Here is a 67,959-nt window from a genome sequence, read left to right as displayed (position 1 = left end):
AAGGGCAAGGTCCTGCCCCTAGGTCAGGGCAATCCTTGGTGTTAGTCCAGGCTGGGTGGTGATGAGATTGAGAGCAGCCCTGCAGGGAAGGACTTGCGGGTGCTGGGGGGCAGAAGCTGGCCAGGAGCCAGCAATGGGCACTGGCACCACAAAGCCCAAGGGCAGCCTGGGCTGCATCCAAAGCAGTGTGGGCAGAGCTGGAGAGAAAGGATCCTGCCCCTCTGCTCTGCTCTGGGGAGACCTCACCTGCAGGGCTGGGGCCAGCTGTGGGACCCCCAGCACAAGAGGGACATCCCTTATCCTGCTTTGTTAATAAAAAGGGTTAAAATTTGTGACAAACTCCCCAGGAGCCAGCAATGGTCCCTGGCAGCCCAGAGCCAGCTGAGTGCTGAGCTGCATCCAGAGCAGGGAGAGAGCAGCACAGGGAGGGGATTCTGCCCTCTGCTCTGCTCTGCTCACACCCCACCTGCAGCACTGCCTCCAGCTCTGGGGCCCCCAGCACAAGAAGGCTCTGGAGCTGCTGGAGAGGGTCCAGAGGAGGCAACCAAGATGAGCAGAGGCTGCAGAACCTCCCCTGTGGGGCCAGGCTGGGAGAGTTGGGGCTGTTCAGCCTGGAGAGGGGAAAGCTCCAGGGAGACCTCAGAGCTGCATTTCAATATCTGCAGGGGACCTGCAGGCAGGCTGGGGAGGGACTGTTCAGAAGGGGCTGTGGGGACAGGACCAGGGGCAAGGGTTTGAAACTGGAGCAGGGCAGAGTTAGGTTGGACATCAGGAGGGAGTTGTGCACAGTGAGGGTGGTGAGACACTGGGACAGGCTGCCCAGGGAGGTGGTTGAGGCTCCATCCCTGGAGGCATTCAAGGTCAGCCTGGCTGTGTCCCTGGGCAGCCTGATCCAGCTGGAGATGTCCCTGCTGAGTGCAGGGGGTTGGACAAGATGCCCTTGGAGGGTCCCTTCCAAGCCACTGCAAGCTGTGACTCTGAAAGTTCTTTCAGTTTCCTTTTCCCAGTGGTGTCTCCAGTATCCTGCACTTTCCCTCTCAAGATCTCAAAGCCAAACTGCATCCAAACTGAATCTCCCAATCTTTGCCTGGGTGTTTTGTTTGGATGTTCTTGGTGTCATTCTTAGTCTCAGATTCAGATTATGAATGATCCCAACAGAGCTGTGCTGTGCTGGAGAGATTTGCTTCTTGCCTGAGACAAATGCCAAGTTGGCTCCTTTGGGGTGGATGTTTGCTGTTTGCTGGCAGTGCCAGGAGACACAAACACTGCTGGTGTTCAGCCTCATCCCAGATGAGCCATCCCTTCCTGCAGGGGGTCAGGGAATCCTGGAATGGCTCAGGTTGGAAGGGACCTCAGAGCTCATCTGCTCCAGGATCTGAAGGGGGCTACAGGAAAGCTGGGGAGGGACTTTTGAGGGTGTCAGGGAGTGACAGGACTGGGGGGGATGGAGCAAAAGTAGAAGTGGGGAGATTGAGATTGGATGTCAGGAAGAAGTTGTTCCCCGTGAGGGTGGTGAGAGACTGGCAGAGGTTGCCCAGGGAGGTGGTGGAAGCCTCATGCCTGGAGGTTTTTGCAGCCAGGCTGGAGGTGGCTGTGAGCAACCTGCTGTGGTGTGAGGTGTCCCTGCCCATGGCAGGGGGGTTGGGACTGGCTGAGCCTTGAGCTCCCTTCCAACCCTGACAATTCTCTGATCTTCATCTAGAGCAGGTTGCTCAGAGCCTTGGGGGATGGGATGGGATGGGATGGGATGGGATGTCAAGTGGCCAAGCAGCCCACCTGTGCTAAGTGTGCTGTGCTCTTCCACACTTCTTCCCCCTCTACCTTCCCTCTTTTTTTTTTCTCCCTGTTCAGCACCTTGCACAGAACCACAGAACTGTTGAGACCTTTGGGATCCCCAAGTCCAAGCACTCACCCAGAGCCCACAATCCTCCACTGCCACTGAACCACATCCCTCAGCACCACATCCATGTGTCTTAGATACCTCCAGGGATGGGGACTCCACCACCTCCCTGGGCAGCCTGATCCAGTGTCTGAGAACCCTTGCTGGGAAGAAATTATTCCTAAGATCCAACCTGAACCTCCCCTGGTACAACTTGAGGCTGTTTCCTCTTGTCCTGTCACTTGTTGGATGTGAGCCCAGCTCTCACCTGGCTCCAGTCTCCTGTCAGGGAGCTGCAGGACCAGTGAGGTCTCCCCTCAGCCTCCTCCAGACTGAACACCTCCAGTTCCCTCAGCTGCTCCACACAAGACCTGTAGCCAAGGCCCTTCCCCAGCTTGGTGGCTCCTCTAAATCCTCTGCTCTGCCCATCCCCATCCTGCCTTCTCCGGGCAGTTCCTTGCTCAGATGTCTCCATGGCTCTGTGTCACCCTTGGCAGCCTGCCCCATGCTGCTCTGTGCAGAGCCTGCCAGGGAAGAAGGCTTCCTCTGTGCTGCCCTCAGCCAGGCTCTTGTGCCCCTGGCACTGCTGCTGTCAGTGGGGAGGGCTTGCAGGAGCTGTCTCTGTGCCCAGCCCAACGTTCAACCCCCAGAGCACCTTCCTGCCCCTCAGCAGTCCCTGTTTGGAGTGCACAGCCTTGGGAAGGGTTAGAGGAGACCAGGACATGGACCAGGACATCAGAGGGGGCTGCCAGGAGGATGGAGACTCCCTTTTCCCAAGGATGCCATGGAACAGACAAAGGGGGATGGGGAACTACAAAAAGTTCCAGCTTCAGTGGAGGATATCCCTGCTCACTGCAGGGAGATTGGGCTGGATGACCTTTGCAGATCCTTTCCAGCCCAACCACTTCCATGATTCTGTGGCTGGGGACATTCCCACGGGACTCCAGAAGAAAATGTTTGCCCATGAGGAGAGTTGGACTCTGGAATCATCTCCCAAGGGAAGCAGAGCAGTCCCCTGCACTGGGCAGTTTCAGACTCAGCTTGGCAGGCTGCTGGGCCAGCTCCTTTCAAGTGCACCTGGAGAGGTTGGAGCAGATGGTCCTTGGGGTCCCTTCCAGCCTGGCCTTCTGGGGTTGTGTTATGGGACCTTGAGGGGCACAGAGGTTGGAGGTGCCTCTGGAGAGCTAGAGGAGTGAGGAGCTGCTGGGAGGGCTTTGGGGTTTGGGTGGACTGGGGAGCCTTGGGGTGTGCTTAAGGGGAGCCTTGGTGTGTGCTTAAGGGGAGAGCCTTGGGGTGTGCTTGAGGGGAGCCCTGGGGTGTGCTTAAGGGGAGAGCCTTGGGGTGTGCTTGAGGGGAGCCTTGGGGTGTGCTTAAGGGGAGCCTTGGGGTGTGCTTGAGGGGAGCCTTGGGGTGTGCTTGAGGGGAGCCTTGGGGTGTGCTTGAGGGGAACCTTAGGGTGTGCTTAAGGGGAGCCTTGGGGTGTGCTTGAGGGGAGCCTTGGGGTGTGCTTAAGGGGAGCCCTGGGGTGTGCTTGAGGGGAGCCTTGGGGTGTGCTTAAGGGGAGCCTTGGGGTGTGCTTGAGGGGAACCTTAGGGTGTGCTTGAGGGGGGCCCTGGGGTGTGCTTGAGGGGAACCTTAGGGTGTGCTTGAGGGGGGCCCTGGGGTGTGCTTAAGGGGAGCCCTGGGGTGTGCTTGAGGGGGGGCCTGGGGTGTGCTTGAGGGGAGCCTTGGGGTGTGCTTGAGGGGAGAGCCTTGGGGTGTGCTTAAGGGGAGCCTTGGGGTGTGCTTGAGGGGGGCCCTGGGGTGTGCTTAAGGGGAGCCTTGGGGTGTGCTTGAGGGGGGCCCTGGGGTGTGCTTGAGGGGGGCCCTGGGTTGTGCTTAACCATGGAGAGAGGGCTGAGCTCATCTGGAAACTGTGAGCAGTGTCCTGCTCCCGCAGCTGCTCCTGCTGGCTGTAATTACACCTCCTGAGGCAGCTTTGCCTGGATGCTGTGGGAGGCACCTTTGGAGGAGAGGCACCTTTGGAGGCCAGGTCCTGCTGGAGCCCTGTCTGCCTTTCTGGAGACTTCTCCTCTGCTGGTTTCCTCTGCCCACGTTTTTGTCTGTGGTGGAGATGCTGCTTGGGTGTCTGGTGGACATGGAGGGGAGAGGCTCCTCCAGCTGCCTGCCCACGGAGCAGTCTGTTTGTGCCCCTGCTGGGAGACCTGGAAGGCATTTAAAGGGTGTTGGGCATGCAGGATGGAGCTGGAATGTGCCATCCCTCAGGCTGGAGGACAGCTCTTGGGAGGCAGCTCACTTGTGAACAGGGAGGTTGCTGTTTGGCCTGCTGAATGTGCAGTTTTGGGGAACCAAAGTGGCTAAAGTATCTCCACTTGGGAAACTTGGCCAGAAGGGTGGGGAGGAAGGTTTGGAGCTGGAGGAAAGTATCCTTCAGAGGAGGCTTCTGAGGTAGAGCAGAGGCTGCTGTCTGCTGTGTTCTGTGTTGTGTCTGTGGGGCTTGGAGCTGTGACTGCAAGGTCTATGGAGGTGGACCTCACCCTCTCTATGTATCTGAATGGGGCTCCAGGAAAGCTGGGGAGGGACTTCTTAGGGTGTCAGGTAGGGATAGGCCTGGGGTGGGAAAGAGCAATGCTAGAAATGGGGAGATTGAGATTGGATGTTAGGAAGAAGTTGTTCCCCAGGAGGGTGGTGAGAGACTGGCAGAGGTTGCCCAGGGAGGTGGTGGAAGCCTCATCCCTGGAGGTTTTTGCAGCCAGGCTGGAGGTGGCTGTGAGCAACCTGCTGTGGTGTGAGGTGTCCCTGCCCATGGCAGGGGGGTTGGGACTGGCTGAGCCTTGAGCTCCCTTCCAGCCCTGACAATTCTCTGATTCTGTGTAGCTCGAGGAACCTACTGGGCTCAGGCTGAGCAGATGCCATCAGGAGATGGCAGCAGCAGGTCTCTGTGTGACTCAGGTTTGGGATGTCAGCAAGGGCAGGGAAGCTGCAAATTGTCATCAGTCTGGGGCTGAGAGCCTGGCAAGTGGCTGTCAGAAAAGGCTTTTTGCTTCCACAGAATCACAGAGTGTCAGGGGTGGGAAGGGACCTCTCGAGATCCTCCAGTCCCAACCCCCTGCCAGGGCAGGTCACGCAGGAACACATCCAGGTGGGTTTTGAATGTCTCCAGGGAAGGAGACTCCACAACTGCTCTGGGCAGCCTGCTCCAGGCCTCCTGCACCCTCACAGGGTAAATGTTTGGGGAAATGAGTGTAGAAGCTAAAGAAATTTGGAAGCAAATAAGCAAGACATGGATGTGCTCCTTGTGCAGAGCTGCAGGGAGGAGGAACTTCTGCTGCTGCTAGGGGAGTGTGGGAAGGGGAAGCTTGTGACAGACATAACCTGAGACCTGTAGCTGGTGTCCATGGAAAAGGGAGAAGACTTGGAGTGATGGAATGGAACAGGGCTGGTACTACCTTGGTGTCCCTGCTCAGCCTGGGACATTCCTTGTCAGTGCTTCAGCACTTTGCTGTCTGATATTCAGGGTGTCCATCAGCTCCATGGGGCCCAGTTTTCTGCTGACAAATTAAGACATCAAAAGGTTAGCTTGACTCCAGACCATGGACAGCTTAGCAGTGCAGCTTTTCAGCTCTTCTTTCATAGAATTACAGAGTGGGTTGGGTTGGAAGGGACCTGAAAGCTCATCCAGTGCCAACCCCCTGCCATGGGCAGGGACACCTCCCACCAGCCCAGGCTGCTCAGGGCCTCATCCAGCCTGGTCCTGAACACCTCCAGGCAGGAGGCAGCCACAGCCTTCCTGGGCAACCTGTGCCAGTCTCTCCCCAGCCTCACTGCAAACAATTTCTTCCTCATCTCCAGTCTCAATCTCCTCTCTCCCAGCTCAAAGCCATTCTCCCTCATCCTGGCACTCCCAGCCCTTGTCCCAAGTCCCTCCCCAGCTCTCCTGGAGCCCTTCAGGTCCTGGGAGGCTGCTCTGAGGTCTCCCTGGAGCCTTCTCCTCTCCAGCCTGAACAGCCCCAACTCTCCCAGCCTGGCCCCACAGGGGAGGTTCTGCAGCCTCTGCTCATCTTGGTGGCCTCCTCTAGACCCTCTCCAGCAGCTCCAGAGCCTTCTTGTTCTGGGGCCCCAGAGCTGGAGGCAGTGCTGCAGGTGGGGTCTGAGCAGAGCAGAGCAGAGGGCAGAATCCCCTCCCTGTGCTGCTGCTCTCCCTGCTCTGGATGCAGCTCAGCACTCAGCTGGCTCTGGGCTGCCAGAAATTTTAATAATAATTTAAAATGATTTAAAAATAATCTATGAGCAAACATGATGCTCCAAAAGTCATCTTCCACATCAGTAAAAGTTTGGGCACTGTAGGGCCCAAACTTTTTCCACCTCCCTGGAGGTGTTCAGGGCCAGGCTGGATGAGGCCCTGAGCAGCCTGGGCTGGTGGGAGGTGTCCCTGCCCATGGCAGGGGGTTGGAACTGGATGAGCTTTGAGGTCCCTTCCAACTCAACCCATTCTGTAAAGCTGTGAATCCATGAAGCAGGCTGTGTGGCACTGCCAGCAGGGAAAAAGCAAAGATCTGTTCCCAAAGACCTGCAGGGACAGGACCAGGGGCAGTGGTTTGAAATGAGAGCAGTGCAGATTTAGATTGGATGTGAGGAACAAGTTCTGCACCAGGAGGCTGCTGGAACACTGCAACAGGTTGCCCAGGGAGGTGCTTGAGGCTCCATCCCTGGAGATATTCAAGGTCAGGCTCCAGAGGGCTCTGAGCAACCTGCTCCAGTGGAGATGTCCCTGCTGAGTGCAGGGGGTTGGACTGGAGGAGCTTTGGAGCTCCCTTCCAACCCAGCCCACTATGGTTCCATGGTCTGGGATGCCTCTAAAGGGGCCTGGGGTTTCAGAGCCCTCTGCTGTCCTCAGGAAGGTTTGATGAAGCTTCTCAGGAGGGTTTGGTACAGTTTCCAGCGTGGCTCAGCAGCACTCCTGATGAGTGAGTGAAACCTGCCTGAGAAATGGAATCCAGAGTAAATCCATTCAGAGTTTTGCTAGCAGGCCGAATTTAAAGCTGGTTTTCTGAACCTACCAAGGTTATTCCTTCTCAGCTAATGATTTAATTTGAACTAGCCACCTGAGAGCTGCAGGCTGCGAGTAAGTCCAGGCTTACTGCCTGCTGGTTTTCTCTGAAGAACTTTATCCTGTTGACTTCACCTGTAAGGTTGTGAAGATAAAATCAGATTCTACTGCTACTCAGGACAGGACATTTTACAGGTTGGACTTTGATGATCCTTGAGGTCTTTTCCAACCTTATTGATTCTGTGATTTTAGGTCCTGCCTGGTGCTTCTCCCAGTAATGCCTCAGGTGCCTGTCAGCAATCTCATCACAGACAAATTTGCTGATTTCTTTCATTTTTGAGAAGCAGCTATAGTGCAGGTGTGTTGGGGGTGTTCAGCCTGGAGAAGACTCCAGGGGCACCTCAGAGCTGCTTTCCAATAGCTGAAGGGATCCTGCAGGAAGGCTGCAGAGAGACTTTTGCTGAGGGTGTCCAGAGCCAGGCCAAGGGGGAATGGTTTGAAGCTGAGGCAGAGCAGGGTTAGAGTAGAGCTGAGGAAGAAGTTGTTGAGTGTGAGGGTGGTGAGAGTCTGGCACAGGCTGCCCAGGGAGGCTGTGGCTTCCTCCTGCCTGGGGGTGTTGAAGGCCAGGCTGGATGAGGCCTTGAGCAGCTGAGTCTGGCTGAGAGGTGTCCTTGATCCCTGAGGTCCCTTCCATCCTGAGCCACTCTATGATACACCCTGCAGCTGTTTTTCTTCTTTAAGCTGTTAGGCTGAAGTGGGAGATTTCCAGTACAGATATTTCCAGCATCCTGTGACTGTCTTCTGCTGCTGCTGCTTCAGGATGGCACCAAGGGAAATCCTTCTGGAACAGAGCTGTGGAGGGCTGCAGAGCTGGGGGTTGCTGTGTCCCCATCCCTGTTTAAAAACAGAAGCAACAACTCATCTTCCTTTGCAAGCTGCAGGAAGAAGAGCTCAGTTGTGCTGAGGTTTTGCTGGCTTGCAGGAGTTAAATGGTCATTTGAGTTATTTTTATTTTTTTTCTGAATGAGGCTGTGGGAGGAACTTGTAGGAAGCTATTCAAGGAAGGATTCCTTGTGATGGTTCCTCAGTGTGCAAAGCTCAGTGTGTGTGAGCCTGGAGTTTCCCCTATGGAGCAGTTAGCTTCCTGTCCTGTCCCTGTCCTGCTGTCTCCTGGCAGCTCATTCTGTCATGTATGGAGCTTTGTGTTCCATGTATGGAATTCTGCGTCCAGTTCTGGGCTCCCCAGTTCAAGAGAGACAGAGACATGCTGGGGAGAGTCCAATGGAGACTATGAGGATGATGAAGGCACTGGAACATCTCTGCTGTGGAGAAAGACTGAGAGCCCTGGGGTTGTTTAGTGTGGAGAGGAGAAGGCTGAGAGGGATCTGATCAATGTCTATCAATATCTGAGTGGTGGGGTCAGGATGAAGCTGCCAGGCTCTGTTCGGTGGTGCCCAGTGACAGGACAAGGAACCATGGGCACAAGCTGGAAGCCAGGAGGTTCCACCTCAGCATGAGGAGAACCTTGTTTGGTGTGAGGGTGCTGGAGGCCTGGAGCAGGCTGCCCAGAGAGGTTGTGGAGTCTCCTCTGGAGACTTTGAAGCCCCACCTGGCTGTGTTCCTGTGTGCCCTGCCCTGGGTGGCCCTGCTCTGGTTGAGTTCATGAGTCCCTTCCAACCTCTGCCATTCTGTGATTCTATGTGGCTGCTGTTCCTGTGTCAGTTTTTCTCCCATCACACCCAGGCTTGTCCTGGTTGGTTGCCTTCAGTGTGGTGAGAAGGCTGCTGGCTCTTTGTGCTTAGTTTTGGGCTCAGATGTTGGTGATGTCTTCTTCATGGGACCTCAGGTGGGGTGAGGACAAGCTGTGAACTCAGTGGTGCCTCCCTGCCAGGGGTTCAGAGACCCACAGAGTGGTTTGGGCTGGAAGGGACCTTAGAGCTCATCCAGCTCCAAGCCCTTGCCATGGGCAGGGTCACCTCTCACCAGCCCAGGTCGCTCAGGGCCTCATCCAGCCTGGCCTGGAACACTCCAGGGAGGGATTTGTTGGTGCCAGGCCTGTTGGAGTGCCCACCCTAAGCAGGAGGCAGGTGCAGAGTTTCCTCAGCTGTGATTTTATGACAAGATTCTGTTTTTTTTCCCCCATGCAGGCATCTTTGCTTACCTGAACTACCATGTGCCCAGGACTCGCCGGGAGATCCTGGAGACCCTCATCAAGGGGCTGCAGCGGCTGGAGTACAGAGGCTATGACTCTGCAGGTAGCTCTCTCCCACCACCAGGGCTTCTGGGTTTCATCTGATTTGAGCTTGCAAATGATTCTTTGGGTGATTTTGTGCATGGTTTCTGCTTTTGAAGGAGGCTGAAACCCAGCCTGCTCTTGCCTGTGGTCGGGAGGTGAGGGGCTTGGGTTAGCTCCCAGTGTCCAGCTTTCTATGCCCCTTCCTGCTGCTGCTATCTAAGGCTTTAAGAACACCTAAGGATGACCCCTAAGGAGTTTCTTGCCTTTATTTGGAGGGTCAGCCTTGGGGAGAAAGGGCACTGGTAAAAACACCAGTGGGGAGTATTGGTGTGGCTAAAATCCTGGCTGCTCCTCACACTTCCTTCATCTTCTGTGGTGGTGCTTTAGGGGTGGGAGTTGATGGTGGGAACGACAAAGACTGGGAAGCCAACGCCTGCAAGATTCACCTCATCAAGCAGAAGGGCAAGGTGAAGGCTCTGGATGAGGAGGTTCACAGTGAGTACTGTCTGCTTGCTCCTTGCCTGCTCCCCTCCCCTGAAATGTCCTCATTCATAGGTTCACAGAATGGCTTGGGTTGGAAGGGACCTGAAAGCTCATCCAGCTCCAAGCCCCTGCCATGGGCAGGGACACCTCCCACCAGCCCAGGCTGCTCAAGGCCTCATCCAGCCTGGCCTTGAGCACCTCCAGGCAGGAGGCAGCCACAGCCTCCCTGGGCAACCTGTGCCAGTCTCCCCCCATCCTCACTCTCAAGAATTTCTTCCTCACCTCCAATCTCAACCTCTCCTCTTCCAGCTCCAACCTGTTGTCTCTAGTCCTGTTCTTTAGACTGAGGCTGGGGAGAGCCTGGCACAGGTTGCCCAGGGAGGCTGTGGCTGCCTTCTGCCTGGAGGTGTTCAAGGCCAGGCTGGATGAGGTCTTGAGCAAGCTGGGCTGGTAGGAGGTGTCCCTGCCCATGGCAGGGGGTTGGAACTGGATGAGCTTGAAGGTCCCTCCAAACTTTAACCCATTCTGTGACTCCATGAATAAAACTGAGGCTGGAGTCCCTCTTCATGTTGTTCTTCCTTGGGGTGGGGTGAGGAGTGCAGGGCGGTCCCAGCCCTGCACCTGAGCTCTGAATCCCCTGAAAACTCACTTAGTGTTTGGTTGGGTTTGGTTCTGCTCCCCTGCAAACTCACTTAGTGTTTGGTTGGGTTTGGTTCTGCTCCCCTGCAAACTCACTTAGTGTTTGGTTGGGTTTGGGTCTGCTCCCCTGCAAACTCACTTAGTGTTTGGTTGAGTTTGGGTCTGCTCCCCTGGCAGCATTGCTGCCTTGTGACCATGCAGAGGGTAGGGACAGCCCTTTGGTGCTAAGAACTTGTTGTGCTTGTGCTGCAGAGCAACAGGACATGGATCTGGACATCGAATTTGATGTGCACCTGGGGATTGCCCACACTCGCTGGGCCACCCACGGGGAGCCCAACCCCATCAACAGCCACCCCCAGCGCTCCGACAAGAACAATGGTGAGTGCCTGCCCTGCAGCTGCCTCCCCTGCCTCTTGGAGGCTCTGGAGGAGCTTTCTGCCACCCCCACTAGTATGGAGGTGTCCAGAGAAGGGCCATGAGGAGGAGCAGAGGGCTGGAGCTGCTCTGCTCTGGAGACAGCCTGAGAGAGTTGGGCTTGTGCAGGCTGGAGAGGAGAAGCCTCCCAGGAGACCTTCTTGTGGCCTTCCAGGATCTGAAGGGGGCTACAGGAAAGCTGGGGAGGGACTTTTGAGGGTGTGAGGGAGTGATAGGAGTGGGGGGAATGGAGCAAAAGTAGAAGTGGGGAGATTGAGATTGGATGTTAGGAAGAAGTTGTTCCCCATGAGGGTGGTGAGAGACTGGCACAGGTTGCCCAGGGAGGTGGTGGAAGCCTCATCCCTGGAGGTTTTTGCAGCCAGGCTGGAGGTGGCTGTGAGCAACCTGCTGTGGTGTGAGGTGTCCCTGGCCATGGCAGGGGGTTGGAACTGGCTGAGCCTTGAGCTCCCTTCCAGCCCTGACAATTCTCTGATTTTATGACTCCACTGCCTTGTGTCTTGCAAGGAAGGGTGGCTGGAGCCAGGGTGAGCAGTTTGCTGCAGGCCCTGCTGCTGTTCCTGTGCAGCTGGAGGATGTGGGCCTGGTTCCTGGCCATGGGGTGTGCTGAGCATGGTGAGGGAGCTCAGGGAGGATGGGGATTAGTGGCAGGAGGTCAGCAGAGGAGCTGTGGGCACTGCTAGGCAGGGGTAACCAGAGGGTGGCATGGGATGGTCAGAATTGGAGCTGTTCTTTGGAGGGGAATTTTGTCCAGGGTTGGGTTTTTGTCCTGTTTGTTTCTGGTTTGTCCCAATCTGCACTGCAGGGCAGGGAGCTTCAGGGTGCTGCAGCTGGGCAGGGATTGGTGTGGCTGCCCTGGGTGCAGCAGTGCTGAGCTGGCAGGAGGAGGAGTGTGGGTTTTAACTGGGCTGGGAACTGCTTCAGGGCCTCCATCCAGAGGCTTTGCAGGGTCTCACAGGCCTGGTCCCACCCAGGTGATTGTGAGCTGCTGCTGCTGCCAGCCCTGCCAGGCAGGGCAGAGTGAGGGCATCCCAGGAGAGAAGCTCTGCTCTTGGCTCTGTTGAGTTGGGCTTGGCACACAGCGAAGCTGTGCCCTGCTGGCTGGGGGCACTTGCTGCCAGGGCTGAGCAGGGCTCTCCTCTGTCCCCAGAGTTCATTGTCATCCACAATGGCATCATCACCAACTACAAGGACCTGAGGAAGTTCCTGGTGAGTCCCCACCCGGCTCTGGCTGTCTCCCATCCCACTCAGGAGGCTCCCTCTCCACCCTGCTCCCTCCCCAACTCCTGCTCGCACACTTCCCTCCTCACTCACCCTCCCCAGCTCCTGTTCCCCCTCCCCTCTGCTCACATTCCCACACTCAGGTTTGTGCACTCATTCTCACACTCCCTACTCACGCTCCCACTCCAACTCTCCTACTCTGAGGATATTCTCACCCAGGTCCCTCCCTGCCTCACACTCCCCCTCCTCACTCCCCCACTCCCCTCCCCATATTCTCACACCCCTTTACTCTCACCCCCAACTCCCCCTTCACACACTGCCCTCACCCCTTCTCTCCTGCCCCCACTCACTGCCCTGTGCCCCACTCTTACTCTTGCACTCACTCCTACTCCCTCACACCCACTTGCTCCTCCTTCCCCCATAGCCTCCTCACTCCCCCCTCACTTCCACTCCTCACTCCACTCGTTCTCACACTCACTCCCACTTGTCCCCCACTTCCCTTCTTAGGCTGGCTCTGCTCACTTCTGCTCACACTCACTGCACTCACTGGCACAGCCCAGCTCACCCTGGCACTGCCTGAGCACACACTCTCACTCACTCACCCTGGCACACTCACACTGGTACCCAGTGTGGGCTGAGGGAGGGCAGGGCCTGGTCCCATGGTGGGTGAGGGCGGCATGGACTGGTCCATGGTGGGTGAGGGGACAGGGGCTGGTCCCGTGGTGGGTGAGGGGGGCATGGACTGGTCCATGGTGGGTGAGGGGACAGGGGCTGGTCCCGTGGTGGGTGAGGGGGCAGGGCCTGGTCCCATGGTGGGTGAGGAGGCAGGGGCTGGTCCCATGGTGGGTGAGGAGGCAGGGGCCTGGTCCCCATGGTGGGTGAGGGGGCAGAGGCCTGCTCCCCATGGTGGGTGAGGGGGGCATGGACTGGTCCCATGGTGGGTGAGGGGACAGGGGCTGCTCCCCATGGTGGGTGAGGGGGGCGTGGACTGGTCCATGGTGGGTGAGGGGACAGGGGCTGGTCCCCATGGTGGGTGAGGGGGCAGAGGCCTGGTCCCCATGGTGGGTGAGGGGGGCATGGACTGGTCCCATGGTGGGTGAGGGGACAGGGGCTGGTCCCATGGTGGGTGAGGGGACAGGGGCTGGTCCCCATGGTGGGTGAGGGGGCAGAGGCCTGGTCCCCATGGTGGGTGAGGGGGGCATGGACTGGTCCCATGGTGGGTGAGGGGACAGGGGCTGGTCCCCATGGTGGGTGAGGGGACAGGGGCTGGTCCCCATGGTCCCCATGGTCCCCATGTCCCTGCAGGAGAGCAAGGGCTACGACTTTGAGTCGGAGACAGACACGGAGAGCATTGCCAAGCTGGTCAAGTACATGTATGACAACAGGGACAGTGATGACATCAGCTTCACCACCCTGGTGGAGAGGGTGATCCAGCAGCTGGTAAGGGGCTTCTGACAGGGGCTGGTGGGCACAGGATGAACAGCAATGGATTGAAGCTAGAGGAGGGCAGATTGAGACTGGAGAGGAGGAAGAAATTCTTTGCAGTGAGGGTGGGGAGGGACTGGCACAGGTTGCCCAGGGAGGCTGTGACTGCCTCCTGCCTGGAGGTGTTCAGGGCCAGGCTGGATGAGGCCTTGAGCAGCCTGGGCTGGTGGGAGGTGTCCCTGCCCATGGCAAGGTGTTGGCACTGGATGAGCTTTCAGGTTCCTTCCAGCCCAAGCCATTCTGTGACTTTCTGAAGGAAGAGCTGGACACCTGCCCTGCTAAGCTGTGGATGGTTTGGAGTTAAACTAAAGAATTCAAAATCTGTGAATGCTGGGTGCATGGGGACAGACAGGGGGCACAGACACCCCAGTACAGACCCCAGAAATGCCCCTGTGTCACCCAGGGTAGCCTGGCACACTCTAAACAGTGGCTTTGGTCTCCCTCCCTCTGCCATGCACTCATTTTTTTCTCTACCATTAGCCCACACTCATGTGCCAGATACCTCCCTCTGGAGCTGTGGCAGCACCTGGAGCTGTTCCTGCTGTGCTGGGTGGTGGGCAGGGGCTGGCAGCTGGCTGGCACAGTGACCAGCAGTGGCTGCTGTGGCTGTTCCCCAAAGCTCCCTGCAGAGGAGCTGCTGTCTCCTTATGGGAGCTGCTCTGCACAGCCTGAGCCTCCCTGGGGCAGCTCAGCCAAGCTGGGCTCAGGAGCAGCAGGCAGCCCCCATCTGCCTTCTCCTGGAGCTGCTTTTTCAGCTGCTCACTGGGCAGGAGCTGCAGCAGCAGCAGGCCAAGGGCACATTTGGCTGGCAGGCTGCAGTGGCTCAGCTGTTTGTTTGGTGGCACCACTTGGGCAGACCCCTCCTGTGGCTTTGGTGCTTCCTTTGCCTTTAGAGTCCCCTCCCTGCCCTCTGAGCTCACACAGGGGCAGTGCAGAGCCCTGGGGGGAGAGTGCAGAGCCCTGGGGGGAGAGTGCAGAGCCCTGGTGGGAGAATGCAGAGCCCTGGAGAGGCAGTGCAGAGCCCTGGGAGCATTACAGACCCCTGGGGGGGACAGTGCAGAGCCCTGGGAGCATTACAGACCCCTGGGAGCATTACAGAGCCCTGGGGGGGGCAGTGCAGAGCCCTGTGGGGACAGTGCAGAGCCCTGTGGGGACAGTGCAGAGCCCTGGGGGCACTACAGAGCCCTGGGAGCATTATAGAGCCCTGAGCACAGGAGCTCAGAAGGCTTCTGAAGTGGTTGGGTGTGAGCTACCCAGGCTCAGGGGAGGGACACTTCCAGGCTGAGGTGCCTGGATGGAGCTTGTGGTAGCTCTGAAGACAGCTGTGGACCCTTCTGTTCAGGAGGTCCACAGCTGTGCTGGGACTCCTGCAGTGGTGCCCCAGGCCTCCATCAAAGGCTTAAACCACTTCTGCTCCTCTTGTTCCAGGAAGGTGCTTTTGCCCTGGTCTTCAAAAGTGTTCATTACCCAGGCCAAGCAGTTGGCACCAGGTGGGTATGGCTGTGGAGAAAAACCATTCTAGTTGCACCCTCTGTGTTGCTTCCCTTGTGCCACCCCAGGTCAGAAGAGGGGGGGAGGGCAGAGGTTGTTGTCATCTCTCTGTGCTGCTCTGGGGGTGGCTGTTGTTGTTTTGCCTTTTTTTTTTTTTGTTCCCCTCTCTCATTTCCCATTTGCCATAGCAAAATGTCTTGGTGCCCACCTGTGTCACAGCAGGTCTGGAGCAGCTTTCTCTGGTAGTGAGGTAGTTTTTATCTTGTCCTTTGTGTTTGCCAGTGGGGCAGGTGGTGGCCCAGAGCCCTGTTTGACTTGGGTTTAGGTTCTCTTCTCCACTTTGGATGGTCAACACGCCCCAGGCTGCTGTGCCCAGCAGAGGCTGACAGCTCAGAGCTGCAGATCCATCCAGTGAGCAGCAGGCACTGTGCTCCTCTCCAGCTGCCCTTGGCTTTGCAGTTCCCCTTGCAGAGTTTCAGCTAGAATGGAGACACGTTCCTGCTGTCCTTAGCTTGAGTTTAGCCACGAGGATGAGCAGAGGGCTGGAGCTGCTCTGCTCTGGAGACAGCCTGAGAGAGTTGGGGTTGTGCAGGCTGGAGAGGAGAAGGCTCCCAGAAGACCTTGTGGCCTTCCAGGATCTGAAGGGGGCTACAGGGAAGCTGGGGAGGGACTTTTGAGGGTGTCAGGGAGTGATAGGAGTGGGGGGGATGGAGCAAAACTAAAAGTGGGGAGACTGAGATGCTGCTTGGGTGTCTGGTGGACATGGAGGGGAGAGGCTCCTCCAGCTGCCTGCCCACAGAGCAGTCTGTTTGTGCCCCTGCTGGGAGACCTGGAAGGCATTTAAAGGGTGTTGGGCATGCAGGATGGAGCTGGAATGTGCCATCCCTCAGGCTGGAGGACAGCTCTTGGGAGGCAGCTCACTTGTGAACAGGGAGGTTGCTGTTTGCCTGCTGAATGTGCAGTTTTGGGAAACAAAGTGGCTAAAGTATCTCCACTTGGGAAACTTGGCCAGAAGGGTGGGGAGGAAGGTTTGGAGCTGGAGGAAAGTATCCTTCAGAGGAGGCTTCTGAGGTAGAGCAGAGGCTGCTCTCTGCTGTCTGTGTTCTGTGTTGTGTCTGTGGGGCTTGGAGCTGTGACTGCAAGGTCTATGGAGGTGGACCTCACCCTCTCTATGTATCTGAATGGGGCTCCAGGAAAGCTGGGGAGGGACTTCTTAGGGTGTCAGGTAGGGATAGGCCTGGGGTGGGAAAGAGCAATGCTAGAAATGGGGAGATTGGATGTTAGGAAGAAGTTGTTCCCCAGGAGGGTGGTGAGAGACTGGCAGAGGTTGCCCAGGGAGGTGGTGGAAGCCTCAACCCTGGAGGTTTTTGCAGCCAGGCTGGAGGTGGCTGTGAGCAACCTGCTGTGGTGTGAGGTGTCCCTGCCCATGGCAGGGGGTTGGGACTGGCTGAGCCTTGAGGTCCCTTCCAGCCCTGACAATTCTCTGATTCTCTTGTAGCCTCCTGTGTTGTTTGCACCACAACCGGCTGGTCTGGGAGGAGTTTGCTGTGCTGTGGTTGGGTTCAGTCGCTGTGCTGTGGTTGGGTTCAGTCGCTGTGGCGGGGTTGGGTTCAGTCGCTGTGGCGGGGTTGGGTTCAGTCGCTGTGATGCGGTTGGGTACAATCGCTGTGGCGGGGTTGGGTTCAGTCGCTGTGGTTGGGTTCAGTCGCTGTGGTTGGGTTCAGTCGCTGTGGCGGGGTTGGGTTCAGTCGCTGTGGCGGGGTTGGGTTCAGTCGCTGTGATGCGGTTGGGTACAATCGCTGTGGCGGGGTTGGGTTCAGTCGCTGTGGTTGGGTTCAGTCGCTGTGGTTGGGTTCAGTCGCTGTGGTTGTGTTCAGTCGCTGTGGTGCGGGTGGGTTCAGTCGCCGTGCTGTGGTTGGGTTCAGTCGCCGTGATGCAGTTGGGTTCAGTTGCTGTGCTGTGGTGGGTTTCAGTTGCTGTGCTGTATTTGGGTTCAATCGCTGTGCCGTGGTGGGGTTCAGTCGCTGTGGTGTGGTTGGTTTCAGTCGCTGTGGGGCGGTTGGGTTCAGTCGCTGTGGGTAATTGGGTTCAGTCGCTGTGGTGTGGTTGGGTTCAGTCGCTGTGTGGCGGTTGGGTTAAGTCACTGTGGGGTGGTTGGGTTCAGTGGCTGTGGGCCGGTTGGGTTCAGTCGCTGTTGTGGGGTTGGGTTCAGTCGCTGTGGGGCAGTTGGGTTCAGTCGCTGTGTGGCGGTTGGGTTTAGTCTCTGTGATGCGGTTGGGTTCAGTCGCTGTGATGCGGTTGGGTTCAGTCGCTGTGGGGCGGTTGGGTCCAGTCGATGTGTTAGGGTTCAGTCGCTGTGGTAGGGTTCAGTCGCTGTGGTGTGCTTGGGTTCAGTCGCTGTGTGGCGGTTAGGTTCAGTCACTGTGGTGGGGTTGGGTTCAGTCGCTGTGGGGCCGTTGGGTTCAGTCGCTGTGGGGCGGTTGGGTTCAGTCGCTGTGGTGGGGTTGGGTTCAGTCGCTGTGGGGCGGTTGGGTACAGTCGGGGTGCTGGGATTGGGTTCAGTCGCTGTGGCGCGGTTGGGTTCAGTCGCTGTGGGGCGGTTGGGTTCAGTCGCTGTGGGGCGGTTGGGTTCAGTCGCTGTGGCGCGGTTGGGTTCGGTTGCTGTGGCGCGGTTGTGTTCAGTGGATGTGTGGCGGTTGTGTTCAGTGGCTGTGTGGCGGTTGTGTTCAGTCGCTGTGTGGCGGTTGGGTTCAGTCGCTGTGGGGCGGTTGGGTTCAGTCGCTGTGGGGCGGTTGGGTTCAGGCACTGTGCCGTGGTTGGGTTCAGTCGCTGTGCCGTGGTTGGGTTCAGTTGCTGTGGCACGGTTGGGTTCAGTGGCTGTGTGGCGGTTGTGTTCATTCGCTGTGGGGCGGTTGGGTTCAGTCGCTGTGGGGCGGTTGGGTTCAGTCGTTGTGCCGTGGTTGGGTTCAGTCGCTGTGCCGTGGTTGGGTTCAGTCACTGTGGCGCGGTTGGGTTCAGTCGCTGTGGCACGGTTGGGTTCAGTCCTTGTGGCGGGGTTGGGTTCAGTTGCTGTGGGGCTGTTGAGTTCAGTCGCTGTGCTGTAATTTGGTTCAGTCACTGTGCTGTGGTTCGGTTCAGTTGCTGTGCTGTAGTTGGGTTCAGTGGCTGTGGGGCGGTTGGGTTCAGTGGCTGTGTGGCGGTTGGGTTCAGTGGCTGTGCTGGAGTTGGGTTCATTCGCTGTGGTGGGGTTGGGTTCAGTCGCTGTGGGGCGGTTGGGTTCAGTCGCTGTGGGGCGGTTGGGTTCAGTCGCTGTGGTGGGGTTGGGTTCAGTCGCTGTGGTGGGGTTGGGTTCAGTCGCTGTGCCGTGGTTGGGTTCAGTCGCTGTGCCGTGGTTGGGTTCAGTCGCTGTGTGGTGGTTGGGTTCAGTCGCTGTGGTATGGTTGGGTTCAGTCACTGTGGTATGGTTGGGTTCAGTCGGTGTGTGGCGGTTGGGTTCAGTCGCTGTGGGGCGGTTGGGTTCAGTCGCTGTGGGGCGGTTTGGTTCTGTCGCTGTGGTTGGGTTCAGTCGCTGTGGTTGGGTTCAGTCGCTGTGGTGTGGGTGGGTTTAGTCTCTGTGCCATGGTTGGGTTCAGTCGCTGTGCCGTGGTTGGGTTCAGTCGCCATAATGCAGTTGGTTTCAGTCCCTGTGCCGTGTTTGGGTTCAGTCGCTGTGGTGTGGTGGGTTTCAGTCGCTGTGGTGTGGTTGGGTTCAATCGCTGTGCCGTGGTGGGGTTCAGTTGGTGTGGTGTGGTTGGTTTCAGTTGGTGTGGTGTGGTTGGGTTCAGTCGCTGTGGGGCGGTTGGGTTCAGTGGCTGTGTGGCGGTTGGGTTCAGTCGCTGTGGGGTGGTTGGGTTCAGTGGCTGTGTGGCGGTTGGGTTCAGTCGCTGTGTGGCGGTTGGGTTCAGTCGCTGTGCGGCGGTTGGGTTCAGTCGCAGTGGTGTGGTTGGGTTCAGTCGCTGTTGGGCGGTTGGATTCAGTTGCTGTGGGGCGGTTGTTTTCAGGCGCTGTGGGGCGGTTGGGTTCAGTCGCTGTGGGGTGGTTGGGTTCAGTCGCTGTGGGGTGGTTGGGTTCAGTCACTTTGGTGTGGTTGGGTTCAGCCGCCGTGGTGCCCTTGGTTTCAGCCGCCGTGGTGCCGTTGGGTTCAGTCGCTGTGCTGTGGTTGGGTTCAGTCGCTGTGCTGTGGTTGGGTTCAGTCGCTGTGGGGTGGTTGGGTTCAGTCGCTGTGCTGTGGTTGGGTTCAGTCGCTGTGGTTGGGTTCAGTGGCTGTGCCGGGGTTGGGTTCAGTCGCTGTGGTGGGGTTGGGTTCAGTCTCTGTGGGGCAGTTGGGTTCAGTCAATGTGTTTGGGTTCAGTCGCTGTGGTTGGGTTCAGTCGCTGTGGTGCTCTTGGGTTCAGTGGCTGTGTGGCGGTTGGGTTCAGTCGCTGTGGGGCCTTTGGGTTCAGTCGCTGTGGGGCGGTTGGGTACAGTCGCTGTGCTGTAATTGGGTTCAGTCGCTGTTGTGTGGTTGGGTTCAGTTGCTGTGCTGTAGTTGGGTTCAGTCGCTGTGGTGTGGTTGGATTCAGTCGCTGTGGGGCGGTTGGATTCAGTGGCTGTGTGGCGGTTGGGTTTAGTCGCTGTGGCACGGTTCGGTTCAGTCACTGTGGCGCGGTTGGGTTCAGTGGCTGTGTGGCGGTTGGGTTCAGTCGCTGTGGCGCGGTTGGGTTCAGTCGCTGTGGCGCGGTTGGGTTCAGTCGTTGTGGGGCGGTTGGGTTCAGTAGCTGTGGGGCGGTTGGGTTCTGTTGCTGTGGTTGGGTTCAATCGCTGTGGTTGTGTTCAGTCGCTGTGGTGCGGGTGGGTTTAGTCCCTGTGCCATGATTGGGTTCAGTCGCTGTGCCGTGGTTGGGTTCAGTCGCCATGATGCAGTTGGTTTCAGTCCCTGTGCCGTGTTTGGGTTCAGTCGCTGTGCTGTGGTGGGTTTCAGTCGCTGTGGTGTAGTTGGGTTCAATCGGTGTGCCGTGGCGGGGTTCAGTCGCTGTGGCGGGGTTGGGTTCAGTCGCTGTGGGGCGCTTTGGTTAAGTGGCAGTGTGGCGGTTGGGTTTAGTTGCCGTGGCGGGGTTTGGTTCAGTTACTGTGGGGCAGTTGGGTTCAGTCGCTGTGGTTGGGTTCAGTCGCTGTGGTGCGGGTGGGTTCAGTCTCTGTGACGTGGTTGGGTTCAATCGCTGTGGGGCGGTTGGGTTCAGTTGCTGTGCCGTGGTTGGGTTCAGTCGCTGTGGGGCGGTTGGGTTCAGTTGCTGTGGCGCGTTTGGTTTCAATCGCTGTGGTGGGTTTGGGTTCAGTCGCTGTGGGGCGGTTGGGTTCAGTCGCTGTGGTTGGGTTCAGTTGCTGTGGTGTGGTTGGGCTCAGTCGCTGTGGGGCAGTTGGGTTCAGTCGCTGTGGTGTGGTTGGGCTCAGTCGCTGTGGTATGGTTGGGTTCAGTCGCTGTGCTGTAGTTGGGTTCAGTCGCTGTGCTGTAGTTGGGTTCAGTCGCTGTGGTGTGGTTGGGTTCAGTCGCTGTGTCGTGGTTGGGTTCAGTCGCTGTGGTGTGGTTGGGTTCAGTCGCTGTGGTGTGGTTGGGTTCAGTCGCTGTGGTGTGATTGGGTTCAGTCGCTGTTCTGTTGTCGGGTTCAGTCTCTGTGGTGCGGTTGGGTTCAGTTACAGTGCTGTAGTTGGGTTCAGTCTCTGTGCCGTGGTTGGGTTCAGTCGCTGTGCCCTGGTTGGGTTTAGTCGTCGTGATGGAGTTGGGTTCATTCCCTGTGACGTGTTTGGGTTCAGTTGCTGTGCTGTAATTGAGTTCAGTCGCTGTGCTGTGGTGGGTTTCAGTTGCTGTGGTGTGGTTTTGTTCAATCGCTGTGCCATTGTGGGGTTCAGTTGGTGTGCTGTGGTTGTGTTCAGTCACTGTGCCGTGGTTGTGTTCAGTCGCTGTGCCGTGGTTGGGTTCAGTCACTGTGCCGTGGTTGGGTTCAGTCGCTGTGCCGTGGTTGGGTTCAGTCATTGTGCCGTGCTTGGGTTCAGTCTCTGTGCCTTGGTTGGGTTCAGTCGCTGTGCCGTGTTTGGGTTCAGTCACTGTGCCGTGGTTGGGTTCAGTCGCTGTGGGGCGGTTGGGTTCAGTCACTGTGGTATGGTTTGGTTCAGTCGCTGTACCGTGGTCGGGTTCAGTCGCTGTGCCATGGTTTGGTTCAGTCGCTGTGCTGTGGTTGGGTTCAGTCGCTGTGGGGTGGTTGGGTTCAGTCGCTGTGCCGTGGTCGGGTTCAGTCGCTGTGCCGTGGTCGGGTTCAGTCGCTGTGCTGTGGTTGGATTCAGTCGCTGTGGGGTGGTTGGGTTCAGTCGCTGTGCCGTGGTTGGGTTCAGTCGCTATGGGGTTGTTGGGTTCAGTTGCTGTGGTGCGGTTGGATTCAGTCGCTGTGGGGTGGTTGGGTTCAGTCGCTGTGCCGTGGTTGGGTTCCGTCGCTGTGCCGCGGTTGGGTTCAGTCACTGTGGTATGGTTTGGTTCAGTCACTGTGCCGTGGTTTGGTTCATTCGCTGTGACGTAGTCGGGTTCAGTCGCTGTGCCATGGTTTGGTTCAGTCGCTGTGCTGTGGTTGGGTTCAGTCGCTGTGGGGTGGTTGGGTTCAGTCGCTGTGCCGTGGTTGGGTTCAGTCGCTATGGGGTTGTTGGGTTCAGTTGCTGTGGTGCGGTTGGATTCAGTCGCTGTGGGGTGGTTGGGTTCAGTCGCTGTGCCGTGGTTGGGTTCCGTCGCTGTGCCGCGGTTGGGTTCAGTCACTGTGGTATGGTTTGGTTCAGTCGCTGTACCGTGGTTTGGTTCATTCGCTGTGCCGTGGTCGGGTTCAGTCGCTGTGCTGTGGTTGGGTTCAGTCGCTGTGCTGTGGTTGGATTCAGTCGCTGTGCCGTGGTTGGGTTCAGTCGCTATGGGGTTGTTGGGTTCAGTTGCTGTGGTGCGGTTGGATTCAGTCGCTGTGGGGCGGTTGGGTTCAGTCGCTGTGGGGCGGTTGGGTTCAGTCGCTGTGGGGCGGTTGGGTTCAGTCGTTGTGCCGTGGTTGGGTTCAGTCGCTGTGCCGTGGTTGGGTTCCGTCGCTGTGCCGCGGTTGGGTTCAGTCACTGTGGTATGGTTTGGTTCAGTCGCTGTACCGTGGTTTGGTTCATTCGCTGTGCCGTGGTGGGGTTCAGTCGCTGTGCCATGGTTTGGTTCATTCGCTGTGCTGTGGTTGGGTTCAGTCGCTGTGCTGTGGTTGGATTCAGTCGCTGTGGGGTGGTTGGGTTCAGTCGCTGTGCCGTGGTTGGGTTCAGTCGCTATGGGGTTGTTGGGTTCAGTTGCTGTGGTGCGGTTGGATTCAGTCGCTGTGGGGTGGTTGGGTTCAGTCGCTGTGCTGTGGTTGGGTTCAGTCGCTATGGGGTTGTTGGGTTCAGTTGCTGTGGTGCGGTTGGGTTCAGTCGCTGTGCCGTGGTTTGGTTCATTCGCTGTGCCGTGGTCGGGTTCAGTCGCTGTGCCGTGGTTTGGTTCAGTCACTGTGCTGTGGTTGGGTTCAGTCACTGTGCCGTGGTTCGGTTCAGTCTCTGTGCCGTGGTTGGGTTCAGTCTCTGTGCTGTGGTTGGGTTCAGTCGCTGTGCTGTGGTTGGGTTCAGTCGCTGTGGTGCGGTTGGGTTCAGTCGCTGTGCTGTGGTTTGGTGCAGTCACTGTGCTGTGGTTCGTTTCGTTCGCTCTGCCGTGGTTGGGTTCAGTCGCTGTGACATGTTTTGGTGCAGTCCCTGTTCTGTGGTTGGGTTCACTCACTGTGCCGTGGTGGGGTTCAGTCTCTGTGCTGTGGTTGGGTTCAGTCGCTGTGCCGTGGTTGGGTTCAGTCGCTGTGCCGTGGTTTGGTTCAGTCTCTGTGCTGTGGTTGGGTTCAGTCTCTGTGCTGTGGTTGGGTTCAGTCTCTGTGCTGTGGTTGGGTTCAGTCGCTGTGCCGTGGTTTGGTTCAGTCTCTGTGCTGTGGTTGGATTCAGTCGCTGTGGGGTGGTTGGGTTCAGTCGCTGTGCCGTGGTTGGGTTCAGTCGCTATGGGGTTGTTGGGTTCAGTTGCTGTGGTGCGGTTGGATTCAGTCGCTGTGGGGTGGTTGGGTTCAGTCGCTGTGCTGTGGTTGGGTTCAGTCGCTATGGGGTTGTTGGGTTCAGTTGCTGTGGTGCGGTTGGGTTCAGTCGCTGTGCCGTGGTTTGGTTCATTCGCTGTGCCGTGGTCGGGTTCAGTCGCTGTGCCGTGGTTTGGTTCAGTCACTGTGCTGTGGTTGGGTTCAGTCACTGTGCCGTGGTTCGGTTCAGTCTCTGTGCCGTGGTTGGGTTCAGTCTCTGTGCTGTGGTTGGGTTCAGTCGCTGTGCTGTGGTTGGGTTCAGTCGCTGTGGTGCGGTTGGGTTCAGTCGCTGTGCTGTGGTTTGGTGCAGTCACTGTGCTGTGGTTCGTTTCGTTCGCTCTGCCGTGGTTGGGTTCAGTCGCTGTGACATGTTTTGGTGCAGTCCCTGTTCTGTGGTTGGGTTCACTCACTGTGCCGTGGTGGGGTTCAGTCTCTGTGCTGTGGTTGGGTTCAGTCGCTGTGCCGTGGTTGGGTTCAGTCGCTGTGCCGTGGTTTGGTTCAGTCTCTGTGCTGTGGTTGGGTTCAGTCTCTGTGCTGTGGTTGGGTTCAGTCTCTGTGCTGTGGTTGGGTTCAGTCGCTGTGCCGTGGTTTGGTTCAGTCTCTGTGCTGTGGTTGGGTTCAGTCTCTGTGCTGTGGTTGGGTTCAGTCTCTGTGCTGTGGTTGGGTTCAGTCGCTGTGCCGTGGTTTGGTTCAGTCACTGTGCTGTGGTTGCGTTCAGTCGCTGTGCTGGCCATCAGCAGCCCCTTCAGGCCGGGGCTGGGGATCCCTGGTGCTGTAATTCTGTGTCTCTTGCAGGCGAGGCAGCCCCCTGCTGATAGGAGTGCGGAGCGAGCACAAGCTCTCCACTGACCACATCCCCATCCTGTACCGCACCGGTGAGTGCCAGCTCCCCTCCCTCCCTGCCCCGCAGGAGCCACATCCTGCATCCTCACACCTACACACAGCACCTGCCTGGGGGCTCTGCCATGCACAAGTACCCTTGTAAGCCTCCATCTGGAAATTCAGCCACGCTTGGAAAGAGATTTCAGGGTGGGTTGAGGAAGTTTTTAGCCACCTGTGCCACCCTGTACCTCCAGTTGGGTTTTAGCTTCATAGGGACATCTTTAATGCCCAGTGCTTGCAGGGAACCCCCATCCTGATGGAAGGAACCCCCATCCTGGTGCTAGGGAACCCCCACCCTGGTGCAAGGGACCTCCACCCTGGTGCAAGGGACCCCCACCCTGGTGCAAGGGACCCCCATCTTGATGGAAGGAATCCCCATCCTGGTGCTAGAGAACCCCATCCTGGAGAAACAAATAGAGTAGTTCAGTAGGGGTAACATTAAGATTCCAATTCAACTCAGATAAACTTCACTTCAGAGCTGGTGTGTGGCATGCTGGCACCCATGGATTGTGTTTCCAAGCCCTTGCATCACAGGCTGCAGCTTTTCACTCTCACAAACCTTTCACTCCTGCCCCAGCCCCTTGGGCTGCAGCCTGTGTGCCCTGCCCATCCTTCTCTCACCTGTGTTTCAGCACTGGAGAACTTGCAGCCTTGGAAATGAAAAGGGGCTGAGAATTACCCCATGGCTTCTCTTTGTCAGAGTCTGAACCCAGTTTCTGGGCACTGGGCAGGCTCTCAGGGCACTGCAGTGAGCAGGACTTGGCTGCTGCTGCTCTTCTCACTGCTGCTGGGGCTGCTAAGGGTAGCTCACTGCAGTGTGACATGAACAGAAACCAGGTGAGGAGCAGCTGAGGGACCTCACTTCCAGAAGGACATTGAGGGATGGAGTGTCCAGAGAAGGGCAACAGAGCTGGGGAAGGGTCTGGAGAAGAGGGCTGGGGAGGAGCAGCTGAGGGAGCTGGGGGGTTGAGGCTGGAGAAGAAGAGGCTGAGGGGAGACCTCATTGCTCTCTACAGCTCCTGAGAGGAGGGTGGAGCCAGGTGGGGTTGGGCTCTGCTCCCAATGAACAAGCAATGGGACAAGAAGAAACAGCCTCAAGTTGCCCCAGGGGAGGTTGAGGTTGGACATCAGAAGAAATTCTTCAGAAGGAGCTCTCAAGGCCTGGCCCAGGCTGCCCAGGGCAGTGGTGGTGTTTAAAGTACACAGATGTGGTGCTGAGGGCCATGGTTTAGCCTCAGCCTGGGCAGAGTTAGGGAATGGTAGGACTGGATGAGCTTAAAGGGTTCTCCAACCACAACCTTCTTCCATGAAGACCAATCCCAGGAAGCTTTGTCCATGTTCCCTCTTGGCTGAGGGTTGGGAATCAGCAGTGATCCTTTGGGTGTGGTTTGGTTTGCACTGATTGTCTGAAGTTTTGTTTGTGTTTTTTTTTTTCCGCAATTGCACTTCCAGCTGCACCATCTATGGATCATTCTTTTGATGGAATATCCATAAAAATGGAGGAAGGTGCCTGCTAGAGAGAGGAAAACAAAACAATCTGCTGCTTGAGCTGTCAGACCAATCCTCCAGCTCCTTAGGAGAGGAATCAGATGTTCATGGGCTCTTTAATATGTGGTTGTTGCTTCCTGTGGAGTGCAGTGAAGCAAGTGGGATAATCAGACAGGAAAACACACCCAGCAGGCCTACAGCCAGCCCAGCCCAGCCCACTGCAGGTGTGCAGGTTGTGCTGGATGCTCCCTGCTGCTCCAGAACAGTAAATTAGAATCATAGAATCAGTAAGGGTTGGAAGGGACCACAAGGCTCAGCCAGTTCCAACCCCCCTGCCATGGGCAGGGACACCTCACACCAGATCAGGCTGGCCAGAGCCTCATCCAGCCTGGCTGCAAACACCTCCAGGGATGGGACCCCAACCACCTCCCTGGACAACCCATTCCAGGCTCTCACCACTCTCATGGGGAAGAACTTCTTCCTCACATCCAGCCTGAATCTCCCCACTTCCAGCTTTATTCCATTCCCCCCAGTCCTATCACTCCCTGAGAGCCTAAAAAGTCCCTCCCCACCTTTCTTGTAGCCCCCATCAGATACTGGAAAGCCACAAGAAGGTCACCTCAGAGCCTTCTTCTCTCCACACTGAACAGCCCCAACTCTTTCAGTCTGTCCTCATAGCAGAGCAGCTCCAGCCCTCTGCTCATCCTGGTGGCCCTTCTCTGGACACCTTCCAGCACCTCCAGATCCCTCTTGTAATAGGGGCTCCTGAACTGGATGCAGTACTCCTGGTGGGGTCTCACCAGAGCTGAGTAGAGGGACAGAATCCCCTCCCTGGCCCTGCTGGCCACACTTCTCCTGCTGCAGCCCAGGCTCTGCTTGGCTCTCTGGGCTGCAAGTGCTCACTGCTGGCTCCTGCTGAGCTTCTCCTCCCCCAGCACCCCCAAGTCCCTCTCCTCAGGGCTGCTCTCCAGCCAGTCCCTGCCCAGCCTGGATTTGTGCTTGGGATTGCCTCCACCCAGCTGCAGGACCTTGCACTTGGTCTTGTTGAACCTCCTGAGGTTGTCATGTGCCCAGCTCTGCAGCCTGTGCAGGTCCCTCTGGATGGATCCCTTCCCTCCAGCTCTCTGCTGCACCACACAGCTTGGTACCATCAGCAAACCTGCTGAGGGTGCACTCAATGCCACTGTCCAAAAAAACCCCCAAAACTCAAACCATGGAGGGAACCCTGATAGGAGGCTGGTAACAGTCCTAATCCCAGTGCTCCCAAAATTCTTTCTGGAGTTCAGATTGTCACAGAGCCACTTCCTTCCTCCTGGGCACTGGCTGCAGAGGAACTTTTCCTGAGGGTGTCTAGAGCCAGGCCAAGGGGGAATGGTTTGGAGCTGAGGCAGAGCAGGGTTAGAGTGGAGCTGAGGAAGAAGCTGTTGAGTGTGAGGGTGGTGAGAGTCTGGCACAGGCTGCCCAGGGAGGCTGTGGCTGCCTCCTGCCTGGGGGTGTTGAAGGCCAGGCTGGATGAGGCCTTGAGCAGCTGAGTCTGGCTGAGAGGTGTCCCTGGGCATGGCAGGGGATTGGAGGAGATGAGCTCTGAGGTGCCTTCCAACCTGAGCCTCTCTGTGCTTTAGTTTCTGTTTACCAAGCCTGGCTCCCTTGAGGTCAGTGTCAAGTGTTCAGAGTCAGGTTCTGAAGTTGCGGTGCCTCAGTCCTTGAGGTCTTTTCCAGCCCTGACAATTCTATGGTTCTATGAATCCTGAATTCCAGTAAGGGAGAGGTAAGTGCTGTGGAGCAGTGGGCCAGGTGGTGAATGGACAATCTGTGACCAAATCTGTGATCACAAAGCTGTCTCTGGCTGATAATGCTCAGTGTGGTTGTCCTTGGTCAGATACCAGGAGGCTGCTGGAACACTGCAACAGGTTGCCCAGGGAGGTGCTTGAGACCCCATCCCTGGAGATATTCAGAGTGAGGCTCCACAGGGTTCAGAGCAACCTGATCTGGTGGAGGATGTCCCTGCTGAGTGCAGGGGGTTGGTCTGGATGGCCTTTGAAGGTCCTTTCCCACCCAACCCATTCTGTGATACAGGGACAGTGCACAGAAGGAAGCTGGTCCAGTTCCTGCCCCAGGGTAGAGTCTGTGACACAGGAAAGCAAAACCACATAATAAAGGCAATGCAGGGAGAGGGCCTACTCTGAGCAGCCAGATTTGCATGTTCTGATCACAAAGGGATGCTTCTGCTGGGCAATGGCCACTGACGCCTTGGCTCTGTCCTCTCTCAGTCAGCAGCAACTCAGTCTGTCCTGCCTCAGCTCAGCCACCTTTGCCTCATTTCCTGACCTAATAACTGCAGTGGAGGGCTCTGAACTGTTGGCTGAGTGGAACCTCCTCACTGAGTATCAACATGAAAGCAGAATTCTTTTCTTCACAGTATTCTTTACTTCACAGGATTTAGTTTTCCCTTCACATTTCAATTTACGGAAGAATAAATCTAAACCATGACTGAACCAGCAGTCAGTGTCCAGCAGGTGAAACAGCAGAGCTTAGCGAACAAATCTGTCCCAGGCTAACTCCAATGTGGTTATTCTTCAGCAGCAGTCATGGTGTGCTGGATCACCCAAGGCCAGCCCTTACCACACTGAGCACAAGGACTGGCAAAGGATTCTGGCAGAGCTCTCTGCTGAGCAGCAGCTGTTTTGGTCCTCATCTGCATTCCCAATCAGCTTGGCCACCAGGAAGTATTTCCTGCAGTTTAAGAGGAGGTAGAGGGATAGAGAGTGTTGGGGTTTGTGGGGAGAGGCTGAGGGACCTGGGGCTGCTGAGCCTGGAGAAGAGAGCCCCAGAGGGGATCTGCAAGAGCTAAAGGGTAGGGGGCAAGAGGCTGGGGCCAGACTCTGCTCAGTGGTGCCCAGGGACAGCACAAGGGACAAAGGGCAAGAGGCTGGCACCCAGGAGGTGCCACCTGGAGAGGAGGAGAAAGTTGTTTGTTGTGAGGGTGCTGGAGGGCTGGAGCAGGCTGCCCAGAGAGGTTGTGGAGTGTCCTTGTGTGGAGAGCTTCCAACCCCCCCTGGACATGGTGTCCCTGGGCAAGCTGCTGTGGGTATCCTGCTGGAGCAGAGGGGTTGGGCTGGATGAGCTCCAGAGGTCCCTCCCCACTACCACCATGCTGGGATTTGGTGATTCTGTAACTGCCAGAGTGCTTCCAAAGGATCCCTGGTGAAACACAGCTGGAAAAGCTCAGTACAAGAGTTTCAGAGGCTGTCCCCTAGTCCTGTGCCCTTCTGTGCACCTCCATCCATCCATCCCTCCATCCATCCACCCCTCCCTCCATCCTGGCAGCAGTTTACCAGCTGTACCAGTTCTGGATCAGGATGAGGTGGTTGTGTTTGATAGCTCAGAGCAATGCTGGGCCCTTGGTGATGGATTTCTTGCTCTGTGCCAGCCAGAGGCTGTTTGGGTTGCATCAGGCAGCGCTCAGTGGAGCAGGGAGGCTGCAAAGGTGGCAGCTGGGAGAGGATTTCCTCATTGCTGAGAATAAAGGACAAAGAAAGAACAAGTCTGAAAGCCTCAAAGTCAGGGAAGCAGGAGCCCAGATCATCCAAGGGCTGGAGCAGCTCTGCTGTGAGCACAGGCTGAGGGAGCTGGGGCTGTGCAGCCTGGAGAGGAGAAGGCTCCAGGGGGACCTCAGAGCTGCCTGCCAGGACCTGAAGGGATCCTGCAGGAAGGCTGCAGAGAGACTTTTGCTGAGGATGTCCAGAGCCAGGCCAAGAGGGAATGGTTTGAAGCTGAGGCAGAGCAGGGTTAGAGTGGAGCTGAGGAAGAAGTTGTTGAGTGTGAGGGTGGTGAGAGTCTGGCACAGGCTGCCCAGGGAGGCTGTGGCTGCCTCCTGCCTGGGGGTGTTGAAGGCCAGGCTGGATGAGGCCCTGAGCAGCTGAGTCTAGCTGAGAGGCCCATGGCAGGGGTATTGGAGGAGATGATTTCTGAAGTCCCTTCCAGCCTGAGCCATGCTGTGATTTTATGATAAACAGAGCAGATCCACCTGGCAAAAGCTGTGGCTGCTCCTAAAGCAGCTTCAGTTGCCTTCTGGTGGAGCCACACAGCAACCTTCATGGGAAGTTTTCCCTGTGCTCTCCTCCAGACTGTCAGTCTGCACTCCCAGACTTCATTCACAAGCACACAAAAACCCTGAGCAAGGGCACAACAAAGATCCAAGTGCTCCTGTGCTGCCCTCCTCACTGCTGCTGTTGAATGCCACTGAGGCTGATGAGAAGAGTGCTTCATGTTGGTACTGTGCCTTGGGAGCTCTGCTGGAGGCTGACTCTGCAGCTGCCTTCCAGGGGTCTCTGTGTGTGGTCCCTAACCCTCCTGTCTTCCAGGGAAGGACAAGAAGGGAAGCTGCAGCCTGTCCCGTGTTGACAGCACCACCTGCCTGTTCCCTGTGGAGGAGAAGGCTGTGGAGTACTACTTTGCCTCGGATGCTAGGTAATGGAGTTCTGTGTCTCTTATTCTGAGGAGAAATGTGCTGGATAAAGCCTTAAACAAGAGATCAGAGACTGCCGTGGGTTGGAAGGGAGCTCCAAAGCTCCTCCACTCCAACCCCCCTGCACTCAGCAGGGACATCTCCACTGGAGCAGGTTGCTCAGAGCTCCCTGGAGCCTGACCTTGAATATCTCCAGGGATGGAGCCTCAAGCACCTCCCTGGGCAACCTGTTGCAGTGTTCCAGCAGCCTCCTGGTGCAGAACTTGTTCTTCACATCCAAACTAAATCTGCTCTGCTCTAATCTCAAACCCTTGCCCCTGGTCCTGTCCCTGCAGGCCTCTGGGGACAGTCCCTCTGCAGCCTTCTTGTAGCCCCTTCAGGTACTGGAAAGCTGCTCTGAGGTCTCTCTGGAGCCTTCTCCAGGCTGAACAACCTTAGCCTGTGCTCATAGCAGAGGTTCTCCAGTCCTCTGATCATTTTCATGGCCCTCCTCTGGATCTGCTCCATCAGGTCCCATGCTGGGACTTGGAATGGACCTCTGGGGATCATCTTGTCCACCCTCCAGGTTCCTGTCTTGGTTTTTTGCAGCCACTGCCCCTCCCTGCATCTCACTTTTCCCAGCTGTTGTTCTCCAGCTGGGCTGCCTGTGGGCTCTTTATGGATCCAGTAAGTTGTGTGTCTGTGGCCATGACTTCACACACAGTTACCAGAAGTGTCCCTGGAAGAGCCAGAGGAGAATTAGGTTTGGAGTTTCTGTTCAAGGAGTGGTTAACTTCTGCAGCTTTTCTTGTGAGAGCCTTTCCATAGAAACACAAACTCCTTTAGGGTGGAAAAGGCCTTTAAGAGCATTGATTAACCCAACACTCCCCAGTCTGCTGCTAAACCATGGCCCTAAGCACCACATCTCCATGGCTCTGAAACCCCTCCAGGGATGGAGACTCCACCACTGCCCTGGGCCAGGCCTTGAGAAGCCTTTCAGAGAAGAAAATTCTTCTCAAATCTAACCTAAGCCTCCCCTGGTACAACTTGAGGCCGTTTCCTCTTGTCCTGTCACTTGTTCCTGGGGAGCAGAGCCCAACCCCCCCCGGCTCCAGCCTCCTCTCAGGAGCTGTAGAGAGCAATGAGGTCTCCCTCAGCCTCCTCTTCTCCAGCCTCAACCCCCCCAGCTCCCTCAGCTGCTCCTCCCCAGCCCTGGGTTCTCCAGACCCTTCCCCAGCTCTGTTCCCTTCTCTGGCCCTGCTCCAGCCCTCAAGGTCCTTCTGGCACTGAGAGCCCAACCCTGACCCCAGGCTTCCAGCTGTGGCCTCCCCAGTGCCCAGCCCAGGGACACAGCACTGGACCAGAGGAGAGTCTTTAGGACACCCTGAAATGTTCTGGTTTTAGAGAGCTTTTCAGCACCCTGCCCAAGGTCAGAACAGGTCCTGCTCACACAGGAAGCTGCTGTGCCTCAGCCCCTGTGAGCTGAACTGGCAGGGTGCAGGCTGACACTTGGCCAAGGACCCTAACCCCCCCTGGCAGTTCCTGTGCTGACATTCCCCAAGTGCACTGCAGGAAGGTTTCTGATGGTCTCTCACCCCTGCAGTGCTTCTAAGCAGGGCTGAGGGTACCTTAAGAAGTGGCCAAGCTGGTCCCAGCTCCACAGCTGGGCAGAAGGAGGTGCAGGGAGGGACAGTGGCTGCTGACTGCAGGAGCTGCAGCTGTGGGTGAGCAGCCTGTGTGCTGGGGCAGGCTGCTGTGCTCCTGCCTTCACTGGCTGGCTCCTAACAGCTGGATCCCATCCCTGCACTTGCTGCTTCTCCTGAGGAATTCACAGATTCCTCTGAAAGCAGACACTGAAAACGAGGTGGGTGGAAGGCATCCTGGGGTGTCTCCGCAAATACCTGAAGGGTGGCTGTCGACAGGATGGGGCCAGACCCTGCTCAGTGGTGCCCAGGGACAGGACAAGGGGCAAGGGGCACAAACTGGAGCCCAGGAGGTTCCACCTGAAGATGAGGAGAACGTTGTTTGGTGTGAGGGTGCTGGAGGCCTGGAGCAGGCTGCCCAGAGAGGTTGTGGAGCCTCCTTCTGTGGAGAGACTTTCAAGCCCCACCTGGATGTGTTCCTGTGTGCCCTGCCCTGGGTGCCCCTGCTCTGGCAGGGGGGTTGGCAGGAAGTTCTGCTATAACAGGAAGAGAAAATTCTTTGGTGTGAGAGTGGTAGAGGCCTGGAGCAGGCTGCCCAGAGAGGTAGTGGAGTCTCCTTCTCTGGAGATGCTCTCCCCTCCATTCCTGGGTGACCTGCCCTGAGTGACTGCTCTGGCAGGGAGGTTGGGCTCAGTGAGAGGTCCTCTCCATTCCTGGGTGTCCCTGCTCTGGCAGGGAGGTTGGGCTCAGTGAGAGGTCCTCTCCATTCCTGGGTGTCCCTGCTCTGGCAGAGAGGTTGGACTCAGTGAGAGGTCCTCTCCATTCCTGGGTGTCCCTGCTCTGGCAGAGAGGTTGGACTCAGTGAGAGGTCCTCTCCATTCCTGGGTGTCCCTGCTCTGGCAGGGAGGTTGGACTCAGTGAGAGGTCCTCTCCATTCCTGGGTGACCTGCCCTGGGTGTCCCTGCTCTGGCAGGGAGGTTGGGCTCAGTGCTCTCCCTTCCCACCCCCGGGGGTGGACCTTGCGGTGTTCCTCTGACCGCGACCGAGATTGCAGCGCGAGGAGGAAGGAACGGGGCTGGGACAGGAGCTGTGTGGTGGGTTGTAAGTGGGGCTGCAGCCCTCTGTGTGTGAAGAGAATGTCTGATGGCACTGGTGTGTGCTTTTGTAGTGCTGTCATTGAGCATACCAACAGAGTGATTTTCCTTGAAGATGATGACGTGGCAGCCGTGGTGGACGGCCGCCTCTCCATCCACCGCATCAAGCGCACCGCGGGAGACCACCCCGGCCGTGCCGTCCAGACCCTCCAGATGGAGCTGCAGCAGATCATGAAGGGTATCACAGCCTTTGGGGGACACTTGTCTAGAGGCACAGCTCCTCACTGAGTGGAGGCAGGTTGCAAAAAGAGCAGCTGGGGGCAGTGCCTGTGTTAGAAATGGTGCTGAGCAGAGCAGAGAGTTGTAGGCTCCTGTGTGATGGGGCATGAAGAGTTGTCCTTCACCAGCAGAACCTGCCAGGGTGGTCAGATCCATCCTGGCACCAGGCTGGGTCAGTGTTGGGGGATTTCAGACATCCTGGGACCAGGCTGGGTGAATGTTTGGGGATTTCAGACATCCCTGGACCAGGCTGGGTCAGTGTTTGGGGATTTCAGACATCCCTTGACCAGGCTGGGTCAATGTGTGCAGCTGAGCTTGGAGTATCTCCAAGGACAGAATTCCCACAGCCTGCCAGAGCACCTGGCCTGGTGCTCTGCTGCATCTCGTGAGACTTCTCCTCTAGCTGCTTACAGCATAATGAGGAGGATTTGGGTATTTTGGGGCTGAGGATATTTCTTCCTGCTTGGGGACATCCATCTCTCCTAAGACTGATCCTTAGAGCCTGGCCATTCCAGATCTGACCCTGCACTGCCTTGTTTCTACCTGTCACAACCACCCCTGGCTGGGAACTGGCCTGGGAGTGATGCTGCTGATTGAATTCTGTTCTTTCTTTTCCAGGTAACTTCAGCTCATTCATGCAGAAGGAAATATTTGAGCAGCCAGAGTCTGTTGTTAACACCATGAGAGGAAGGGTCAACTTTGATGACTACACAGGTAACTGAGATGGAGCCTCCTCTCTTGTTGACTGCTCAGTGTCTGGTGGTCACTCACAGGAGATGCAGGGGAGGTAGCTGGCACTGCTGAGGCCACACTTTGAATCCTGGGGTCAGTTTTGTGTCCCTCACTCCAAGAAGGACACAGAGGGGCTGGAGAAGGGCAACAAAGCTGGGGAAGGGGCTGGAGAACAGGGCTGGGGGAGGAACAGCTGAGGGAGCTGGGGGTGTTGAGCCTGGAGAAGAGGAGGCTGAGGGGAGACCTTCTGGCTCTGTACAGCTCCCTGAGAGGAGGCTGGAGCCAGGTGGGGTTTGGGCTCTGCTCCCAAGGAACAAGGGACAGGATGAGAGGAAATGACCTCCAGGTGCACCAGGGAAGGCTTAGGTTGGGTATTAGAAGAAAATGATCAAGGCCTGGCCCAGGCTGCCCAGGGCAGTGGTGGTCTCCATCCCTGGAGGGGTTTCAGAGTGCTGGAACTGTGGTGCTGAGGGCTCACCCAAAGAGTGGCTGTCAATGGCTCCATGTCCCAGTGGAGGCCAGGGACAAGTGGAGTCCCTCAGGGCTCAGTCCTGGGACCAGGCTTGTTCAACATCTTTGTTGGTGCCATGGACAGAGGCATTGAGTGCAGCCTCAGCAGGTTTGGTGATGGCACCAAGCTGTGTGGTGCAGCAGAGAGCTGGAGGGAAGGGATCCATCCAGAGGGACCTGGACAGGCTGGAGGGAAGGGATCCATCCAGAGGGACCTGGACAGGCTGGAGGGAAGGGATCCATCCAGAGGGACCTGCACAGGCTGCAGAGCTGGGCACATGACAACCTCATGAGGTTCAACAAGACCAAGGGCAAGGTCCTGCAGCTGGGTGGAGGCAATCCCAAGCACAAATCCAGGCTGGGCAGGGACTGGCTGGAGAGCAGCCCTGAGGAGAGGGACTTGGGGGTGCTGGGGGAGGAGAAGCTCAGCAGGAGCCAGCAGTGAGCACTTGCAGCCCAGAGAGCCAAGCAGAGCCTGGGCTGCAGCAGGAGAAGTGTGGCCAGCAGGGCCAGGGAGGGGATTCTGTCCCTCTGCTCCACTCTGCTCAGACCACACCTGGAGCTCTGTGTCCAGTTCTGGAGCCTCTGTTACAAGAGGGATCTGGAGGTGCTGGAAGGTGTCCAGAGAAGGGCCAGGAGGATGAGCAGAGGGCTGGAGCTGCTCTGCTATGAGGCCAGCCTGAGAGAGTTGGGGTTGTGCAGGCTGGAGAAGAGAAGGCTCCAAGGTGACCTTCTTGTGGCCTTCCAGGTTCTGAAGGGGGCTCCAGAAAAGCTGGGGAGGGACTATTTAGGCTATCAGGGAGTAACAGGACTGGGGGGAATGGAACAAAGCTGGAAGTGGGGAGATTCAGACTGGATGTGAGGAGGAAGTTCTTCTCCATGAAAGTGGTGAGAGCCTGGAATGTGTTGCCCAGGGAGGTGGTTGAGGCTCCATCCCTGGAGGTGTTTGCATCCAGGCTGGATGAGGCTCTGGCCAGCCTGATCCAGTGTGAGGTGTCCCTGCCCATGGCAGGGGGTTGGAACTGGCTGAGCCTTGTGGTCCCTTCCAACCCTGACTGATTCTATGGTTCTGTGGTTTAGCAGCAGGCTGGGGGGTGTTGGGTGACTGCTTGGGCTGGATGTTCTTCAGGGCCTCTTCCAGCCTAAAGGACTCTGTGTGTCTGTGACAGGGGAGGGGAAGCCAAGGGGGGGCAGATTGTGTGGGTCCCAGGGAGCACTCCCAGGTCCCAGGCACAGGGCGGGAGGTGCTGTGGTGTTTCACAGGGCTGATGGTGACTGTAAGTTGATGTGTGCCAGCCCCTGGTGTCTGGGGATCTCCTTCTACCCTCCCAGCTGGTTTTGCTTACCCTCTCTGACTTTGCTTGCAGTGAACCTGGGTGGGCTGAAGGATCACATCAAGGAGATCCAGAGGTGTCGCCGCCTGATCCTGATCGCCTGCGGCACCAGTTACCACGCCGGCGTGGCGGTGAGTGCCCAGCTGGCACCAGGCCTCAGCACTGGCCACTGCCTCTGCAGCAGGACTTGCAGCTTAAGATTCCAGCTTAAGAGGAGGCCATGAAGCTGATCAGAGGACTGGAGCCACCTCCCTTATGGGGACAGGCTGGGAGAGTTGGGGCTGTTCAGGATGGAGAGGAGAAGGCTCCAGGGAGACCTCAGAGCAACCTTCCAGGATCTGAAGGGGCTGCAGGAGAGCTGGGGAGGGACTTGGGACAGGGGCTGGGAGTGCCAGGATGAGGGACAATGGCTTTGAGCTGGGAGAGGGGAGACTGGGAGTGGAGATGAGGAAGATATTCTTAGAGTGAGGGTGGGGAGAGACTGGCACAGGTTGCCCAGGGAGGCTGTGGCTGCCTCCTGCCTGGAGGTGTTCAAGGCCAGGCTGGATGAGGCCCTGAGCAGGCTGTGCTGGTGGGAGGTGTCCCTGCCCATGGCAGGGGGTTGGAGCTGGATGAGCTTTGAGGTACCTCCCAACCTAAGCCATTCTGTTGCTCTCCTCTCATGACATCTGTAGGTGGTCTGTCAGGGAGGCTGACTTAGAGCAGGCTGTGTGTGAGGAGTTGGCCTCACCGGGGCTGTGGTGCCAGCAGCAGGGTCAGGTTGCAGAGGGCTGTTTGTCTGACATGTGTGGGCAAGTCTGAGCAATTAGGACAGGCTCCAGGGCTCATTTTCCTTGGGTCTTTTGAAAGTCAGATTTTCCAGGGTGTGGCAAGCAGAAGGTTTTTTTGTGCTCCTCAGTTGGGTGTCTGAGCACCATGCAATGTGTTACTTCCTGTGACATCTCTTTTCCAGACCAGGCAGGTTCTGGAGGAGCTGACTGAGCTACCTGTGATGGTGGAACTGGCCAGTGACTTCCTGGACAGGAACACTCCTGTCTTCAGAGATGATGTCTGCTTTTTCCTCAGCCAGTCAGGTATGGTCTTGCTTTACCACACACTCACTCCTCGTCTCTTTCCTGCTCAGGAGGGAAAAGGCAGCAGAACCAACCTCTGCCTGCTGGGTGGGTTCTGAGCAGAGTGCTGGAGAGCACTGTATGGTAGGGATGGGAAAAAAACAGAGCTCTCCTCCTGCTGTCCTTCTGTGGACAGGAGCTCTCCTCCTGCTGTCCTTCTGTGGACAGGAGCTCTCCTCCTGCTGTCCTTCTGTGGACAGGAGGTCTCCTCCTGCTGTCCTTCTGTGGACAGGAGCTCTCCTCCTGCTGTCCTGTGGACTGGAACTCTCCTCCTGCTGTCCACCTGTGTTGTCCACCTCTTTCATAGTGGGGGTTGCTCTCTTCTTCCTAGTATCAGATGATAGAAGGAGAGGAAATGGCCTTAAGTTGCCCCAGGGGAGGCTTAGGTTGGAGATGAGGAAAAATGTCTTCACTGCAGGAATGGTCAGGGATTGGCCCAGGCTGGCCAGGGAGGTGGTGGAGTCTCCATGCCTGGAGGTGTTCAGAAATGCATGGCCATGACACTTGGGGCCATGGGTTGGTGTCCATGGTGGTGTTGGGTGCTGCTTGGGCTGGATGCTCTCAGAGGGCTCTTCCAACCCAACCAATTCTGTGGTTCTTTGATTCCATCTGGGGCAGGGCTGTGCTTAGCTGGGTCACAGAATGACAGAATCAACCAGGTTGGAAATAAAAACCCAAACTTCTGAGTCCTGCCTGTGGTCACAGCAGTTTGGTTTCCATTCCTTAGGAAGAAATATTCCATCCACCAGCAGGCTGAAAAGCTGCTGCTGAGCTCTGGGTGGAGGCACATCCATGGCTGCTTGTGAGCAGGTGGAGTTGTGTAGCTAGAGCACCAGCAGCTCCTGAGCTGTGTGGTGGCTTTGGCTCCATGCAGGAGATGAACCTCCCACACTTGGGCATGACAGAACAGCTCAGCTCTGGAAGTGTGAGGTGTGAGACACTTAGGCACCAGGAGCAGCCTTGGTGTGCAAAATCCCAGCAGGGACAACTGCCCTGCAGAGCTGCAGTGATGTTTCCCTCTTCCTTGCAGTGTCCTGATCTTCAGCTTTGGTCCATGCCTCTCTTTGCAGGGGAGACAGCAGACACCCTGATGGGGCTGAGGTACTGCAAGGAGAGAGGAGCCCTGACCGTGGGCATCACCAACACCGTGGGCAGCTCCATATCGCGGGAGACCGACTGCGGGGTGCACATCAACGCAGGCCCCGAGATTGGGGTGGCCAGCACCAAGGTGAGCTGCAAGCTGAGACACCTCCCTGAGGGCAGCTCCTCCTGAAGGTCTTGGCTATAGCCTGGGCCCTCTGCTAAAGGCCTTCTGTTGCCTTTCTCACAGCTTGCACTGGGTTGGAAGGGACCCTCCAAGGGCATCTTGTCCAAGCCCCTGCACTCAGCAGGGACATCTCCAACTGGATCAGGCTGCCCAGGGACACAGCCAGTCTGATCCTGAATGTCTGCAGGGATGAGGCCTCAACCACCTCCCTGGGCAGCCTGTCCCAGTGTCTCCCCAGCCTCACTGTGCACAACTCCCTCCTGATGTCCAACCTAACTCTGCCCTGCTCCAGTTTCAAACCATTGTCCCTCAGCCTATCCTCACAGCCCCCTCTGAACAGTCCCTCCCCAGCCTGACTGCAGGTCCCCTGCAGATACTGAAATGCAGCTCCAAGGTCTGCCTGGAGCCTTCTCCAGACTGAACAACTCCAACTCTCCCAGCCTGTTCCCATAGCAGAGTTCTCCAGCCCTCTTTGTGGCCTCCTCTGGACCCTCTCCATCAGCTCCAAGTCTCTCTTGTGTTGAGGGTCCCACAGCTGGACACAGCCCTGCAGATGAGGTCTCAGCAGAGCAGAGGGGGAGGATCCCCTCTCTCCATCTGGTTGCCGTTGGTGACTGTGTGGATAATGTCCATGTGTCCAGCAGCACTCAGCATCTTCCTGTGTCTTGCACAGGTTCTTTTTTTTTTCCCTTCCTTCTTTTTTTGTAAACTATTAAACACTGAAAACAAAGAGGTCTCAGAGGGATGAATTCTGTGAGAGCCAAGAATTGTCTCCTCTTGACCATCATTTCCTTGAGATGCAGACTCAGTTTAAACTAAGGCTTGAAGATGAAAAGGGAGATTGAAAGGCCAGAGGCTGGAAACTCTGAGTGCATGGAGCTGCCCTTAGCAGTGTGGCTGGACTGAAATGGTGCCAGGGGAGGCTTAGGTTGGAGATGAGGAAAAATTGCTTCACTGCAAGAGTGGTCAGGAATTGGAACAAGCTGCCCAGGGAGGTGGTGCAGTCCCCATCCCAGGAGGTGTTCAAGAAACCTGTGGCCATGGCAGCTGGGACCATGGTTGGGTGTCCATGGTGGCGCTGGGCTGAAGGTGGGGTTGGATGATCTTAGAGATCTCTTCCAACTGAAACCAATTTATGATTCTGTGCTAAGAACCTGTGAGATGAAAACTTTCCCTTCAAGGAATGGTCTTTAACAGCAGCCCAGCCCTGGTGTCCCCCAGCTGGGGGCTGGTTGATGCCTCTGGCTCCCTGTGCTGCAGCAGAAGCCACCTTGCTGTGCTGCATTTCTGCCTGCTGCTGAAATCTGCTTGGGTTTAGCTCTGTGTGGAGGACAGATGATGTCAAGCTCTTACCTAAACCCAGCCAAAAACCACACTGGAGATTAAGAGTTCATTGGGGAATTGGATCATGGAACATTCAGGAGGTGCTTACAAAAAGCTCTTGACTGAGTTGTTTGTCCCTGGGTTGCTTGCACAGAGCCAAGGGCACAGTGTGGGGGTACAGGAGAGTGACATTTCCCCTGCTGAGCTGGGGAGCTGCCACTGCATAGAATCACAGCACCATAGGATGGTTTGGGTTGGAAGGGACTTCCAAAGCTCATCCAGTCCTCTGTAGTCAGCAGGGACACCTCCACTAGCTCAGGCTGCCCAGAGCCCTGCCAAGCTTCACCTTGAGTATCTCCAGGGATGAGGCTTCAACCACCTCCCTGGGCAACCTGTTCCACTACCTCATGGGTCATGGAATAGGAACTTGAAAAGATTCCACCCAAAGGTTGTCCAGAACCTCTTGAGAACATGCTAGAAACAACCCAAGCATTGTTAGCACAGCTGCTGGGGGCTGCTGACTCCTGGAACCTTCAGCTGCACCAAAGCAGAGCAGCTCACAGCCCACACCAGACTCTGCTAGGCAGAGACTTGGGCTGTGATCTGCTCTGGTTTGCAGCTAAATCTTTTCTGGGTTCCTTCAGAGCTGTTTAAACCTTCTCCAGCAGAGCAGCAGGAAGGTTTTTTGGTGGTTGTTCAGGGAGGGGCTGAAGCACTGTGAACCTTCAGCTGATTTCTAAGCAACATCAAGCCCAGGCTGGCACCACAAGGTGACTTCAGAGCATCTGTCCTACAGGACTTCAGAGGCTGTGCTGTGGATGTTTGATACCCAGATCCTAGAGCCTCAGATGTTGTGACTTGAGCTGCCTTAGCTCAGAGAGTCATGGAGTCATGGAACGGGCTGGGTTGGAAGGGACCTCAAAGCTCATCCAGTTCCAACCCCCTGCCATGGGCAGGGACACCTCCCACCAGCCCAGGCTGCTCAGGGCCTCATCCAGCCTGGTCCTGAACACCTCCAGGCAGGAGGCAGCCACAGCCTCCCTGGGCAACCTGTGCCAGTCTCTCCCCACCCTCACTGCAAAGAATTTCTTCCTCATCTCCACTCTCAATCTCCCCTCTCCCAGCTCAAAGCCATTCTCCCTCATCCTGGCACTCCCAGCCCTTGTCCCAAGTCCCTCCCCAGCTCTCCTGGAGCCCTTCAGGTACTGCAAGGCTGCTCTGAGGTCTCCCTGGAGCCTTCTCTTCTCCAGCCTCAACAGCCCCAACTCTCCCAGCCTGTCCACACAGTTCTGCAGCCTCTGCTCATCTTGGTGGCTTCTCTGGACCCTCTCCAGCAGCTCCAGAGCCTTCTTGTGCTGGGAGCACCAGAACTGGAGGCAGTGCTGCAGGGGAGTTGGAACTGGATGGCCTTTAAGGTTCCAAACAATTCACTGATTCCATTCCAGGTATGCTCACAACACAGGGTTGAGTAGTCACCAGGGGGTCTTGGAGGCACTCCAGGTGCTCCTGCAGCAGGAGTTGGTTCATTGCTCTCCTCTGCTTCAGCCCTGCTGGGATGAGCTTTGCCACCTTCGCCTTTGCTCCCTGACAGGACTGGGAGCTGCCATTCGGTGCCCTGCCCACAGCCAGTGTGGGGGAGAGCTGCTGGGTGGCTGTCACAGTGAGCTGTGGCCTCTCTCTGCTCCCTCTGCAGGCCTACACCAGTCAGTTCATCTCCCTGGTGATGTTTGCTCTGATGATGTGTGACGACAGAATCTCCATGCAGGAGAGGCGCAAGGAGATCATGAGGGGCCTGAAGGGGCTGCCAGGTAGGAAGCTGCTCTGGCCCTGGTGTCTCACCAGCTCAGGGGCTTCAGAGATTCACAGAACATTAGAACTTCACCCTAAGCCCCTGCTGACCCCAGCACAGCCTCCCAGCCCCCAGCTGGAGCCCTCTTCAAACCTCACCTCAGCCCAGGCAGCCAGGGGACACTGTGCTCTTTGTCACCTCCCCAGCCCAGCACTGAGCAGCCATTCCTGTGCTGCTGCTTCTGTGCCCAGGGATGGGAGTCACAGAATGGAGAGGACCTCTGGAGATCACCCAGTCCAACCCCCCTGCCAGAGCAGGTCACACAAGGCAGGTCACACAGGAACACATCCAGGTGGCTTTGGAAGCTCTCCAGAGAAGGAGACTCCACAACCTCTCTGGGCAGCCTCCAGCACCCTCACACCAAAGAAGTTTCTCCTCAAGTCGAGGTGGAACCTTCTCTGTTCCAGTTTGTCTCCATTGCTCCTTGTCTCATTACTGCACACCCCCAAACAGAGCTTGGCCTCCTCACCCCTCAGCTATTGATAGACATTGATCAGATCCCTCTCAGCCTTCTCTTCTCCAGACCAAACAGCCTCAGGGCTCTCAGTCTCTCTCCACAGGGGAGATGCTCAAGTCCCCAACTCCTCCTCCTGGCTCTCCCCTGGACTCTCTCCAGCAGGTCTCTGTCTCTCTGGAACTGGGGAGCACAAAGCTGGACACAGGATTGCAGCTGTGGTCTCAGCAGGGCAGAGCAGAGGGGCAGCAGAACCTCCCCAGCCCTGCTGCCCACACTTCTCTTGCTGCCCCCCAGGCTGCCATTGGCTCTCTTGGCCCCAAGGGCACTTTGCTGTCCCATGCAGAACTTGCTGTCCACCACCACTCCAAGGTCTTTCTCCATGGAGCTGCTCTCCAGCCTCTAACCTGTCCTGGTGCCTGCTGTTCTTCCACCCCAGATGCAGGACCCTGCCCTTGTCCTTACTGAACCTCCTGAGGTTCTCCTTCCCCCAGCCCTCAGCCTGTCCAGCTCCCCTTGGATGGCAGCACAGCCTGAGGGGTGGCAGCCACCCCCTCCCTATCTTGCTGAGGGTGCACTCAGCCCAGGGGTGCAATGTTGGCTGTTTATTAACAATAACCTTTGCAACCATCTTCCCTCTGCTGCCTTCAGCCCACCCACTGGAGCTGTTGAGGCACTGATCCAGTTTGTCACTGCTGCCTGTGGACATGAAGGGCTAACAGTGTGTAGGGTTTGAGAGGCTGAGCAGCACTGAGCCATGCACCCCTTGACTTCTTCTCTTCCCTTCTAGACTTGATTAAAGAAGTGCTGAGCATGGATGATGAGATCCAGAAGCTGGCCACAGAGCTGTACCACCAGAAATCTGTCCTCATCATGGGCCGTGGCTACCACTATGCTACATGCCTGGAGGGAGCTTTGGTAAGGAGATGTCCTCATTGCCAGCTGCCTCAGGCACCCTCAGCTGCCAGCTGCAGGTTTCCACCCAGGAAATGACACTGGTGGTAAAGCAGCTCACAGCTCTGCCATGCTGCCTGGCACTTGGCTCACAAAACCCCAAGGCAACACTGCAGGCCTGGCCAAGAGTGGCTTGGAAGTGGCTTGGCACAGGTCTGGGGGTGCTGGTGACAACCAACTGAGGGTGAGCCTCCAGTGTGCTCAGGTGGCCAAGAAGGCCACCAGCAGCCTGCCCTGGAGCAGCACTGATGTGACCAACAGGAGCAGGGCACGGAGTGTGCCCCTGGGCTGGGCACTGGGGAGGCCACACCTTGAGTGCTGGGTTCAGTTCTGGGCTCCTCACTCCAAGAAGTACATTGAGGGCTGGAGCAGGGCCAGAGAAGGGCAACAGAGCTGGGGCAGGGTCTGGAGAAGAGGGCTGGGGAGGAGCAGCTGAGGGAGCTGGGGGGGTGAGGCTGGAGAAGAGGAGGCTGAGGGAGACCTCATTGCTCTCTACAGCTCCTGAGAGGAGGCTGGAGCCAGGGGGGGTTGGGCTCTGCTCCCAGGTATAAGAGAGAAGACAAAAGGAAATGGCCTCAAGCTGCACCAGGGGAGGTTGAGGTTGGAGATTAGGAACAATTTCAGTACCAAAAGGGTCACTATGCTGCCCAGGGAGGTGGTGCTGAGGCTGTGGTTGAGTGGCAGCGAAAGGTCATGGATGTGGTGCTGAGGCTGTGGTCAGTGGCAATGAAAGGTGCCTGGATGTGGTGCTGAGGCTGTGGTGCTGAGGTTGTGGTCAGTGGCAGTGAAAGGTGCTGGATGTGGTGCTGAGGCTGTGGTCAGCGGCAGTGAAAGGTCATGGATGTGGTGCTGAGGCTGTGATGCTGAGGCTGTGGTCAGAGGCAGTGAAAGGTGCCTGGATGTGGTGCTGAGACTGTGGTCAGTGGCAGTGAAAGGTCATGGATGTGGTGCTGAGGCTGTGGTCAGAGGCAGTGAAAGGTGCCTGGATGTGGTGCTGAGACTGTGGTCAGTGGCAGTGAAAGGTGCCTGGATGTGGTGCTGAGGCTGTGGTCAGTGGCAGTGAAAGGTCATGGATGTGGTGCTGAGGCTGTGGTGCTGAGGCTGTGGTCAGTGGCAGTGAAAGGTCATGGATGTGGTGCTGAGGCCGTGGTGCTGAGGCTGTGGTCAGTGGCAGTGAAAGGTCATGGATGTGGTGCTGAGGCCGTGGTGCTGAGGCTGTGGTCAGAGGCAGTGAAAGGTGCCTGGACGTGGTGCTGAGGCCATGGTGCTGAGGCCGCGGTGCTGAGGCCGTGGTCAGTGGCAGTGAAAGGTCATGGATGTGGTGCTGAGGCTGCGGTGCTGAGGCCATGGTCAGAGGCAGTGAAAGGTCATGGATGTGGTGCTGAGGCCGTGGTCAGAGGCAGTGAAAGGTCATGGATGTGGTGCTGAGGCCGTGGTCAGAGGCAGTGAAAGGTCATGGATGTGGTGCTGAGGCCGTGGTCAGAGGCAGTGAAAGGTGCCTGGATGTGGTGCTGAGGCCATGGTGCTGAGGCCGCGGTGCTGAGGCCGTGGTCAGTGGCAGTGAAAGGTGCCTGGATGTGGTGCTGAGGCCGCGGTGCTGAGGCTGCGGTCAGTGGCAGTGAAAGGTCATGGATGTGGTGCTGAGGCCGCGGTGCTGAGGCCGTGGTCAGTGGCAGTGAAAGGTCATGGATGTGGTGCTGAGGCCATGGTGCTGAGGCCGCGGTGCTGAGGCCGTGGTCAGTGGCAGTGAAAGGTCATGGATGTGGTGCTGAGGCCGCGGTGCTGAGGCTGCGGTCAGTGGCAGTGAAAGGTCATGGATGTGGTGCTGAGGCCGCGGTGCTGAGGCTGCGGTCAGTGGCAGTGAAAGGTCATGGATGTGGTGCTGAGGCCGTGGTGCTGAGGCCGCGGTGCTGAGGCCGCGGTCAGTGGCAGTGAAAGGTCATGGATGTGGTGCTGAGGCTGCGGTGCTGAGGCCGTGGTCAGAGGCAGTGAAAGGTCATGGATGTGGTGCTGAGGCTGCGGTGCTGAGGCCGTGGTCAGAGGCAGTGAAAGGTCATGGATGTGGTGCTGAGGCCGCGGTGCTGAGGCTGCGGTCAGTGGCAGTGAAAGGTCATGGATGTGGTGCTGAGGCCGCGGTGCTGAGGCTGCGGTCAGTGGCAGTGAAGGGACGCTGTCTCCCTTCAGAAAATCAAGGAGATCACCTACATGCACTCGGAGGGGATCCTGGCGGGGGAGCTGAAGCATGGCCCCCTGGCGCTGGTGGACAAGCTGATGCCTGTGATCATGATCATCATGAGAGACCACACCTATGCCAAGTGCCAGAACGCTCTGCAGCAGGTCATAGCACGGCAGGTGAGAGCTGGCAGGGCCCTGAGAGGGCAGACTGAGACTGGAGGCTGACAGTGAGGGTGGGGAGAGACTGGCACAGGTTGCCCAGGGAGGCTGTGGCTGCCTCCTGCCTGGAGGTGTTCAAGGCCAGGCTGGATGAGGGCTGGGCTGGTGGGAGGTGTCCATGCCCATGGCAAGGGGTTGGAACTGGATGAGCTTTGAGGTCCCTTCCAACCCTGAAAATTCTGGCAGAAGAGAAGGCTCCAGAGATACCTCAAAGCAGCCTCCCAGGACCTGAAGGGGCTCCAGGAGGGCTGGGGAGGGACTTGGGACAGGGGCTGGGAGTGCCAGGGTGAGGGACAATGGCTTTGAGCTGGGAGAGGGGAGACTGAGGCTGGAGATGAGGAAGAAATTGTTGAGAGTGAGGATGGGGAGAGACTGGAATAGGCTGCCCAGGGAGGCTGTGGCTGCCTCCTGCCAGGACATGTTGAAGGCCAGGCTGGATGAGGCCTTGAGCAGCCTGGGCTGGTGGGAGGTGTCCCTGCCCATGGCAGGGGGTTGGCACTGGATGATCTTGAAGGTCCTTCCCAACCCAAAGCATTCCATGACTCCATGAATGCTTCCAACACCAAAGCAGCTCACAGGCACCCAACCCCTTTGCTGCAGTGTGTCTGCCCCTGTAGTGTGAGCTCATTTCAGGTGCAGCTGTTGCAGTGGACTGCAGAAGCCTGCTGTGGTTATTTGGCCTTCAGCAGGCTGCAGGAGTGCCCAGGGGGTGCTAAGCTGCTCTCTGCTGAATCACTTCAAGAGTTCTTGCTGCTGATGCTCTGAACAGAAGTGAGACACTGGCAGAGATTGCCCAGGGAGGTGGTGCAGGGCCCATGCCTGGAGATTTTTAATGCCAGGCTGGATCTGGCTGTGAGCACCCTGTCTAGTGTGAGGTGTCCCTGCCCATGGTAGGGGGTTTGGAGCTGGATGGTCCTTGAGGTCCCTTCCAGCCCTGACAATTCTGTGAGAACAGAACCCTCCAGACCTGTTCTTCAACCCTTCCCTTTGCTGCAGGGGCGACCTGTTGTGATCTGTGATAAGGAAGACATTGAGACCATCAAGAACAACAAGAGGACAATCAAAGTTCCCCACTCAGTGGACTGTCTGCAGGGGATCCTGAGTGTCATCCCCCTCCAGCTGCTGGCTTTCCACCTGGCAGTTCTCAGAGGCTATGATGTGAGTAGAGCTCTTCCTTCCCTGCTGCTGGCTGCAGGAGCTGTGCTGGGTGATGCTGGAGGTCTCTGTGGGCATTTGTTTGAGTTCCTGGGATGAGCTTGGGAAAGAGCAGACCTGGCAGCTAGAGAAGCTTCTGGTGGACAGCACTTGAAGGCAGTTGTAGACTTGGCCAAGTCTTCTGCAGTCTTGAGTTTGGCTTTTCTGCTCCATGCTGCTTGGTGGAGGGCTGGCAGGGAGCTGAGGGCAGGGAATCATCCCCAGGAGGGTGTTTGGTGAAGGCTGTGCTGGTGGAGAGCTGGCAGGGAACCATCCCCTGGAGGGTGTTTGGTGGAGGCTGTGCTGGTGGAGGGCTGGCAGGGAACCATCCCCTGGAGGGTGTTTGGTGGAGGCTGTGCTGGTGGAGGGCTGGCAGGGAACCATCCCCTGGAGGGTGTTTGGTGGAGGCTGTGCTGGTGGAGGGCTGGCAGGGAACCATCCCCTGGAGGGTGTTTGGTGGAGGCTGTGCTGGATTCAACTCTGTGCCTGTCCCAGTGACCTCTCCCCAGCTGAGCACTGGAAGGGATCCTGCAGGGCACTGACTCCTGGCTCTTGGGAGAGCAGCTGCAGAGCTTTCTGGACTTGTGCTGTACCTCAAGTGATGTGAAGACACCGCAGGGTCCAGAGGTGACAAGAGCAGTGTCTGACTTCTCACCAGCCTCTTTTTCTCCTCCTCTGCAGGTTGATTTTCCAAGAAATCTGGCCAAGTCCGTAACTGTAGAGTGAACAGAGACCATCTGCCTCCTTCCTAGGGGCAAAGGGGGATTCAGTGAGAGACTCTTTGCTTTTTGGTACCAAACTCAGTTGATTTCCAAGCCCCCTAGCTCAACCTTCTTTTGCTCAAGCCTTGTTTGTGTCCCAGCCCACCATGATTCCATTGCATTAGTGATTGTCCAGTTGATTCCACCTTGCTGTGTCCATAGCTTTGGGGTTGGTTGGTTTGTTTTGTACTTTTTTTCCAGTGCCAGACCTTCCCTGGATGTTTTTTCTTTAAGGATTTCTCAGTCTTCTAGGCAGGTAAAGGAGCCTCCACCTGGCTTTGGAGAGCTTGGGGCTCAGTTCAGTTGCTGGGGAGAAACCATTGAGTGAATTTCCTGTTGTGCTCTCAGGGGCAGGATACCAGAGCAGAAACTGGAACCAGAGCTGTTCCTGGTCCTGCCTGTGCAGCTTTTTGAGGTGGAAGCAAGGATTTGGGGGTCAGTTTCTGCCTGGTGTACAAAAGGGGAATTCAACTGCTCTGTTGCAGCCTCCGCAGTTTGAAGGCCATGGGAACTGTGCTAAGCAAACATTGCTTCAGAAGGGTTTAACCTATGCCAAATACCTAGCAAGTGACAATCTCCTGGCCTGGCTGGGCCACCACTCTGTGTGACACCAGCAGCTCCCTGCAGCTGTGCCCATGAAGCCAGAGGAGCTCCCTGGCTGATGTAGTGTGGGGGGGAGGAAGAGGAGCAGTGCTTGGCCTCTGCTGGTGCTTTGGTGGTGCTGTGGTGATGTTTTTCTTTGGAACAAGTAGAAGCCTTCCTGTGTTGAGGATTTCTCCTCCCCCCTCTTGAACCAAGCACTGTGGCACTAGAAACACATCCTGAGGAAGCAGCTTTCTGCTGGCACAGGTCACTTGCTGGTCTGGATGCTCAGGAGAAGGTTTCTGCCTGGTATCTGTCTGGCAGAGAGGCAGCACCAACACTCCCTTGCTGAGGCCTGTGGTGGATGCATGGCTGCTGGTCCCTGGAGGAGCTCTCTGTGTGTGTGACTTGTGTCAAACTGAGCTGGTTTAAAAGGGGAGGGGATGAGAAAAGGCTCAACAGCCATGACAGAAATCCCTTGGAAACAGTTTTGTAAGAAGCTTTCAGGGAATCAGAACTCAACACAAATTCCACCTTCCAGACTTGGCATTGATTTGCAAACTCGGAGTGCAGTTAGCTCTCTGTTTCCTCATGCTCCAAGGTGCATCTCCTGCCAGCTTGGTGGCCTTGGAATTAGCTTTACACCCCCAGAAGAAACCCACACTGCAAGGCATAAAGCAATGGTTGCCAAGGGGTGCTGAGCATGCCAGGGGGTGCCTAGGGGCACCCCAGGGGCAAGCCTACCTCAGGAGGGCTGCAGCACAGTGCCTGGGGAATGGCCTCTGAGCTCTCCCTGCAGGGCATGGCTCTTGAATTGGACTCTCTGAGCAATCCCTGCAGGGGATGGCTCTTGGATTGGACTCTTTGAGCTCTCCCTGCAGGGCATGGCTCTTGCAAGGACCTCTCTGAGCTCTCCCTGCAGGGCTCTGGCCATGCAGCACTGACCTGAGTCCTGTGCTGGAAGGTGCCTGAGGGCTTTCCAGACACTGTCTGCAGCAATTTTCCTCTCTATTTAGCTTCCCTTCAGTGTCAGCCCCAGGCTGTGTGCTGATGGCTGAGCTGCTGCATGCCTGCAATCAGCTTCTCCAAAGGGCTGTGAGGATGCTCATCAGCACAGCACCCTCAGATGGTTGCTTGCTGAACTCAGTGTGCTGCCAGGGGCTGTTCAAGACCACAGCAGTGAAATTGCAGCTTCCTCACACAGCCTTTGCTGATGAGGCCCTGGCCTGTCTGAGCTGGGTGCCTCTGAACATGCCCAGCAGCCTGCCCTGCTTCCTTTGGAGGTGATGCTTGTCCTTAAGGAAAGACCAAGCCATGGGCAGTGCTAACAGTTCCTCTTCCTCCTCCCGCTCAGCTTGCTTAAAGAGAAGCGAAGCTGCAAACCTTTCACATGGAGGGCTGGAACCAGGGCAGAGTTCCCTCCCTGTATCCCCTCTCCAGCCCAAGAACTTGCAGCAGAGCAGAGTTCCCTCCCTGGGCTCCCTCCCCAGCACAAGAGCTTGCACCACCAGCCCTGTGTGGCTCTCCTGTGAACAAACCCTGCCAGAGACTGACTTGGAAGGTGTTTTTTCCCCTCCTCTGCTCAGAAATGGAGCAGCAAGCATTGCTTTGGTCCTGCCTTGCCCAGCTGATTGTGCCCTGGCACAGAGGACAGCAGTCATAGGCTGCTCTTCAGCAGCAGTTCATGAAGTGCAGGCTGCTCAGCATCGATGAGCAGAGGTTGTGTACAAAGAGGACCAAAGGAGAGCAGCCTGAGCTGGAAGGGTGCATCTGACACTCCATGCTGGTGGAACTGTGGTGTTGCCAAGCCTGGGTGGTTGGTTGGATGCTGGGAGAGACAAAAACCTTTTTGCTCTTGCAGCCCAAGGCATTAATGGTCCTGAGCAGAGCCCAAGGCAGCGCTCAGCCCTCTGCGTCCTGCCTGCAGCCTTCTGCTGCCAGCACAGAGCTGTGGCCTCAGTCTGCAGCCAGGCTCTGGGGTCCTCTGCTGCCCAACCTCAGAGGCTGCTTGTGCAGCACACTTGGCTCTGAAGACTTTGTCTGCTGAGCGTGGTAGGGAGCTGGTTAGCAGCTGGAGGTTCCTTGCCCTGCTGGTGTGTGGTGTGAATGTGTCAGGGACTCTCCTGAGCTTGTTCCTTACCTCATTCATTTATTTGTGTGTGTGTGTCTCTTAGCTGTGTTGCATTGGGATGATCAGAGGATGTTTCTCTTTTCCTTAGCAACCTTTTTTTGTAGGAATGTCTTGTGCTATTTATTAACAGCCAGGCAGTCACTCTTCTGCTCTCCAGAAATGAATGTTATGCCCTCCTGAGCCAGTCAAATGCCCTCCTCCTCCTCCTCCTCTTCCTCCTCCTTCCCAATTGAGGTGATGAAAAAACCAAAACATTCAGCAGCCCTGGCACTAAAATTGAGCCACAGATGAACACAGACAGCAGCCCTTTGCCAGCTGCAACTACAGCTGCCTTCTGCTGCCTCCTTTGGCAGAACCTACTTTGATCTCAGCAGCTTTTCCTCACCCCTGCCTGCAGAGGCTTCAAGGGAAGCTCAAGCCCATAGGTCTTGGGGTTTTGGTGACCGAGGACCAGAGAACCTGAGGCCCAGCAGCTCTCAGACCAGTTCCACACTGCTGGTGAAGTTGTTCCACACACAGCAGGCAGCTGAGCTGTGGAGGGATGGATGCACTTCTGGCAGAAGGGTCTCCCTCCTCCTCCTCACTCCACTGCTGAGAGGCTGTAGCCAGTCCTGTCCTGGCTCTGATGGGCACCCACTGTGTGCATGTTCTTCTGAGGAGCCCAAACCTCTGTTAGGGCACCTGTGGCCTTGTAAGGGGCAGCAGTGGCATGGCCAATGCCACCTCCTTTCTAGCCTGGAAGGCAATTGGACACCACCCGGGGGGGCACACCAGAGAGCTGCCTTGGGCCCTGTGTCTGTGCTGCCTCAGCCCCTCTGTAGTGAAAGAGCTGACACAGAGCCAGCTGGCAGGGAGCTGCTGGGCATGGCACCGTGCATCACCACCCTCAGCTGGGAGCCTCAGGACTTAGCCTAGGCTCTAGGTTTGGTTAAGCTGCAGTGGAACCACCTCAAGGCATGAGGCTGACCAACCCTTTGGTGCAGGCTTAGGCTTTTCCCCTCTCCAACTCTCACCCCTGAGCCCACAAGCAGGTGCCTGGTGGCAGAGGGGGGACTGGAATTGAGTCCTTGGTGTCAGTGTTTAGCTGTGGCTCATTTTAGATCCCACCTGAACCTCCCAAACTCTCCTCCAAGCGTGGAGTCCTTCCTCTGCAGCAGGAAACAGGAAGAAGAGGAAAAGTCAAGGAGTGTTTGGTTTGAAATTCAAACAAAACAGCAGCACCAGCTCTTTGCCTTCAGCTCAGTGGCTGTGCACAGACAGCTGAAGTGGCAAATCCTCACCTGGCCTTCCCTTCTTAGACCTCTTTGCCTCTTGCCTGTACAGCCCCAGCTGGCTTGGTTAGTGGGGACCAGTCTGTATCTGTTTCCTGTTGTGTGCTGTATGCAGAAGATGTCTCTGCTTTTGTCTGTAGTGTTTTATAAGTTGGGGGTTTTGTCTTTTTATTGTCTTTCATTTTTGGCTTACCTTTTTTTTTGGTTTGGTTTTATTTTATTTTAATTTTTTTTATCTCACCCTTTGAATAAAATCAAGTGCCCTACATCAAACTAAATGGCATTGCTGGTCTTTAAGTCCAACCCAGTGCAGAACAGGGCAGTGTGGAACAAAGCAGAAGAAGGTGTCTGGAAGGTGTCCAGAGAAGGGCCAGGAGGGGCTGGAGCTGCTCTGCTCTGGAGACAGCCTGAGAGAGTTGGGGTTGTGCAGGCTGGAGAGGAGAAGGCTCCCAGAAGAGCTTCTGGTGGCCTTCCAGGGGACTACAGAAAAGCTGGAGGGGGACTTTTGAGGGTGTCAGGGAGTGATAGGACTTGGGGGGGATGGAGCAAAAGTAGAAGTGGGGAGATTCAGATTGGATGTTAGGAAGAAGCTCTTCCCCATGAGGGTGGTGAGAGACTGGCAGAGGTTGCCCAGGGAGGTGGTGGAAGCCTCATGCCTGGAGGTTTTTGCAGCCAGGCTGGAGGTGGCTGTGAGCAACCTGCTGTGGTGTGAGGTGTCCCTGCCCATGCAGGGGGGTTGGGACTGAATGAGCCTTGAGGTCCCTTCCAGCCCTGACAGTTCTGTGATTCTGTAAGTGTGGGGCTTAGTTCAGCCCTCTCCCAGCCAGCCAGGCTTGCTGTCCTCTCTCAACCTAGGTCATCTTCCAGCTGCCTTTTCCTAACCTTGATTTTGGCACTAACCAAGAAGGAAGCTCATAAAATACCCCTGAGGCACAACAGTCACCTTCTGGACCTTCATTCTGGACTTTCATTCGCATTTAACTACCACTGAGGCTGCTGGAACACTGCAGCAGGTTGCCCAGGGAGGTGCTTGAGGCTCCATCCCTGGAGAGATTGAAGGTGAGGCTGCACAGGGCCCTGAGCAACCTGATCCCGGGGAGGATGTCCCTGCTGCCTGCAGGGGGTTGGACTGGAGGAGCTTTGGAGGTCCCTTCCAACCCAACCCATTGTGAGTCTATACCAAGCAAGAGAGGATCAGTCAGCACAGGCTGCAGCACCACTCAGAACCTGATGGAGGAATCCTGCTTGGGTTGGGCACAGCAAGCCCAGCAGTGGAGCTTCATGGTGCTGAGCTAGTGCAAAGTGCATGTCCCTGGGAGACAGCAGCCTGGGGCCTGCAGAGTGCTGCTGTCTGACAAATGCCTTCCTCAGCAAAACCCACAACCACCAAAGCTGGTCTGAAATCCCTCCAGCTGGAGCCACTCATGGATCAAGTTCCTCAGGGAGCTTCACCTCGCCAGGGGAAGAACATCAAACATGATCCCTTCATTTCCTGGAGCACCTTGGACTTGCTCTTCTCCCAGATGCCTTTCCCATACAAGGACCAGGATTAAAAGCTCACAGAGCTCCTTTTTGAGGCTTGGTGCCCTGAAGCTCTTCAGGAACACAACAGAAGTCAGTGCTGACCACGGCTGGAGGTGTTCAGGAAGCGTCTGGACGTGGTGCTGGGGGCCATGGTTTGGTGCCCATGGTGGGGTTGGGTTGCTGCTTGGCCTGGATGAGCTCAGAGGCTTTTCCAAGCCAAACAGTGCAGTGGTTCTGTGTTGGCAGCAGGTCTGGCCACAGCTGCTTGCTCTGAGCTGCAGCACTGAGCAGCTCCAGCTGTGCTGTGCTCACAGCCCCAGGTCAGACAGCTCCAAGCTTCAGGCTCTCACTGCCATAGCTGCAGGTGGCAGCTGTCAGGACACTGAAGGAGCAGGGAAGCTCCATGGGGAGTTGGCTGTGTGCAGAGCTCCCCAAGTGACTCCAGGCTGCAGCACCCTCAGCCCCTCCCTTGGCACAAAAGCCCTTCCTGGGCTGAGCCTGCAGAGCTCAGGTTGCCACAGATGCTGGCACAGCAGGGAGGGCACAGGGGACCCCTCTGATCCAACCCAAGTGCAAGGGAGCTGTGGCCTGCCAGGTACCTGGGAGGCACTGCCAGGGTCCCCCTGTCTCCAGCTGCACAGGAAACTCCTCACACAGTGCAGCTGCTGTGGGCTGCTGAAACCAGCAGCAAGGAGACAAATGCAGGCCCTCAGCAAGTCTGTCCTGAGCTCTGGCTGCAAGACAGCCTAAAAGTTCTAAACCCTGCTGTGGCTCAAAGAGGAGGAGCCAACATTCCTCACAGCACCTCAGAGAGCAGCCAGGCTCTGGGTGATGCTGTGGGGAAGGCAAAGTGGATGAACCACCTCTGCTTGGGCAGAGAGAGCACGAAGGCTTCAGGGCAGCTCTGTCCCTGACCTGTGCAGCCCCTCAGCATCTCTCTGCAGTGCCACAGCAGCACCCTGGGCATTAACCAGGAGGGCTGAAGGGCCTCAGCTTTGGTGCCAGCCTGTGAGCCCTCCTGGGAAGTGCTCAAATCCCTGCAGCAGGGTGGAAACTCAGTGCAGCATCCTGAAGAGTTGCACCACGGAGTGGTTGCCTCCCCTGCTCCCCACACAGCCTCTCTGCTGGGCTGCTCTCCCCTCCCAGCATCTCCTTCCTGCTGCTGCCTCTCCATCTGTCCTGCTGCTGCAGTTTGGAAGGTCCAGCAAGAGCTTAGCTTCATCTCCCACCTCTGCTCACCCCAACCTTCCCCTCAGAGGGCAAACAGCCCCCAGGAGCTCACCTCACACAGAGAGCAAACAGCCCCCAGGAGCTCACCTCACAGAGAGGGTAAAGAGCCCCCAGGAGCTCACCTCACAGAGAGAGCAAACAGCCCCCAGGAGCTCACCTCACAGAGAGAGCAAACAGCCCCCAGGAGCTCACCTCACAGAGAGAGCAAACAGCCCCCAGGAGCTCACCTCACAGAGAGAGCAAACAGCCCCCAGGATCTCACCTCACAGAGAGCAAACAGCCCCCAGGAGCTCACCTCACAGAGAGAGCAAACAGCCCCCAGGATCTCACCTCACAGAGAGCAAACAGCCCCCAGGAGCTCACCTCACACAGAGAGCAAACAGCCCCCAGGAGCTCACCTCACAGAGAGAGCAAACAGCCCCCAGGAGCTCACCTCACAGAGAGAGCAAACAGCCCCCAGGAGCTCACCTCACAGAGAGCAAACAGCCCCCAGGAGCTCACCTCACACAGAGAGCAAACAGCCCCCAGGAGCTCACCTCACACAGAGAGCAAACAGCCCCCAGGAGCTCACCTCACAGAGAGCAAACAGCCCCCAGGAGCTCACCTCACAGAGAGAGCAAACAGCCCCCAGGAGCTCACCTCACACAGAGAGCAAACAGCCCCCAGGAGCTCGTCTCACCCAAGGGCAATCAGCCCCCAGCAGCTCCCCCCAGCCAGCCTTATGCTTTTCATGCAGCAGCTGGAAGCCCATCCCTGTCCTTGCCCAAAGCAGCCAGAAGGCAGATCCTTAGGTGCTGGCTGCTCTGGTGTCAGGGGTGCTGAGAGGCTGCAGACAGCCAAGGTCACTGCTCTGAGGCTCAGCCTCTGCTTGCCCTTGCAGCTTTCTTTCAGACATGAAAGCAGAGTTCCTGCAGTACAGGCAGCTTGACCCAGCAGCTGCCCTGGGTGCTTCCAGAGAGGCTCTTCCTGTGCATTTCTCAGCTGATGCAGTGCAGGCAGTTGGAAAAACAAAGGAAGAGGGGAAAAAAAAAAAAAAAAAGCCAACTGACTTGCCAAGATGCTTCATTGAGTGCTGAAGAGGTTACCCAGCCTAAGGGAGAGCAGAGCCACAAATCAGACATGATGAGACTGCTTCCCCCTTTCCCCAGGCTCATTCTTCCCTGGTTAGGTCAGACAAACTCTGTTCCCAGGGTCCTCACAAATTCCCATGGAAACCTGCTTGAACAAACAAGGCTGCAGCCTGTGGCTGGTCCTCAGCAGCAGGAGCAGCAGCAGCAGCAGCAGCAGCAGCAGCACCAGCAAGGCTCCAGGGTGGGAGCTGAGCCCAGACACCCTGGAGCCTCTCACAGCAGCAGCTCAGCACAAGGAGCCAGGCAGGCTCCCAGGGGCTGCTGTGCACCTGGAGAGCTGCTGGGACCCTGTGCAGGAGAGGAGGCAGCACAGAGGGCCTGGCCAGCTCCTTCCCTGCTGCAGGAGGATGCTTACAGACCTCCTGCAGTATGGAGTTTCTCTTAATTGAATCATAGAATCAACCAGGTTGGAAGAGACCTCCAAGATCCTCCAGTCCAACCTATCCCCCAGCCCTATCCAATCACCCAGACCATGGCACCAAGTGCCTCATCCAGGCTCCTCTTGAACATCTCCAGGGATGGTGACTCCACCACCTCCCTGGGCAGCACATCCCAATGGCAATCACCCTCCCTGTGAAGAACTTCCTCCTCACACCCAGCCTAGACCTCCCCTGGCACAGCTTGAGGCTGTGTCCTCTTGTTCTGGTGCTGGCAGCAGAGCCCAACCCCCACCTGGCTGCAACCTCCCCTCAGGTAGTTGTAGAGAGCAATGAGGTCTGCCCTGAGCCTCCTCTTCTCCAGGCTGAACACCCCCAGCTCCCTCAGCCTCTCCTCACAGGGCTGTGCTCCAGACCCCTCCCTTCGTTGCCCTTCTCTGGACACCTTCCAGCACCTCAACATCTCTCTTGAATTGAGGAGCCCAGAACTGGACACAGCACTCAAGGTGTGTCCTGAGCAGTGCTGAGCACAGGGCAGAATAACCTCCCTGCTGCTGCTGGCTGCACTATTCCTGATCCAGGCCAGGATGCCATTGGCTCTCCTGGCCCCCTGGGCACACTGCTGGCTCCTGTTCAGCTACTATCACCCAGCACCCCCAGGTCCCTCTCTGCCTGGCTGCTCTCAGCCACTCTGTAGCACTTCCTTGCCTTCAGTACTCCTTAGATGTGAAAAGGAGCATTGAGCAGCCTCACAGGTTGCCCAGGGAGGTGGTGGAGCCCATCCCTGGGTACAGTCAAAGTGAAGCTCAAGAGGGCTCTGGGCAACCTGATCTGGTGGAGGATGTCCCTGCTGAGTGCAGGGGGGTTGGACTGGATGAGTTTTGGAGCTCCCCTCCAGCCCAGAGCATTGCCCTGCAGGGCAAACATGGTTCCTTGGCTGTGCCAGAGGAGTGCTGCAGCTCCTGCCCAGGGCAGCAACCAGCAGAGCTGCACAGCCTGCAGCTGGAACCTCCCTGCTCCTCTCCTGCCCATCTCTGCCTGGAGCTGACCTGCACCAGGTTAGAGCAGAGGCAGGGGATGCAGAGCAGCTGTGTGCCAGCTGTGCCAGCTGTGCCTCCACAGGTGTCTGCATGCACAGCAGAGATTCTTCATGCTGGTGGCACAACAGGCACCAGAGAGGCACTGCTGGGACGAGCTGCTGCCTCTGCTCCCTTCTAAGGCCACTTGAACAAGGGGCAGGGAGCAGCTGCTGAGGCAGGGGGCAGGTTTGGATCCCTCACTGCCAGAAGGACCTTGAGGGCTGGAGCAGGGCCAGAGAAGGGCAACAGAGCTGGGGAAGGGTCTGGAGAAGAGGCTGGGGAGGAGCAGCTGAGGGAGCTGGGGGGCTTGAGGCTGGAGAAGAGGAGGCTGAAGGAGACCTCATTGCTCTCTGCAGCTCCTGAGAGGAGGCTGGAGCCAGGTGGAGGAAGGCCTCACGCTCCCAAGGAGGTGATTTCTACCAGCCAGTCCCAGCCAGGACACTGCCTGCCCCCAAGAGAGGACTCCCACAGCTCTGACAGATGCTGAGGTTCTGCCTGAAGTTGGTTCCCAACCAAAGCCTCCCTTGAGGGCCCTCAGCCTATGGCTGCTGGCACAGCCACGCTGGGAAAACCCAACCTGAGCTACACAACCTCCTCTCCAGCATGGGACTAGTGCAGGAGACTCCCAGAGCAGCCCCTGAGGACCACCCTGCTGCCAGCTGTGCCAGGGACTCTCATGCCCCTGGCATTTTCTGCCTTCAGGCAGGGATGGTTTCCAGCCCAGGAACACTGCTGACAACTAAACTCTTCCCTCCCAGCAGCCCCAACTGCTCCACCCTGGGAGAGCTGAAGCCACCTGCCCCATGCCAAGAGAGGAGCTTCCTGCTCAGAGGGTGACCTCCCTCTTCATACAGCACCAAGCCTGTGCCACCAGCCATGCCCAGGTGGAATTCTTGGGGGGGGGTTAGAGTTGCACAGAACTGGGAGTTAGAGGAAAAACTCCACAGCAGGAGGAGCCAAAGCTTCCTGGGACCCACTGCATGCTGAGCACACTGCTAAAGGCAGAGCTGAAGCCCTCTCTTCTCCTCCTGCTCTTCCTCTCCCTAGGCCAGGCTTGAGCCTACAGAGCAGCCAGGTCAGCTCCCTTGGCACGACTGGCAGATGACCTTCAGGAAGAGCTCAGGACAGGGCTTAAAATGCAGGAGGAATTCCTTGCTTCCAGGACTGTCCCTGCAGCACCACATCCAAGTCAGGCAGGGGGGAAAGGGCTCTGGAGGCCAACCCAGAGAGGCTCCTGCTGGCAAGGGGAGCAGCTGGGGTGAGGCAGGGACACAAGAGGAGGGGTAGGGATCAGCAGGGACTGCAGCCATCTGCCCCTAGCCCCTACCAGGAGCTGCCAACAAGGGCTTGCCAGGGTCCCAAGCTTCATCCCAGGCTTTGCCAAGTGTGGCTGTTACAGGAATGGGTTCAGGGAGTGCCTGTAGGCTGCTCTCACCTTGGTGAAGCTGCAGGACAGATACCTCCTGAAAGGGGAAGGAGTTGGAGGCCTGGGGGCAATCATCCCTCCTCCAGGCACTGCTGGATCCAGGAAAGGGCTCCTGTCCTTTTTCCCTGCTAATCCAGGTCTGGAGGCCCTGGATGCCACTTTGTGAGTGTCACTGCAAGGAAGGGACAGCTCCTGGTGAGCAGGGGAGAGGAAGCCAGAGCTCAGACCTGCTCCTGAACCCAGCTGAGAACCTGCCTCAGCTCTCCAAGAAGCCTTCTGCATCTCCACAGCTCTCATGTCTGAGGAGCATCATGGCCAATGCCTACATGACAAAGCAACAAAGCCAAGCAACAACCCAAGTGAGGTGTTGGCAGCTGTCCTGCATTTAAGGAGCCAACTGGACTCTGGCAGGCCAGCAGCCAGGGGGTTGTGGCTAACTGGAGGTCCACTGGTCACAGCCCCCAGAACTGTCCTTGAGTAGATGTGGAAAAGGAGAGAGAGCTGAAGGGAGCCCTGGGCTTGAGCACTGTGGGAACATCAGCTCAGAGACTTTGCTCTTCAGCAGGGGCAGGCAGGGATGAGGGCTGAGCAGTGTGGGAATGCTGTGCTCTGACATCTCCTGCTTCTTTCAGTGGCTATGGAGAGCCCTGGAGAAAGTCCAGCTCCAGAGGGAACTATCTGCCTCTATTCTACAGCTGGGAAAGGGTTCCAGCTGCTCCTAAGACCATGGAGCCTCTGTGGATGCTGCTTCCCAGAGTGGAACAGGTAGAAAAGCCCAAAGGGAGAGGTCCTGCAGGGCCCACAGGCAGCTCCAAAGCAGCACTGGCACAGAGCCCATGGCTCACACTGCTCTTTACCCTCTGGGTCCCTGCTCTTTACCCTCTGGGTCCCTGCTCTTTACCCTCTGGGTCTCTGCCTTCCCCAATTTTGGGAGCTCCTGCTCCAGGCTCCTATGCCTCCAACTCCAGAGTTTCACCAGAGGCTCTTCCACAGAGAACAAGGTTGTTCCAAGACCAGACCAGTTTCACCATCACAGAATCATCACACAGTGGCTCAGGTTGGAAGGGACCTCAGAGCTCATCTCCTCCAACCCCTGCCTTGCCCAGGGAAACGTCTCAGCCAGACTCAGCTGCTCAGGGCCTCATCCAGCCTGGCCTTCAACACCCCCAGGCAGGAGGCAGCCACAGCCTCCCTGGGCAGCCTGTGCCAGACTCTCACCACCCTCACACTCAACAACTTCTTCCTCAGCTCCACTCTAACCCTGCTCTGCCTCAGCTCCAAACCATTCCCCCTTGGCCTGGCTCTGGACACCCTCAGCAAAAGTCTCTCTGCAGCCTTCCTGCAGGATCCCTTCAGGTCCTGGCAGGCAGCTCTGAGGTCCCCCTGGAGCCTTCTCCTCTCCAGGCTGAACACCCCCAGCTCCCTCAGCCTGTGCTCACAGCAGAGCTGCTACAGCCCTTGGATCTTCCTTGTGACCTCCTCTGCCTCACTCCAACAGTTTCAGTGCTGGACCTGCAGCCCCTGTCCCAGTTTCCAGCCTGCCCTGACTGTATCTCAGTGTCTCAGTCCCATCCCTGACCCACAAGCACCTGAGTGCCCTGGGGCTGCACAGCCAGTGGCACTCCCAGCACGTCCCAGAGGTGCAGAGGAGGCAGCAGCAGCCTCCTTGGTTGTTAAGAGGCAGGAGAGAAGTGGAGCTGCACTACAGCAGAGTCCCTGGGGACAGGAATTGACCCCCAGCAGCTGAGTTTGCACTGCAGTGTGTGAGCTGCAGGAATCCAGCAGGGCTGGGCTCTCACCCTGCACACAAAGTCCTCCTTTGCCCAAGCCCAGCTCTCACCCCACAGGCAGCAGGTGCCCTCAGCTCCAGGGCTTCTCATGAAGTCAGGGAATCACTAAGGTTGGAAAAGACCTTTGAGGTCATTGAGTCCAACCCTAACCCAGCTGCCATGACCACTAAACCATCTCCTGAAGCACCACAGCTGCAGCTTCTTGAACTCCTCCAGGGATGGGGGCTCCCCCACCCCCCTGGGCAGCCTGTTCCAACCCTTCACCACTCTCTCAGCAAAGGAATTTTTCTTGATGGCCACCTGACCCTCCCCTGGCACAACTCAAACCATTTCCTCTCATCCTGTCACTGGTTGCTTGGGAGACCAACAGTGACCTCACTCCTGTCAGGGCAGTGAGATCTCCCCTCAGCCTTCTCTTCTCCAGTCTAAACACCCCCAGCTGCTCCTCACTGATGCCCTCCAAACCCTTCAGCAGCCTCCTTGCTCTTCTCTGGACACCCTCCAGCACCTCAATGTCTCCTATCCTGTGGTGCCCAGAACTGAACCCAGCACTCAAACTGTGGCCTCACCAGTGCCCAGTCCAGGGGCACCAGGCACCATCACTGCCCTGCTCCTGCTGGACACACTGCTTTTGATCCAGGCCAGGCTGCTGGTGGCCTTCTTGGCCACCTGGGCACTCTCTGGCCAAGCTGCCCATCCACCAGCACCCCCAGATCCTTTCCCAGCCACTCTGCCCCAAGCCTGGAGCATTCCTTGGGCTTGTTGTGACCCAAGGGCAGGACCCAGCCCTTGGTCTTGCTGAACCTCCTCCCACTGGCCTCAGCTGATTGATGTAACCTCTCCAGGTCTCTCTGCAGAGCGCCCAGCAGATCAACCCTGCCACTGTCACCAGTGCCACCCCTGCCGACGCTGCCCTCGGCGCCAGGCTGCTGCCAGGGCTGAAGCTCCAGCTGCCCATGGGGATGCCCCGGTGCTGGCAGGGCTGGTGTGGAGGCAGGGCCATGCTCCCTGCTGCCAGGGCTGCTCTCTTGCTGGCTCTGTTGATGGCTGCTGTCCTTCTTGCAGGTGGATCGCATCGCTGCCTCCAGAGACTGAGCCTGCCCTGCGCCCGCGCTGCCTCCCAGCCGGCGCCTGCCTGCTGCCCGACAGCCTCCCGGGGAAGGACTCAGAGGGGTGAGCTGTGGGCAGCCAGAACCTCATCCCGGGGCTGCCAGCTTCTCTGCCCACACCTGAGGGCCCTTCCTTGGCAGCAGCAAGCATCAGTCAGATCCTGCCTGCTCTGCATCACCCCAGATGTGGCTGCTTTGCCCTGAGCAAGGCACAAACCTCCCCTTAGGTGTGTCCCAACCACAGAGTCCTTGCTGGCTGCACTCAGCACTGCAGTTCCTGCCTCCTCTTTAGGTCTTCAACAATAAAAGTCTCCAAAGATTTCAAAAGCCAATGCCAAAGGCTTTGGGTCCCTGCTCTTTACCTTCTGGGACCCTGCTTTTTACCCTCTGGTCTCTGCTCTTTACCCTCTGGGTCTCTGCTTTTTACCCTCTTTGTCCCTGCTTTTTACCCTCTGGGTCCCTGCTTTTTACCCTCTTTGTCCCTGCTTTTTACCCTCTGGGTCTCTGCTTTTTACCCTCTGGTCTCTGCTCATTACCCTCTGGGTCTCTGCTTTTTACCCTCTTTGTCCCTGCTTTTTACCCTCTGGGTCCCTGCTCTTTACCCTCTTTGTCCCTGCTTTTTACCCTCTGGGTCCCTGCTCTTTACCCTCTTTGTCCCTGCTTTTTACCCTCTGGGTCCCTGCTTTTTACCCTCTTTGTCCCTGCTTTTTACCCTCTGGGTCTCTGCTTTTTACCCTCTGGTCTCTGCTCATTACCCTCTGGGTCTCTGCTTTTTACCCTCTTTGTCCCTGCTTTTTACCCTCTGGTCTCTGCTCATTACCCTCTGGGTCCCTGCTCTTTACCCTCTTTGTCCCTGCTCTTTACCCTCTGGGTCTCTGCTCTTTACCTTCTGGGTCTCTGCTTTTTACCCTCTGGGTCCCTGCTCTTTACCCTCTGGGTCCCTGCTCTTTACCCTCTGGATCCCTGCTTTTTACCCTCTGGGTCCCTGCTTTTTACCCTCTTTGTCCCTGCTTTTTACCCTCTTTGTCCCTGCTTTTTACCCTCTGGGTCCCTGCTTTTTACCCTCTTTGTCCCTGCTTTTTACCCTCTGGGTCCCTGCTCTTTACCCTCTGGGTCCCTGCTTTTTACCCTCTGGGTCCCTGCTTTTTACCCTCTTTGTCCTTGCTCTTTACCCCCTGGGTCCCTGCTTTTTACCCCCTGGGTCCCTGCTTTTTACCCTCTGGATCCCTGCTTTTTACCCTCTGGGTCTCTGCTTTTTACCCTCTTTGTCCCTGCTCTTTACCCTCTGGGTCCCTGCTCTTTACCCTCTTTGTCCCTGCTTTTTACCCTCTGGATCCCTGCTTTTTACCCTCTGGGTCCCTGCTTTTTACCCTCTGGGTTCCTGCTTTATACCCTCTGGGTCCCTGCTCTTTACCCTCTTTGTCCCTGCTTTTTACCCTCTTTGTCCCTGCTTTTTACCCCGTTTTGGGAGCTCCTGCCCCAGGCTCCTGATGCCTCCAACTCCACAGTTTCACAGAGGCCCCTTGCAAGGTCTTTCCACAGAGGACAGTCCCAGCCACAGAGTCCTTGCTGGCTGCACTCAGCACTGCAGTTTCTGCCTCCTCTTTAGGTCTTCAGCAATAAAAGTCTCCAAAGATGTCTTGATTTCCAAAGCCCATGCCAAAGACAGAGCAAGATTCCCTCCAGCTGCCAGCTTGGCTTTTCTTGGATGGTTCCTTTCCCTTCTTGGCTGCTGCAGAGCAAGAAAAGAAGCCAAGTTCATGACTCCCCCTCACTCCCCCTTCTTTCCCTGTGCAGTGACAGCTTTGGTGGCTTAAGCCTGGCTTGCTTTGGGTTGAACTTTTAGGCTGTGCTGAGGATTTGTCCTACAGAGAGCAGGGGAAGGTTGGACCTTGAGTCCTTGTGATGGTTCTGTCCCAGCTGGGCAGTGCTGCACCACACCAGTGCCACCAGACAAAAAAAAAAAAAACTGACCCAAAAACCTGCAGGAATGTCCAGGGCAAGCTCCTGGGAGTGGAGGAAAGCCAACCCCTTCCATGTGACCAGCTCAGAAAGCTGCAAATCCAGCAGGGGATGTGGCAGAGTGGTGGTTGGGACAGCCAGAGAGGCCTCTTGGCTCAGTGGGGAGCACTGCCAGTGACCATTGGCACACATGGGCTGGTGAGGGGGGGTTGAAAATCCCACCCCCAACATTCAATTCCCAGAGCAGCTGAGCTGGAAGCAAATGCAGCTGCATTTACAAGCAGAGCTACCACCTCCAATGAGATGCAATCAATGTGCACAGAAGATGCAATATTGATGATATTTCCAGGTTATAAACAGCACAAGAACCCCTCTGGAGAAAAGCAGGGGGCTAAGAATATCACAGAATCACAGAATCAGTCAGGGTTGGAAGGGACCACAAGGCTCAGCCAGTTCCAAACCCCTGCCATGGGCAGGGACACCTCACACCAGATCAGGCTGGCCAGAGCCTAATCCAGCCTGGCTGCAAACACCTCCAGGGATGGAGCCTCAGCCACCTCCCTGGACAACCCATTCCAGGCTCTCACCACTCTCATGGGGAAGAACTTCTTCCTCACATCCAGCCTGAATCTCCCCACTTCCAGCTTTGTTCCATTCCCCCCAGTCCTGTTACTCCCTGATAGCCTAAAAAGTCCCTCCCCAGCTTTCTTGGAGCCCCCTTCAGATCCTGGAAGGCCACAAGAAGGTCACCTCAGAGACTTTTTTTCTCCAGACTGCACAACCCCAACTCTCTCAGGCTGTCCTCATAGGAGAGCTGCTCCAGCCCTCTGCTCATCCTCATGGCCCTTCTCTGGACACCTCCCAGCATGTCCATATCCCTCTTGTAACAGAGGCTCCAGCACTGGACACAGAGCTCCAGGTGTGTGTGCTGGTTTGAGGCCAGCCAGAACATCTCTTGCCCCAAAAGGGACAAAAGAATGACACACGCAAACGGATTGGAGAGTGATGGAAAGTTTAAATGGAAAAGCAATTGGTGAAACTACAGAACAACTACACAGCATAGTGGCAAAGAACATCCTAAAGCATACAGAGTCCCTTTACATAGTACCCAGAGGCTCCCCAATCCTTCCCTCCTCCCACCTGAGGGTCTACCCAAAACCCCCAGGGCTCTTCCTTCCCCCCCCTCCCACTGCTAGGCAAGTCTCAGGCTGGCCAAGTCTGAGACTGCCACCCCCCCTCCATTCTCCTCCTGGCATTAGGCCTAGTCAGGCCTAAGAGGCCTGAGATACCCCCCCGGCATTACCCGATAAGAGAGGAGCATCTCCCATGGGAGCAGAGAGGGAAGAAAGAGGAAGAGAATGACTCTGCAGATGGCTTTATAGGGCGCAGGATTTATGGGTAGAAATACGCCGTTTCCTGTGTCCACCCCTATTGGGCGGGCACCTGGGACACCAGAGGTGTATCTCATGCGGCAGTGGCAGGGGGCACCCAGCCCAAACTGCCACATCCCACCCCTTATTTCATACCCATAATTCCTGCACCCAAAACATATCATCAGATCAGAGACAGTTCTTAGATGACATGTCTGGCAAAGTCCAGGTCCTCATCTGGGTGTCCTTCCGAAAGGTCTCTCCCTCGGGCTCAGGTCACAGTTCATTCCAGCTCTTCTCCCTCATCCTGTGGAACCTCCCAGCGACGCAGAGTTCATTCTTCTGCACGGTGAACTCTTCATGGATCCGATGGACATCCTGGCCACCTGGAAACAACCTCACAACTTCTCAATCAAACATCAATCTCCATCCACTCAAGCGGCATGTCTCCACCCCTTGGGGCAATCGAGTCAGAACAATCAGGCTCCTCGACTCGACTCCTTCCACCCCTTGCAGGCAACAGCACGCTGAGACTTTCCAAAGCTGCACGGACCTTTCCCAAGCCCAGTGCTGACCGCTTCCAGCCACGGCCCGAGGCTAATACGGATACACACCGTGCACAGGCACACCGCTCCCCTGAGCGTACGCATGCTGAGGCATGGAGGCATCCGGCTACACAGCCCTCCCCCGGAGAGGGAGTGGCTGCACTGCAGCCAGCCGAGAAGAGAGGCGGAGCCAGGTGCTAGGCGCCATTTTCGGAGCGCGTCCGAGAATCAGGGGAGAGATAACAGCGAGAGCCGCCGTCACCTCTGCAGCCGCGGTACAGATCAAAACCGCCGCCACCCCTCGGGCCACACGAGCGGCTTTTCCAGCCAAAGCTATACTCGCTCCCTGGGCCCTCGGAAGCAGCCTTTGAACTGGAGCCACCGCTCGCCCTCTTGATTACGGGAGCCATCGCTCACCTCCCGCTGCGGTCAGCCCCCACCGCCGCGGGACAAGCCGACCCTGGTCTGCTTCCGACTGTCCCTCCCCCTTCCTCGGCTCTGCGCCGCTCTGCTCGCCACTGGCGCCGCGGGGAACAAAAGGGAAAAGGACAGGCACCGCATTCTTAAGCTTTCCCCCCGAAGCAAATTGCTACAAAATCACCGCTGCCGCTTGGAAGGGCAGACGGGATTCTACGCCACCGCCACGCACCAGGGCGTCCCCTCGGAACCCATAAAACGCTCACACGATCGCGCCAGCACAAAGCCTTGAGCCCAGACACCAAAAACAACAACGCCCAGATACCATTTTAACTTTTCCACCCCTGCACCTCTCCAAACCAACCTGCAGAGCCCCGCAGGAACCATCCTCTGCTACCAAAAATCTGTGCTGGTTTGAGGCCAGCCAGAACATCTCTTGCCCCGAAAGGGACAAAAGAATGACACACGCAAACGGATTGGAGAGTGATGGAAAAGTTTAAATGGAAAAGCAATTGGTGAAACTACAGAACAACTACACAGCATAGTGGCAAAGAACATCCTAAAGCATACAGAGTCCCTTTACATAGTACCCAGAGGCTCCCCAATCCTTCCCTCCTCCCACCTGAGGGTCTACCCAAACCCCCAGGGCTCTTCCTTCCCCCCCCTCCCACTGCTAGGCAAGTCTCAGGCTGGCCAAGTCTGAGACTGCCGCCCCCCCTCCATTCTCCTCCTGGCATTAGGCCTAGTCAGGCCTAAGAGGCCTGAGATACCCCCCCGGCATTACCCGATAAGAGAGAGCATCTCCCGTGGGAGCAGAGAGGGAAGAAAGAGGAAGAGAATGACTCTGCAGATGGCTTTATAGGGCGCAGGACTTATGGGTAGCAATACGCCGTGTCCTGTGTCCACTCCTATTGGGTGGTACCTGGGACACCAGAGGTGTATCTCATGCGGCAGTGGCAGGGGGCACCCAGCCCAAACTGCCACAGTGTGGTCTGAGCAGAGTGGAGCAGAGGGACAGAATCCCCTCCCTGGCCCTGCTGGCCACACTTCTCCTGCTGCAGCCCAGGCTCTGCTTGGCTCTCTGGGCTGCAAGTGCTCACTGCTGGCTCCTGCTGAGCTTCTCCTCCCCCAGCATCCCCAAGTCCCTCTCCTCAGGGCTGCTCTCCAACCAGTCCCTGCCCAGCCTGGATTTGTGCTTGGGATTGCCTCCACCCAGCTGCAGGACCTTGCCCTTGGTCTGTTGAACCTCATGAGGTAGGCTTGTGCCCAACTCTCCAGCCTCTGGATGGAGAGGACCTGGATGGAGGGACCAGTCCAGGTCCCTCTGAATGGATCCCTTTCCTCCAGCTCTCTGCTGCACCACACAGCTTGGTGCCATCACCAAACCTGCTGAGGCTGCACTCAATGCCTCTGTCCATGGCACCAACAAAGGTGTTGAACAAGCCTGGTCCCAGGACTGAGCCCTGAGGGACTTGTCCCTGGCCTCCACTGGACCTGCTCTCTTCCCCTACTCCCCTGTACACAGAGAGTTGTTTGTTAGTACTTAGCCATACCAAAGAACACAGCCAAGGGCAGCAGACCCAGGGGAAGCAGCAGAGCCAGGGGAAGCAGGAGGCAGAGTGAGGAAGAGAGAGAAGTAGTTTACAGATCTAAGTTTTATGTTTGTTACCTGTCCAAGAAGATTGTTCAGAGCTTCTCACCATTTCCCTTTTCACAGCCAATGGTGATTGGTTTGCATTCTACCACTTTCTGTTCAAGATTTGTGGAAAACTTTCTAGGCACAGCCTGAACCTACCACAGCTGAGGAAAGTGCTGGGAAGAGATGGGGAGGGCTGACTGCAGGGGCATGGAGCTCCCACAGCCACAAACCCAACAGGTTATGGATTCCTGAAGGTATCAAAGCACCAAGCCAGCCACAGGGACCCCAGGCCAGCATCCTGGCTTGGACCAGCAGGACCAAGGGCTGGGGAGGGCACAGCTCAGTTTTGGGCCCCTTGATCCAAAAAGGACATTGAGGGACTGGAGTGGGTCCACAAAAGGGCAACAGAGCTGAGGAAGGGTCTGGAGAACAGGGCTGGGGAGGAGGAGCTGGGGGTGAGCCTGGAGAAGAAGAGGCTGAGGGGAGGCTGTGGCCCCAGGTGCCACGGCCACAGGGTTCTGGAACACCTCCAGGGATGGGAACTCCACTGTTACAATCCCTGACCACTCTGGCAGCAACAAAATTGTTCCTGATGTCCAACGTAGAGAGCAATGAGGTCTCCCACAGCCTCTTCTTCTCCAGCCTCAACCCCCCCAGCTCCCTCAGCTGCTCCTCCCCAGCCTCTTCTCCAGACCCTTCCCCAGCTCTGTTCCCTTCTCTGGCCCTGCTCCAGCCCTCAAAGTCCTTCTGGCACTGAGAGCCCAACCCTGACCCCAGGCTTCCAGCTGTGGCCTCCCCAGTGCCCAGCCCAGGGGCACAATCCCTGCCCTGCTCCTGCTGCCCACCCCACTGCTGCTCCAGGCCAGGCTGCTGGTGCCCTTCTTGCCCACCTGGGCACCCCCTGGCTCATCTTCAGCCTCTGTCACCCAGCACCCCCAGGTCCTATTCTGCTGGGCATCTTCCCAGCCACTTTGCTCCCAAATCCACAGTTTTTCTGGCACCTGAACAGGGTAGTGGCTGCTGTTTGCCAGAACCACACTTCAGGATAACCAAGCACAGCTGTGTGTCTGCACAAGTCACTCACAGCACCTCTTTGTGCTGTGTTCAGAAGCCTCACAGCCAGCCACAGCTGATGGAGCTGAGCTGCACCCTGTGCACAAGCACAGGACCCAAACCTGCTCCTCTGAGGTGCATCCAAAACATTGCTATGGAGCAAGAACCTTCCCAGGCTGGACCAGCTGAGGTCAGACTGAAAAAGCACAGCTGGGCACACCATGATGTTTCCCCACAGAACTGAAGCAGCATCAGAAGGGAACTGCTTGAGAGAGTCCATCCCAGAGGCACAGAGCTGCTGCAGGCAGTGGAACATCTCCTGTGAGGCCAGGCTGAGGGAGCTGGGGCTTGGAGCTGGGAGCAGAGGAGCCTGAGGGCTGCCCTCAGTGCTGGGGATAAAGCTGTGCAGGGCTGGAGCCAGGCTCTGCTCAGGGATGGCCAAGGACAGCACAAGGGGCACTGGGGGCAAGCTGGAGCAGAGGAGGTGCCAGGGGAACAGAAGGGAAAACTTTGTCCCTGTGAGGGTGCTGAG

At 57.0% G+C, this 67,959-nt stretch overlaps 1 protein-coding gene across 1 annotated transcript; it reads left to right on the top strand.

Moving 5' to 3' along the window:
- The first annotated feature begins 9,098 nt into the window (after positions 1-9,098).
- Positions 9,099-47,616, top strand: GFPT1 (glutamine--fructose-6-phosphate transaminase 1). Its single transcript, XM_054396645.1, has 18 exons — positions 9,099-9,184; positions 9,553-9,660; positions 10,540-10,665; positions 11,870-11,928; positions 13,246-13,380; positions 14,854-14,915; positions 23,871-23,950; positions 29,810-29,915; positions 32,704-32,867; positions 33,527-33,622; positions 35,518-35,615; positions 36,437-36,557; positions 37,667-37,824; positions 40,880-40,994; positions 42,280-42,407; positions 44,628-44,795; positions 45,834-45,995; positions 46,713-47,616. The coding sequence occupies exons 3-18, from the start codon at positions 10,551-10,553 to the stop codon at positions 46,755-46,757; spliced, it is 1,812 nt and encodes a 603-aa protein (XP_054252620.1). The 5' UTR covers positions 9,099-9,184; positions 9,553-9,660; positions 10,540-10,550; the 3' UTR covers positions 46,758-47,616.
- The last annotated feature ends 20,343 nt before the right edge of the window (positions 47,617-67,959 follow it).

This window comes from Indicator indicator, chromosome 38, assembly GCF_027791375.1.
Source record: "Indicator indicator isolate 239-I01 chromosome 38, UM_Iind_1.1, whole genome shotgun sequence".
Lineage (NCBI taxonomy): Eukaryota > Metazoa > Chordata > Aves > Piciformes > Indicatoridae > Indicator > Indicator indicator.
Note: the sequence above shows the minus strand (reverse complement) of the source record. Positions and strands in the feature narration are given on the sequence as shown.

Bases quoted from the DNA above. Each gene is read 5' to 3' on its own strand.
- GFPT1 (XM_054396645.1), top strand. From the start codon at position 10,551: ATGGATCTGGACATCGAATTTGATGTGCACCTGGGGATTGCCCACACT. The intron at 36,558-37,666 runs GTATGGTCTTGC...CTCTCTTTGCAG, and splicing joins CTTTTTCCTCAGCCAGTCAG to GGGAGACAGCAGACACCCTG. The intron at 42,408-44,627 runs GTAAGGAGATGT...GTCTCCCTTCAG, and splicing joins CATGCCTGGAGGGAGCTTTG to AAAATCAAGGAGATCACCTA.